At 43.3% G+C, this 60,948-nt stretch overlaps 4 protein-coding genes, 1 non-coding gene and 1 pseudogene across 5 annotated transcripts; 1 reads left to right on the plus strand and 5 right to left on the minus strand.

The window, feature by feature from the left end:
• Positions 1-10,893: 10,893 nt before the first annotated feature.
• LOC133054389 (serine/threonine-protein phosphatase 2A catalytic subunit beta isoform-like) lies at positions 10,894-11,944 on the minus strand. Its single transcript, XM_061139353.1, has one exon. It carries the CDS (start codon positions 11,897-11,899, stop codon positions 10,970-10,972), a length of 930 nt encoding a protein of 309 aa, XP_060995336.1. The 5' UTR covers positions 11,900-11,944; the 3' UTR covers positions 10,894-10,969.
• Positions 11,945-11,968: 24 nt separating this feature from the next.
• LOC133055096 (cytochrome P450 2B4-like) lies at positions 11,969-30,651 on the minus strand (annotated as a pseudogene).
• A 2,060-nt stretch (positions 30,652-32,711) lies between these two features.
• LOC133051148 (large ribosomal subunit protein uL16-like) lies at positions 32,712-33,164 on the minus strand. The gene has a single exon (XM_061135592.1). It carries the CDS (start codon positions 33,147-33,149, stop codon positions 32,739-32,741), a length of 411 nt encoding a protein of 136 aa, XP_060991575.1. The 5' UTR covers positions 33,150-33,164; the 3' UTR covers positions 32,712-32,738.
• On the minus strand, positions 33,100-33,234 carry LOC133055315 (small nucleolar RNA SNORA70). Its single transcript, XR_009692608.1, has one exon. It is a non-coding gene; the product is annotated as a small nucleolar RNA SNORA70 (small nucleolar RNA).
• A 5,429-nt stretch (positions 33,235-38,663) lies between these two features.
• Positions 38,664-55,695, minus strand: LOC133055097 (cytochrome P450 2B4-like). The gene is made up of 9 exons (XM_061140562.1): positions 55,613-55,695; positions 52,791-52,953; positions 52,552-52,701; positions 51,675-51,835; positions 51,026-51,202; positions 49,669-49,810; positions 48,307-48,494; positions 43,976-44,117; positions 38,664-38,920 (listed from the first exon to the last, which is right to left on the minus strand). Exons 1-9 carry the CDS (start codon positions 55,640-55,642, stop codon positions 38,664-38,666), a joined length of 1,410 nt encoding a protein of 469 aa, XP_060996545.1. The 5' UTR covers positions 55,643-55,695.
• Positions 55,696-57,974: 2,279 nt separating this feature from the next.
• On the plus strand, positions 57,975-59,470 carry LOC133054391 (NEDD8-activating enzyme E1 catalytic subunit-like). Its single transcript, XM_061139356.1, has one exon. It carries the CDS (start codon positions 57,989-57,991, stop codon positions 59,378-59,380), a length of 1,392 nt encoding a protein of 463 aa, XP_060995339.1. The 5' UTR covers positions 57,975-57,988; the 3' UTR covers positions 59,381-59,470.
• Positions 59,471-60,948: the final 1,478 nt, after the last annotated feature.

The raw sequence follows: 60,948 nt of genomic DNA on the forward strand, positions 1-60,948 counted from the left end.
GGCATATGGGATCTTAGTTCTCTGACCAGGGATTGAACCCACGCCCCCTACGTTGGAAGGGTAGAGTCTTAAACACTGGACCACCAAGGAAGTCCCATCTCTGCAAATTTCCTGGTGCATGTGATCTTGAACAAGACACCTCATTTCTTTGCACCTCTGTTTTCATTTCTGAAAAATGAGAATACCAATAAAAGTACCTCCCTAAGACTTCTCTAGTGGTCTTGGAATTGGCTCTTTCACTGCTGGGGTCTGGCACAGTCATTAAACAAAAAAAAAAAGTACCTCCCTCGAAAAGTTGTTGTATGGATTAAATGTACTGAAATCTATGAACATGGTGTCATCACTATCACTCAACAACCTATCCTCAGCACTTTCAAATCTGTCCTCGGGGAGGAATTTGCCATAAGTGGGGCTGATGGCAGCCATAAGAATGATGGAGGAATTTGCCATAAGTGGGGCTAGAGCCAGGCTGAGCATAGACTGGCGCTGATGGCAGGTAGTGAGTGGACAGACAACAGCATGGATTGTCAGTTGGGTGCTGGACCAGCAGGGGAGGCAGAAAAGAAGAGTTGGACATTGCATATTCCTGAGCCTCTTCTCTGCGCCAGCTTTGTGCTAAGTTGTTTTATTTATTGATTGATTTGGTTACATTGCATCTTAGTTGTGGCATGTGGGATCTTTGTTGTGCCATGCGGAAAATTTCCTTGCGGTACATGGACTCTAGTTGCAGTGAGGGCCTCAGTAGTTGCAGCTCATTGGCTTAGTCGCTCTGAGGCATGTGAGATCTTAATCCCTGACACAGGGATTGAACCTGCATGCCCTGCATTGCAAGGTGGATTCTTAACCCCTGGACCACCAGGGAAGCCCCCTGGTGCCAAGTTTTTTACTTTCACAGTCCCGTGGATCTTCGCCTCTTTTTGGTCATCCCCATTACACATCCGAACACAGTGAGACTCGCCCAAGGCCACTGGGCTCTCAGGGGGCAGGGTTAGGATTAGCACGCCAGTTTGGTCCTCCAGGAACTCTCTTCCACTGGCGACTTGCCTAGGTCTCCTTTCCCCGGGCTGCCCTGGGCGTGGGGGGAAATGGATGGGACCAGCTGGCGTGTATCAGAAGGGGCAAGAAGTAGTGAGATTGTGAGTGAGGTGCTTGTTTAAGCATAGTTGTTGGGAGGATAAGGTGCCTGATATATTCCTCTGGTGGGTGGGGGCGGTGACCTCCAGAATTTTCAGCAGCACCATGCTGGCTAAGAACCTCCAGTGTGTTAGTTGCTCAGTTGTGTCCGACTCTTGCAACCTCATGGGCTGTAGCCCACCACGCTCCTCTGTCCATGGGATTCTCCAGGCAAGACTACTGGAGTGGGTTGCCATTTCCTTCTCCAGGGGATCTTTCCGACCCAGGGATCGAATCCAGGTCTCCTGCATTGCTGGCAGATGCTTTACTGGCTGGGCCACCAGGGAAGCCCAGGAAGGAGGTAAATAGCAAAGCATTTTCTCCCTTGTTGAAGCCCCAAACCAATGGGGTGGGGAGGAGCCAGGCCTCCCTGCTTCTGTCCTCAGAGGTCTCGGTTTCTGGTCTCAGGAACTGGATGTCCTAGATCTCAGCCAGCTGCACTGGGTGGTTCCCCCAAATTTCCATCCGCACCTTGTTTCTGTGACTGTACCCTTCCCAGGGGCCAGAGGAGAGCCTGAGTGCCTGCCTGTCTTTCGTGGGAAGCTCTTTCGCCTGCAGCCTCAGCCTCCTCCTCTGAGCACCACCGCCTCCCCCACCCCCCACTCCCTCCTGCGTCCTGTTTAGTCTCTGTTGTCTCCAGGTGAGGCGGCCAGTAATCTGATCTCTATGGAACTGGGAGAGGCGCGTCTAAGGCCAGGTTAATGGGTTGAGGACAAAGGAGTGGGCTAAGAAAGGTGAGAAGGAAGAAAATGTTCATTCCCAGCCGCTGCCTCCTCCCTCAGCCCTTTGAATTCATAAGGAATGGTTACATAATCAGCTCCATCTTATTTCCTCCTGTGGGCCGTGAGCCAGATGGGGATTTAGCTGGGCAAAAAAAACAAAACAAAACAAAACAAAAAAACAAAAACCCCACGCATAATTAAGAAGGGAGTGAGAGCGATTTCAGAGCGACAGAAAGCAAGAGAAAGAGGTGCAGTGGGCAGAGGGGCAGAGAGGGGGCAATGAGGAAGCAAGAGGATGACAGAGAGAGTAAAAGAGCCAAGAAGAGGGAGGGAAAGAGACAAAGTGTCAGAGACATGAAAAGAGAGAAGTGGCGGGGAGGACGTGAGGCAGGGAGGTGGGAGCAAATGACTAGCTAGGACACAGAGAAACAAAATAGCACAGTGGTAAAATATCCACCTGCCTATACAGGAGCCACAGGAGATGTGAGTTCGATCCCTGGGTCAGGAAGATCCCCTGGAGGAGGACATGGCAATTCACTCCAGTATTCTTGCCTGGAGCATCCCATGGACAGAGAAGCCTGAAGGGCTACAGTCCATGGGGTTGCAAAGAGTCGGACAAGACTGAGCACACACGCATGCAGGGACACGGGAAGAGAAGCATCAGAAGATGACACAAGACACAAGATGACACACGAAGACAGAGGGAGAGACAGAGCCAGAGATGGAGAGAGACGTACAGAGAAAAGAAGAGATAGAGCTAGAGAGAGACACACACTCAGAGATATTTAGAGATGAAGACAGTTGTAGACAGAGGTGAAGACAGAAAGGACGGGAGGGATCTAGAGAAGCAAGAAACAGGGATTCAGAGAAGAAAGCCAGAGAAATACAGAAGGACTGGGATTCAAAGTCCGAGAGAGGGTCAGAGAGACAGAAAGAAAAGGAAAAACAGTTCAGTGAAGGACACAGATCTGCCTGAGGCAGAAACAGAGGCACAAGAGAATCTAATACAATCTAATCAAAAAGGTAGGCGACCTGACCGAGCCTCGTGAGCAGCCAGCTCAGTCAATAATTTTCTAGCCTGTCTTGCATGTCAGGCTCTGACAGACCTAATCTCTTAATCTCAGTAACAAGCCCTGATGATGACTGCAGCTAACACCTTGCATATTGTCCCACGCATGTTCTTAAACCTTTGCACATTTCTCACCTGGTCTCATAACAACCCTATGTGTTAAGTGCAGATATTATCTCCATTTTATGGAGGGGGAGATGAGGGCATGCAGAGGCATAAAGTCACTTCGCAGGGTTACCAGCTGGTAGCCAGGAGGCCACGCCCAGGCAACCTGGCTCCACTCCCAAGAGAGAAATAGCTGGGGACTCTAAGGACTGGCTTGCGTGCATGCTAAGTTGGTTCAGTTGTGTCCAACTCTGTGCGACCCCACGGAGCGTAGCCCACAAGGCTCTTCCGTCCATGGAATTCTCCAGGCAAGACTACTGAAGTGGGTTGCCATGCCCTCCTCCAGGGGATCTTCCCAACCCACGGATCGAACCCGCATCTCTTGTGTCTCCTGGCAGGCGGGTTCTTTACCACTAGCGCCACTTGGGAAGTCCCTAAGGATGTGGGCCCTCCAAATTTGGAGAAAAGAGGGGGTTCTTTACCTGGAATCCAAAGATTGATAGCAAGAGACCATGGATGCCCTGAAATGATTGTGCAACGTGCATGCCCACCTGGAGAAATGATGCGCAAGTATTATGGATCCCTGGAAGATACAGCTTTTTTTTTTTTTTTAAGGCACATGGGATCTTAGATCCTGGACCAGGGATCAAACTGGTGCCGCCTGCAGTGAAGCAGGGAGTCTTAACCACTGGCCCGCCAACTCTTATTTATTCCACATGTGGTTATTATGAGGGTTTCCCACGTAGCGCTGGTGGTAAAGAACCCACCTGCCAATGCAGGAGACATAAAAGATGCAGGTTCAATCCCTGGTTTGGGAAGATCCCCTGGAGGAGGGCATGGCAACCTACTCCAGTATTCTTGCCTGCAGAATCCCATAGACAGAGGAACCTGGCGGGTTACAGTCCATACGGTCACAAAGAGTCAGACATGATGGAAGAGACTTAGCATGCAAGCATGGTTATTATGAACCCTATTATGTGCCAGGCAGTTCTGGAGGATGAAGGATCCATGGAAAACAAAGCAAATAATCACAATAACAAAAAAAATCAGTGAGTCCCTCTCCTCTCAGAGCTGTCCCTTGGGTAGGAGGACTCATTGTCAGAGGCAACGTCTGATAGCTACTGGAGTTTGTCAAGCTCGCTCTCACCTCAAGGCCATTGTTTCTGCCGCTCCCTCTGCTAGGAACACGTCTCCCCACGGCTTCCCATGACCGACTCTCAGAAGTCACCTCCTCCAAGAAGCCCTCTCTGACCACCCAATGCGAAGCAGCCCCTGCCAGTCACTATTGATCCTATTTCCTTGTTTAATTTGCTTTGTGGCATTTATCACTAGTGGAGGTCCTCTTGTCTATTCCGTACGCTGTCTGCTTTAAGTCAGTCTCATCTTCTAGAAGTTAACAATTCCCTGAGGAAAGAGAGAGAGAGACTTGGATTTTCGTGTTATTTGCTAGAGCCCCTGCGCCTACATTAACATGTCACATGTGCTCACTAAACTTCCCTGGTAAGGTAAAGACAGTAAAGAATCTGCTTGCAAGGCAGGAGACCTGGGTTTGATCCCTGATTCGGGAAGATCCCCTGGAGAAGGGAATGGCAACCCACTCCAGTATTCTTGCCTGGAGAATTCCCTGGACAGAGGAGCCTTGCAGGCTACAGTCCATGGGGCTGCAAAGAGCTGGACATGACTGAGCAACTAATACATATGTGCTCACTAAACTCCTGTCGATCAGTAATGACACCTCACTCATGTATCATGCTCCCCACAGGCCACTAGACGCCCCATGCTGCATATATTAACTCACTTAAGGGCTTCTGGATGGAGAAGGTGGGGCAGAGAGCTTAAGAAACTCGCTCAAATTCACAGTGCTGGATGATGGCAGGGTCATGATCAAACTCACCTCTGTGGCTTAGCCCCTGCTGCTCACCACTCTGCCCCGCAGGTCACCTAAGCCTGTGCGTTCCTGTCCCCCCACCCCCAGGCCTGGAGTGATGGACCAGGCTCAGCTCTGTGACAAGATCAGATTCCCCAGCCTCTGGGGGTTGTCTCATTTGTACTCACAGGATTCTAACTGATGGAGGTGACTGATGGAGGGAGAGGTCAATGCCATGCTAGAAAAACTGGATGTTGGCCACATCTCCCCCAGGAACATGAGGCCCAGCGCACAGGGCCACAGGAAAAGGCAGCAGCGCTGGTCGAGAGGCAGAAAGGAATGAGAGGAAGGTGCAGACCTGGGTCTTCACCGGGAGAGGCAGGACAGAGTCAGCAGTGTAGGACTGGGCTTTGGGTCACCGGGGCTGTCCTGGTTGTCTGGCGCCTGGCCCTTGGGTGGATTTAGGTCTGGGAAATGATTCTTGACTGTCACTGTTCCCAAGCAGGTGCCGCTCCCACTGAACCATCCCAGTCTTTGAAGTGTCCCCACCCCTTGAGAGGAGACTCAATAAATGCTTAAAGACAAAAAGACAACAGGCCAGGGAAGCGTTCCAGGGGAGAGGCTAGAACTGGGGCTGGAGAAGAGCTCAGGGCTGAAGGTAGCGTCCTCTTCCTTCCCCCTCCTCCCTTTCCCGCCCTCCTCCCCACCACCTTCACCCATTCCCCACGTGGCCAGACCTCTGATTACACAAACTCAGTTCTGGTTCCTGCTGTTGAAACTGTTTCTTTTGGAAAGAAAACAAACGCTAACCTTGGCGAGGCCGGCCGCTTCCTCACCCACCCACCCATCCACCCACAGATCTGGCATTGGCAGGAGAGAGCTGATTCTCAGCTGGTAGTGGGGTGAGCGGGTCGGACAGTTCTCGCTAGTGGCCGAGTACGTGAATTGATAGCGCGCGGCTCTGCTCCCGGAGCTGGTCACCTTTGCGGCTGGTGCTCCCCCTGCGGGACAAGGGCTGCAACTGCAAGGCCGGCTGGCGGCGGATGAACCACAGCACGCCAGGCCTCCCTGTCCATCACAAACTCCCAGAGTTTACCCAAACTCATGTCCATTGAGTCGGTGATGCCATCCAACCATCTCATCCTCTGTCGTCCCCTTCTCCTTCTGCTTTCAATCTTTCCCAGCATCAGGGTCTTTTCCAATGAATCAGCTCTTCGCATCAGGTGGCCAAAGTATTGCCCTGAAGAGGGGCTACTATCTTAGCTGACCTGTTCTAGAATGTTCTAGAAGACCCATACTCGACCTCAGACTCTTAGGATCAGGCAGGCGCTCTCTCTCGTCTTTGAGCCTCTCACCTTCCCCAGCCCTCTCTCCCTCCCTTCCTCTCTCTCTTCTCTTTGAGGGTGGGAGGGAAGCTTCAGCGGAGGCTTCAGGTATGTAAAAGGAAAGCAAAGGACTTATTTAGGATCAAAAACATTTAAGCCAATGAGGAGGAAATGTGCTGCATGGTATTATTAGCTTTACTCCCTAGGTGTGATCCGTTCTTGGTGAACAACATGCATTGCCTTCACCCTCGTGGGATGGTTGTCAGCCTCTTTCAGAGTCCACCTCAGCTCAGCAGAAAGAGTTTTTTAACAAAAAGGGCGTGCTCACCTGAGCTTGGTAAGCTGTTGACTTTATGGGGGAAAAAATTTTTTTTTTTTTTTGAAAACAGAAAAGGAAAACTGGGGGGGAAATGAAGCAGTATGTTTAATGAATGAACCTGTACAATTGTACTTGTTTGCAGTTATGTTTTAATTAATTATTGATTTGATTGTGCCCGGCCTTATTTGCCCCATGCAGGATTTTTGTTGAGGCATACAGGGATTGGACTGGAGGGGTGGCTTAGGTGGTCTGCCCACCCCCTTGGTGGTGTGGAAGGTAGATGTGATCAGCGTAACTCCAGAGGTGAGGCTAAAATCTGAATCTGCCTCACATGTCTCTTCCTTATCCAGGGAGTGGTGGAGGGAGAAGATGTTTAACTTCTCACAGTAGGGATGTCATGAAGGACTTAGCTTCGGGTAGAGAGAAGATTCTAGGAGAGTTACCCCAGGTGTCCTTGAGCAAACTGAATGTTCAAACTACCATACAGTTGCACACAGTTCACATCTTAGGAAGGTTATCCTCAAAATCCTTCAAGCTAGGCTTCAGCAGTATGTGAACTGAGAGCTATGGTGTTGGAGAAGTTTTTTTTTTTCCCAACTATGGTGTTGGAGGACTCTTGAAAGTCCCTTGGACAGCAAAGAGATCAAACCAGTCAATCCTAGGACATTCTGGGAGACCACTGTAAGTTAATGATAGCCTCAAGAAAGCTTCTCAAGTGGCACAGGGTAAAGAATCTGCCTGTTAGTACAGACACAAAAATGCAGATCCGAAAGATGCAGTTTCAGTCCTTGGGTTGGGAAGATCCTCTGGAGTAGGAAATGGCAACCTGCTCCAGTATTCTTGCCTGGAAAATTCCATGGACAGAAGAGCTTGGAGGGATACAATCCACGGGGTTGCAAAGAGTTGGACATGACTGAGTGACAAAGTGCACACACACACACACTGGAAAGCTATCAGAATGTCATGGCACGAAGCAGGCTTGCTTAACTATAAAGCCATAAATAAAAGCACGATCCATGCCCCAGGTCATCAGGTGAAAGAAAAATATCACCAGCCTTCTACTGATTTGAATAAGTGCTATGATAATCCTAGTTTTACCTGGGAGCGACGGACACTCTCCTGCCCAACATGAAGAAGGAGCTAGTGATGTAAGCCTGATGTCAATTCAAAGAAGGCAGTCCTTTCCCCTTCCCACTTTCCTTTGACTATTTTTTTTTTCCTTTTTTATTTTTCCTTTGACTTTAAATTGTAGCCCACTTAATCTGTGGGGTAGAGCCCCCTCACCTGCCTGCTTGCATCTCTTACAGGTGTCCTATATTAATAAATCTACTTCTTGCTTATCACCTTGCCTCTAGCTGAATTCCTTCTGCGCTGAGACACAAAGAACCTGAGCTTCATTAAGTCCTGAAATCAAATGCGTGGAAGACCAGGTTTTGGCCGGGTTCAAGTCCCAGTCTGAGGTGACTGGTTTCACTTCTCTGGATGAGGTAAGTCTCAGAAAACCTCAGTGACAAGGAGCAGCCTTCCAAGAAGCCTTAGAAAAGCTAGTGAGTTGGAACGTTTGTAGTAAAGAGTCATTTCTGGTTCTTCCCTGGTGGTCCACTTGTTAAGACTCCACGCTTCCACTTGATTCCTAGCTGGGGAACTAAGATCCTGCATGCCAGGTGGCACAGCCAAAAAAAAAAAAAAAAGAGTTGCCTCATTTCTATGCCACAGGCTAATTAAATGGACCAAAAGTCATGTCCCAAATACCCACTACTTAGTGAGCACATTAAGTGTCATGGAAATAAAAGTCCTACGTGGACATTCCTTGGATGTTTAATTCTAGCTCATTTTGGTAAGGAACCTGAATCCAATGCTCCAAATTGGTCTCCTTTAAGACATTAGATGTCCACCTTATGTCTTAGTTCTCAGTCTTCTAATGTCTGAAATAGACTAGATAACATCTCCCAGAGTCAAGACTAGTTTATGATACCTGCTCACCTCCCAGAGTTATTTTAAGAGCCAAGCATGATGACTGTGTCAGCATGAAGGTTATACGTGGCCAGTTGCTTGGGAAAGGAGTTTTTCAGCTCTCGGTCAGGAAAGCTTTGCTACAAATGAACTTCCCCCACTTATTTACTTCCTATCCTAGCCATTTGGGCTTCTTGTCATAGCTCTCATCACTGGCTGCTAGCATCTTGTTTATTTCTTTTCTCCCCAAGTTGGTGTCAGTTCCAAGAGGGCAGGGACATCTCCCTGGTTGCTTGCCTAATCCCAGGCTCAGCAGCATGCCTGTCTAAGTGTTTCACACATTTTTGCTGTCATCAAGTTGTGTGTGTGAGTTGCTCAGTCATATCCGTCTCTTTGCCACCCCCCAGACTGTAGCTTGCCAGGCTTCTCTTATCTGTGCGATTCTCCAGACAAGAATACTGGAGTGGATTGCCATTCCCTTCTCCAGAGGATCTTCCTGACCCAGGGATCAAACCCTTGTCTCCTACATTGCAGGCAGAGTCTTTACCATTTGAGCTAAAGGGAAGTCCTATTTATCATCAAGTTACTGTTCTGTTTTCATGTGTCTGTAGGTAGAAATGTAACTGAAAGTGGGGTCTGGCTGCTCGCTGCTCAAAAGCCAATAAAGATGTAAAGTTGGTTGGAAGGAAAGTTGGCTTTGTTTTGCATGCTGGCACCTGGGAGTAGGGGGAGGCTAAACTTCTGTCCCCCTCCCCGTCAACAATCTGCGGGCAAGAGCTTTTATAGACTGAGAGAGGGGGCTGCATGCAGAAAAACACAGTCAGCTCTGACAGTCTTTTTTTTTTTAAGGTTTTTTAACACTACATTTATTTATTTATTTTTGGTTGTGTGGGTCTCCGTTGCTTTACACGGGCTTTCTCTAGTTGCGGCGAGTGGGTGCTACTCTTCCTTGTGGTACACAGGCCCCTCACTTGTGGCTTCTCCTAATTTGGAACATAGGCTTTAGGCCCACAGGCTTAGTTGTGGCGCACAAGCTTACTTGCTCCACAGCATGTGGAATCTTCAGCATTGGCAGGTGGATTCGTACCTACTGTACCACCAGAGAAGTCCTCCGATAGTCATCTTGAAATTGGTCATCAGTGATCAGACCAGCATCATCTTGATTCTTCCAAGTGCAGTTCAGTTCCAGGGTCAGTTTGTTCCCGTTTTCTTGAGGTCTGTTCTTGGAATCATGGCAGCTTAAGTCATGGCCACAGTCTTGTAGTTAACTTCTTCCACACGGTGGGGCTTTTAGTATCTGGAAGGCAGTTCACAGAATATGGCTCAGAATGTTATCTATAGCTCTTGAGTAGGAACTAAAAGTCCTTGACTTTGCTTAATGACTAAACTATTATTGTTTTGTCCTGTTTGACTGCTTTTCTTTGCTTCTGCATTTTCTCACTTTCTGATTAAACTTGTTCTTTGGCAAAAGTTTTTTCCACAGACAAAAGGCAGTCAGGACATCGTGGGAAAAGACTGTAGTGTCCCGCTCCATTTCAGAAATAAAGCCCTTTGTGAATGGCCACTTCTTTGTGAGCAATACAATTTATTGACATATGTACTTTGTAAAGTGAAAAATCACTTTGCAGCAATGTACTCTGCTAAGGTATTTTGTAGACAGAAATATTGCTATCTGTTATGAAATACTTTGTAAACCACCCAGTGTTTATCTATGCTGTATCCTATGTACATAGTAGAATCTTTGTAAATGTTAAAGTGCTTTGTAAGTTTAGGAGTACTTTATTTTATTTTATTTTTTTTTTTGTTTAAAACAGAAAGTTTATTTGCTCAGTACACCAAGTAGAATGCAAGCACTATCATGACAAATATACAGAAATATGCAGATCAACATAAAACAGTAATTTCGTTTTAAAGAAGGGAAATCTCTTTAAATGTTATGACAACGTACTCCCAAGAATCCTTTTTTCAGTTAATTATACATTTCAATAAAATAAATGGTAATGAATTAAGTGGAAGTTAGCTTATGAATTTTTCTTAAAAATAAAAATCCAACCCTATTAATCCATGCCAGTTAAACACTCTTAACTAAAATTTCCCAGTAAGCGCAAGAGATGGAGTTAGTTACCTTTTTTGCTTGAACAGTCCCAAGGAAAATGGTTACTACAATACAGCAGGCAAACTGTTAAGACCGACCGATCTAGAACTTAGTGTTGAACTAATTTCAGTCTCAAATTGTGCTGAATGCTCATCATTAGTACGGCACATTTTGGTCCATGATGTGGTTTAATGCCAAGACAGATCCCAATTTGTTACAGAAACACATAGATTACTGTTGCTTTTTTTGTTGTTTTGTTTTTAAATATATATATATATATATATATATTTTAAAAAGCCAGATATCCTCCACATACAAAGGCAGGTTTTCCCAAGAGGGATTTACAGGAAGTAATCTGGGGTGCGCCGGGTCACATGAGGCTCTCCACGACGGGGTGCTGGGTCAAACTGAAGGAAGGAATATTTCAAAGTGTCATCTAATTCCATGATAGCAGCCTGGTTCCCACAACGATAACAGTAATTGGGTGCACTGAAAATTGTAACCACGTTCCGATCGTGACACCAATTGTATCCCTCCATTACAAGTTGGTGAGCGCGAGAAACCAGTGTGAGACCATTAGCATGGTTAAATGTTTCAGAAATATCTTGTCCAAACGTGTAGCCAGCACCACGTGGTGAAATACCCCACCCACCACGATCATCTGGGTCTGACCATAACAGATCACACATTGGGCCCTCATGTGGAACTTCTTGTAAACGATCCAGGGCTCTTATATGATCCAGTGTATCTATGGATGGAGAGAGGCCACCGTGGAGGCAGAATATCTGTCCATCTACTAAAGCTGTAAGTGGCAGATAATCAAAGAGATCCGTAAAATATTTCCAAACATTGGCATTTCCATACTTTCGCAGACGTTCGTCATAAAAGCCATATACTTGGGTAATTTGTCGGCTTTCGTGGTTTCCTCTCAGTATTGTGATGCGTTCTGGATAACGCACCTTTAATGCCACAAGAAGAGTCACCGTCTCCACAGAATAATAACCTCTGTCTACATAGTCACCCATGAACAGATAGTTTGTATCTGGTGACTTCCCACCAATTCTGAAGAGTTCCATAAGATCATGGAATTGACCATGCACATCTCCACAGACAGTAACAGGACAACGGACCTCTTGCACATTTGATTCTTTCGTTAAAATTTCCTTAGCCTTTTCACACAGCGTCCGGACTTGGTTCTCGTTGAGCTGTTTACACTCGTTCAGCTGCTCGACCCACTGGTCCAGGTCCTTAGTGAACGCCTTGTCGTCCATGGCGGCCCCCGCCCCTTCGCCGCCGCCTCCTCCCGCCCCCCGCGCGCCCCCGCCCCGGGCGCCGCTCCCCTAGCCCCCCGCCGCCGCCAGCTCCCGGCGGGGGAGGGAGGAGCCGGGCACCGCGGACCCCGCGCCCCGCCCAAGCCCCTCGAGCGGCTCCGAGCGCGCGGCCTCCGGGAGATCCCCGCCCGCCCCGGCCCGCGCGCCCCGGGAGTCGGTGAAGGACGCGGGGACGTGCGGGGCTTCCGCGCAGCTGCCGCCGGAGGATGGGCACCCGCCGCCTGCCGCCCGCCGGCCCTGGCTCCTTCTCTCTCTAGGAGTACTTTAAAAAGTACAAAATGTTCTGTAAACAGCAAGAAGTTCTGTGTACTGCAGTATACTCTGTAAGCATTACAGAGGTTTTCTAAAGGCAGTTTTTTTTTTTTTTAATGTGAAGTGATCCATACAAGTTGAATTGTTTTGTAATCATCAGGTGCTCTTAAAACTGTAAAATGCTTTATAATTGGAAAGATGTAAATTGCTGTATGCTTTTGAATAATCAAACTATTTACAAGAGGCAAAGTCTCTTGCATATTGTAAAGTACTGAGCTCACTACATAACAAAGTAATGTGTAGACAGCAGTGTGTTTGTCAGTGATAACTGGTTTATTAATATAGGATTTGTTCTTTATAAAATAATTTGTGACTCCCCTGGCAGTCCAGTATATAAAACTCTACACTTCCACTGCAAGGGGGCATGGGTTCAATTCCCAGTCAGGGAACAAATATCCTACTTGCCTCTCAGGGTGGTCAAAAATTTTAAAAATTAAACAAATACTTAAAAATATCAAATAAAAAAAAGAAAAAAAAATCAAATAATTCAAAATGGAATAGCTTTTGATGGACATGACCACCACAGAAATGGTCTTAACTACTTTGAAGCATTTGACCCCAGGAGCCTAGAACATGCTTGGCACACACCAGAGGCTCAATAAGTGTTTCTGGGATGAATGAATATTTTGTAAACTTTATTTTGCAAACACTAGAATGATTTTAAATATTATACCATAAATTACATAGATTATGAAGTATGATGTTTCGATAATCAGCAAATTGATTGTAGATTGTAAAGCATTTGGTCATTTTTTAATGCAGTTGGATATCTACAAGGCAGTGCTTGTTGTTCGTTGTTTGCTGTTCGTTTTTCAGTTGATCAGTCGTCTCTGACTCTTTGTGACCCATGGGCTGCAGCATGCCAAGCTTCCCTGTCCTTCACCATCTCCCAGAACTTGCTCAAACTCATGTCCATCGAGTTGATGATGCCATCCAACTATCTCATCCTCTGTCATCCCCTTCTCCTTCTGCCTTCAATCTTTCCCAGCACCAGGGTCTTTTCCAATGAGTTGGCTGCTCTTTGCATTAGGTGGCCAAAGTATTGGAGCTTTAACTTCAGCATCAGTCCTTCCAATGAAAATTCAGGACTGATTTCCTTTAAGATTGACTGGTTGGATCTCCTTGCAGTCCAAGGTACTCTCAAGAGTCTTCTCCAACACCACAGTTCAAAAGCATCAATTCTTAAGCGTTCAGCCTTCTTTATGGTCCAACTCTCATATCCATACATGACTACTGGAAAAACCATAGCTTTGACTAGAGGGACCTTTGCTGTAATGCTTGACATTTTAAGATCCATGATATGCTGACAAGTATTTGGAAAAGATAAACTTATTTTAATAATGCCTTCAAAATAATCAAGTATTTTGTACACATAAAAATGTGATTTGAACTGCAAATTACTGCATCCCTTATAAAGTATTTTTTATAATTTAATTAATTATTTGGGGCTTCGATGGGTCTTTGTTGCTGCACGTGAGCTTTCTCTAGTTGCAGAGAGCTGGAGCTACTCTCTGGTTGTAGTTTCCGGGCTTCTCATTGCGGTGGCTTCTCTTGCTGTGGACAGGCTTTGGGCACTTGAACTTCAGTAGTTGTAGCACACAGGCTCAGTAGTTGTGATGGATGGGCTTAGTTGCACCGAGGCGTGTAGAAGTTTCCCAGACCAGGCATCAAACCCATGTCCCCTCTGTTGGCAGGCAGATTCTCATCCACTGTGCCATCAGGGAAGTCCTCATAAAATATTTTATAACTGAATGTTTTGTAATACACATGAAGTAGGATTCCATTTATATGAAACTTCCAGAATAGACAAAGAAACATACCAGTGGCTAGAGGGATGGAAGAGTGGTGAGTTACTTGATAAGGGGATGAAGTTTCCTTTTGGGGTGATTAAAATGTTTTGGAAGAAAAAGATGATGGTGCAGAACATAGTGATTGTACTCAATGCCATGGAACTGTTTAAAGTGGTTAAATGTTAATTTTACAATATATGAATTTTACCAAAGACAGAGAGCAAGGGAGCACAGATAGCCATTGGCCAGAAAGAAAAGAACTTTATTTTGGTCTCACTGGTTTTGGAGCATAAAATCAAAGAGGGGAGGAAGATATACAGGATAGAAATTGAGGGCTGAACTAGCCATGTCAATTCAAGGTAGGAGGAGGAGGGCAGGGGTGTGCAGAGCAGGTGGAGACAAGGGTGGGGGGCAGGAGACCCGGTGCTGATGCTGCTGTTCTGGGTAAGCTGGGGTCTAAATCTTGTTGTCCTCCTTTCGGGCCTCAGTTTTCCTAACTGTGCTGGGGGTTTGGTGGTGACACTAAGATATTGCAGGTATTTCTTGACCCTGAAATATCCTCAGTTAACAGTGCAGGCCATCTGGGGATGAAGGTGACTACAGCAGGTTGGAGATGATGGGGAGACCACACAAGGGACTTTGCACAGGAGAGAGTGAGCAGGGAGGAGTCAGGAGCCTGCACACGTTAATTCTGGACAGAGGGAAGGGGCTGGAGGCAAAGACTCCGAGGGGATCTGGACCTCCTCTCGCTTTCCCCCTCCCCTGCAGGGCAGGAAGCTGATCTGGAACACAGGGGGTGGTCGCGTTGCCCCTTTCTCCCTTGGCGTGAGGTCGATGTCTTCCAGGCCTTGGGAGACCCCAAGGAGAAGTTGTGCAGCAGAGAGGTCAAGAAGAGGAAGAGCTCTGAGTGGGCCAAACTCTCACCCAGGCAGAGGCATTTTCCTGCGGATGTAAGGTGTCAGTGGAGGGGGATTCCTGGAAAACGTGTGGTTGCCCCATCTCCACAGTCCTGAAATATGTGCATGCTCATTTACATAGATTTGCAGGCAAAGTACTTGCGATCCTATTCTTGTCCTCAGTACCAACACCAGTGTGTGTGTGTGTGTGGGGGGGGGGTGGGGAGAGGGGGGTGTATGTGCCAGTGCACGCAGGGGTGTGTGCCTGTAAGTTCTACTTCAGCTCCACCTCTTCCCAGCCTATCCCATACAGATGCCCTCCTGTGTCCCTCCTGGCACCTAGTCTTTTCCTATCTAGAAAGTTGTGTGCCTCTATATGTTAATTATAATCTCAACTAAGCCAATTTATGAGAAAATGGGAAAACACTGGAGAAATCTCTGGCAGCGTGCCCTGGCTATGAGGTACGGGGGAGCTGAAACCTCTGGCCTGTCCTGGAGTGGGTGGGCGCTTGGCTGTACAAATGGTGACCTACTTCTAATCAGTGGATAAACTGCCTTTGCTCTAAGCTTCTGAGTGTCTGCACTCTTCTGGTCACTTCGACCCTCCTCCCAGCTCCCTGGTCCTGCCCACCATCAGCAGGCAACAGAGTCAGCCTGCCAGACCAAATCCCCAAACCCCAACCCCTGGAGCTTCTGACTGCTCATGCCTACATCATGCCTGATAAATACTCTTGACTAGTGCCCTGCTTACCCTTGAGCCTCATTTTCTATCATAACACCCACTCATGTCTTCCCAGAAGATGAAGTCAGCCATCACAGAAGTGTCCATGTAGGTGGAGCCCTGAGTATCCACAGCTGACTTCAGCACAGGCTGTGTGCACTGGAATAACCAAGAGAGGGACCAGTGTGTGCTTGGGCTGGGCCACAGTTTTGACAGCATTCTATTGACCCACAGTCTCAGTGGGAAGGAAAGGATCCCAGAGAGCTGCCTTGTGTGTGTGGCAAAGTTCATTACAGCTCATAAGTAGTCACAGCACATCGCTGGGCACATAAACATCTCTGGCACATTGAACTTGGAAGGGACTTGCTTTGTCCAATGACCTGTGAGCTAAACGGGTGCATGTTATTCTGTTTTCCTTGTTTCTTTGTGTGTTTGGATAGAGTTCCCACTAGCTCCATTTCTACACGATTGTGATGACCTGGGGTGGGCGTGTTGCCTGAGCAGAAAAATAAACTTTTTGACTTTTAGTTCTTGAGATATTAAGCATATTTATCATAGCTTAGCTGTGCCCTGACCTACATAGACCCTGAGTTCCTACTGGGTCTTGAGCAAGCCCTATGCCCTCCTGGGCCTCTCTGTTCCAGTTCTACAAGACAGAATGATTCAACACTCAGACATTGACTGTTTCTTTAAGAGGTCAAAGGAGAAAAACAATTTGATCACTTGACAGGAGCTGAAAAAATTATCAAGAATACTCAATGGGAATATTAAATCAAAATTTTAAGAACTTGTTGTAAAATAGCGAGAAGAAAGATATTTCCTTTGGTGGAGTAGTCATAAAATATCTGGAATAGGCAATAGCCAGCATTCAGCTTCATAGAGAAAATAAAAATACTCTCAAAGTTAGGACTTGGACAAGATTGCTCACTATCAGTGCTATTACATCACATGATTCCGGAAGTGCTAGCCCATGATATTAGGGAAAACATGACATGACATATGGCTTTAGCATAAGAAATAATTAAGTCATAATATTATCATTTACAGATGCTAACACCAGTTAGTAGGAACAGCCAAGAGAATAAATGAAACACTGTTCATTATGAAAGTAATACAAAGAGTTTGTTCAGTTATGACAGAAATATACACCCCCAAACCTCAGTGGATTTCTGATAGTAAAACAATTAAAAATGTTTTTAGAAGAGTGTTTCTGGACTGAAGTGTGTTCTTTCTGAAGGGACCTTGGAAGATAATTAAGTTTAAATGAGCTCATTAGGGTGGGGCCTCCTTGAGGGGAGAGGATTCTTACAAGAAGAGGAAGTGATCCCAGAGCGCTCACTCTGCCGTGTGAGGCCACAGCAAGATGGCGGCCGTGTGCAAGCCAGGAAGACCAGAACCTGACCACGCTGGCACCCTGATCGCAGACTTGTGGCTTCCAGACCCTGAAAAATAATTTTTTTTTGTTAAACCATCCAGTCTATGGCATTTTGTTACAGCAACCCACAGCCCGACCTGACAGAGAGGCTCTACGAACAATAGCCACAGTCTCCTCCCATGTTTCTTAGCAATAAATTTAGCAAGAAATATACAAAACCTAGCTAAAAAGTTCAAGATGCCTCCAATGATATGAGAAGGACTAAATGGAAGCACTATCTTTTGTCTAGGATATATTCAACATGTAGACTTGTCAAAGCTATGTGAATCAAATTACAAATTTAGGTTAATCCTAATAAAATCCCAGTGGAATTTTTTTTGAGTCTTTGACAGAATGATTCTAAAGTATGCTTGGAAGAAAAATAAAACGTGTTACAGGAAAAAAGAAGAGCAATGGCACCTGTAAAATATTAAAACACATTGTACAGGTAGAATAATTCAAATAATATTGTATAGCTAGAAAAAACAGATTAGACAGTCAATGTGAATGTGCATCATTATGAAAAAACAAACAGAAATATACCTAAGGAGATTAAACATTTTAAATATAAATTTCAAATAGTGGCTAAAAATTGAATCATTTGATAGGTGATGGATTACGGGTAACTGCAAAATTCTGGGAGTAAATATTCCTTAATTCCTCCTGGATCTCATTCTAAACTGGCTTGTATTTTAAATATGAAACTAGCTAACAAGAAGTAAATCAATGAATGTTTCTTCTTTCTCTTCCTTTCTGTCCCTTTCTTTCTTTTTACTGTTCCTTCAGCTACTTACCCATTATCTATCTGTCTATATCACATGCCTTGAAAGTGAAAGTGAAAGTCACTCAGTGGTATCTGACTCTTTGCAACCTCATGGACTATACAGCCCATGTAATTCTCCAGGCCAGAATACTGGAGTGGGTAGCCGTTCCCTTCTCCAGGGAATCTTCCCAATCCAGGGATCCAACCCAGATCACCTACCTTGCATATGTGTAAATGTTAAAAATATTTTTAAAGGACATCCTCTGTAGTATTAATATGTCTGATTTAGCAGTGACTTAAAGGTTATTTTTAATGTCAACTTTTTACTTTACATCCTTATTTGTGTAAGTTAGAAGAAAAATGGCTATTTTAACTTAGAAAAATTGTAAACACTTTTCCTCATTGTTGGGACATAGCAGGTTCTTGATAATGGATCATTTATTTGTCTGTTCTCTGTGTTCAAGTGTGTGTCTGTGTCTCTCACTTTATCACTTTATCCATCTTCCTCCCCCATCATACCTCGTCCCTTCCTTCCCCCATCCCCTCCCCACACCCCCACTATCCTTGTCTCTGTAGATGTCTTGATTTCTCTGTCCTTCAAAATCTCATCTTTTGCCAAAACGTGTTTGGGCCTGAACTGAGTCAGAAAGTCACACACAGAACAGGAGTAAGCAGGCATTCCCTTGGGGGAGAAAGAGCATGGCTTACCTATGGAGAATGGAATGAAGACTTCTGACTTCCTGAAGTTGCCCTGCGCATCCAGGAAGTGGCCAGGGTAGAAGGCATCTGGCTTCTCAAAGTGGCGTGGGTCATGGAGGGCAGAGCTCAGGATGGGATACATGGTAATGCCCTAAGAGGATGTTAAAGACAAGTGGACCCAAATGACCAGCAACAAAGAGTGGCTGAATCCATTATGGTGCCTCCACAGCTGATAATGAGCTTCACCCACTGTGTGGCTCTATAGTTGGTGGCAGGAATGTTGAAATGACTCTCCCCATTCGGTTACTAGTGTCTCATCCCTCCAGGTATCGTCACCAACCACCCTGATCCCTCATCCCCAAGACCCCTTGGTCTACTTTATGATCCATCAACTAAAAGGCTCACATCTGACTCAACAGAGCCCTTTAAGAAGTTGACTCCAGGACTAGGGCTGGAATATAATCTGATGGGTGCTGGTATCAATCAACCATTGGGTGATCAACACTGTAAATATCACCCCTAGGTGCACCTAGACTCAGCAACATAAGCTACCATGAAAAAAATAAGTTAGAACCATAGGCATCGACCTGAATAATATATCTATATGTTATGCTGCTATCTGTGCTCACTCATGTCTGACTCTTTGTGACCCCATGAACTGTAGCCTGGCAGGATCCTCTGTCCGTAGGGATTTTCCAGGCAAGAATACTGGAGTAGGTTGCCATTTACTTCTCCAGGGGATCTTCCTGACCCAGGAATTGAACCTGCAACTGCTGTGCCTCCTACATTGGCAGGTGGATTCTTTACTACTGGGCCACCTGGGAAGTCACCAGGGAAGCCCCTATCTATACAGTGTACTGTTATATTAAAAAAGGAAAGCCATACTCATACACACAGACATGCACCAACAAGTTTCAAATTGTACTGATATAGACTTAAAGACCAGAGGGGAAGGTGACATGCACACTCGACACAAGTTGCAAAATGACAGACACGCTATCAGTCAATTGTTGTGTATGTGGAAAATCGCTGCAGACAGTAACTGCGGCCATGAAATTAAAAGATGCTCCTTGGAAGGAAATCTATGACAAACCTAGACAGGTAGGTTTTAAAAAGCAGAGACACCACTTTGCCAACAAAGGTCCGTATATTCAACATGATGTTTTTTTTCTAGTAATCACGTACGGATGCAATCGTTGGACCAAGAACAAGGCTGAGTGCAAAAGAATTGATGCTGTTGAGTTGTAGGACTGGAGAAGACTCTTGAGAGTCCCTTGGACTGCAAGGAAAACAAACCAGTCAATCCTAAAGGAAATCAACCCTGAATATTTATTGGAAGGACTGATGCTGAAGCTCCAATACATTGGCTACCTGATGCGAAAAGCCGACACATTGGAAAAGACCCTGATGCTGGGAAAGATTGAAGGCAAAGGAGAAGCATGCAGCAGAGGGTGAGATGGTTAGATAGCATCACTGACTCAATGGACATGAATTTGAGCAAACTCTGGGAGATAGTGGAGGACAAGAGGAGCCTGGCATGCTGCAGTCCATGGGGTCCTGAAGAGTCAGACTTAGTGACCGAACAATAACAGTAACAAATGGGTTCATATAAACATAAAGGTGAGGTGATAGAATAGCTTTTAAAAAACTAACTCTATTGTATAACAGATTTCAATACAGATATATTACTTTTCAGCAAATCTAACATCTTGTAAAGGTAGAAAGATAAGATAGAATAAACAGGAGAGGGCTTTTCTCTTTTTCTAAACTCTCCCTTTCTCCCACAAAAATCTAGAAGTAAAAATTCTTCTTATAGTCCAACAATCAGACAACCATAGGACTGGGTGCAGACAGCACCTTGCAAATGATTCTGTAGCCCTGCTGGTCTCACCTTAGGGAGGTAATATCCCCAGAAGTCAGTATCCTTGATGACAGAGTGGGGCACACCAAAGGGGAGGAGATCACTGAATCTCTGAATCTCGTGGATGATGGCCTTTGTATAAGGCATTTTTGCCTGATCTTTCAGGGCTGGGAAATGGTGTGCTCCAATCACTCTGTCGATTTCTGTGTGGACTTTCTCTGTGAATGATAAGGATGGGAGGAGGGTACACAATAAATGCTCATAACAATGGACTCAACCAAGTGACCTAACAATGACCTGCAGACTGTTGAGAGGGTTTTATAAATTCTTAAGTAAGATGTTGGGTTATCATTCGTTCTCAATGAAAGCATCAAAAAATAAAGTCAGAAGCTTCTTCGTGGGGAAGTCTTGTGTGATGTTTCCACTCAAGTTATGACAGAGGGTAACTTGGGTAAGGTTGGGTGGATAGAAATTCATTCAACATTTAAGGATGCCTCCCCCCCGCCCCCACTCTTCTAAAAATGAGTTGTAGCTTAAAATGGTGTCATATCCTTTTGTGCCACTGACAGCTAAGTGATATTAGACAAATCACTCCCTTCTCTAGTCTTAAATTCATTCCTGTGAAATAATGGAGTTTGATCAGTTTCTCTAAGAAACTTTGAGAGCTTCTCCAAGTCTGATCTGCAGACCATCAACAAGAGAACCACAGCAGGGGCTTTTTAATTAGTTGTAAATCAGCAAAGTCAAGTTCTTAGTCAACCCCAAAAAGTAGTTGGCAAAAATGATGTACTTTGGTAGACGATAAAATGCATTGCAAATCGTAATGCTTTGTAATGAGCCTGGCTTATAAACTAGAAAGTATCTTAGTGTCACCCAAGAATTTTTCAAATTACAAAAAGCTTCATAAATATAAACACCTTCTACGCCAGAAGGTGCTTCACTGATGAAAAAATATTTTGTAAACCCTAAAGTGCTTTGTCAAATTCAAAGAGATCTGCCTGCAACAAATCTTTATTACAAGTTACAAATCCTGATAAGGGTGATTTTTTTATTTTTCAGACTGCTCAGGGCAGAACTTGTCTGTCTTATCCCGTCAGCCAACCACCTTCCTTAGAAATGGAAGGCATGCCCTTAAAGACTGTCAATTGTCCCCCGTCCCCACCTCCCATAAGCCAAGCTCACCTAAGACATCAGAGTTCTTGAGAGGAAGTAGAAACCCATAGCAAACAACGGAACTAGAGGTCTCTGAGCCAGCGAAGAACAGTGAGAGCACCGTGTGAATGAGATTCTTCTGGTGAAACTCATTCTCAGGATCTGAGCACTCCTAGAGATGGGGATGGTTGATTTTTAATGTCTCCTCTTGTGAAGATTCCCAATGTCTGGGTATTCCTATCTCCCTACCAACACGTTACTCTATGCCAGTTATTTTTTTTTCCTGATCCTTTTTTCTTTAATCAAGGCCAATAAGGTAATAAAGGGGTGAGAGCTGGAGCCAAAGTGCTTGGATTTCCAACTCAACCCTATCATTTACTAGCTCTGTGTCTTTGGGCAAGGAATATAAACTCTCTGTCCCTTAGCTCAACCCCAAAAAGTAGTTGGCAAAAATGATGTACTTTGGTAGACGATAAAATGCATTGCAAATGGTAATGCTTTGTAATGAGCCTGGCTTATAAACTAGAAAGTATCTTAGTGTCACCCAAGAATTTTTCAAATTACAAAAAACTTCATAAATATAAACACCTTCTACGCCAGAAGGTGCTTCACTGATGAAAAAATATTTTGCTGGGTTGTTTTGAAATAATATGTCCTGAGTGTTCATTGGAAGGACTGATGCTGAAGCTGAAACTCCAATACTTTGGCCACCTCATGAGCAGAGTTGACTCATTGAAAAAGACCCTGATGCTGCGAGGTATTGGGGGCAGGAGCAGAAGGGGACAACAGAGGATGAGATGGCTGGATGGCATCACCAACTCGATGGACATGAGTTTGGGTAAACTCCGGCAGTTGGTGATGGACAGGGAGGCCTGGCGTGCTGCGATTCATGGGGTCGCAAATAGTCGGACACGACTGAGCAACTGAACTGAACTGATGACACGCACCATACCCTTGGGGTTAATTTGTTGTTAATATTGCTGATGTTGTTGTGTCCTTGAGTGTCATTGCGCTCTGGATTGGCCCTTGTGGCTGACATTCCAGGAATGATACCAAAAATATTTAAAAACTAGTAGGCACTTGCCTACTAACAGTGAACTAAAATGGACTGGAATGGGTGAATTTAACTCAGATGACCATTATATCTACTACTGTGGGCCAGAATCCCTTAGAAGAAATGGAGTAGCCATCATAGTCAACAAAAGAGTCTGAAATGCAGTACTTGGATGCAGTCTCAAAAACGACAGAATGATCTCTGCTCGTTTCCAAGGCAAACCATTCAATATCATGGTAATCCAAGTCTATGCATCGACTAGTAATGCTGAAGAAGCTGAAGTTGGACGGTTCTATGAAGATCTACAAGACCTTCTAGAACTAACACCTAAAAAAGATGTCTTTATCATTATAGGGGACTGGAGGGCAAAAGTAGGAAGTCAAGAAACACCTGGCTTAACAGGCAAATTTGGCCTTGGAATACAGAATGAAGCAGGGCAAAGGCTAATAGAGTTCTGACAAGTAAATGCACTGGTCATAGCAAACACCCTCTTCCAACAACACAAGAGAAGACTCTACACATGGACATCACCAGATGGTCAACACTGAAATCAGATTGATTATATTCTTTGCAGCCAAAAATAGGGAAGCTGTATACAGCCAGCCAAAACGAGATGGGAGCTGACTGCGGCTCAGATCATGAACTCCTTATTGCCAAATTCAGACTTAAATTGAAGAAAGTAGGGAAAACCACTAGACCATTCAGGTATGACCTAAATCAAATCCCTAATGATTATACAGTGGAAGTGAGAAATAGATTTAAGGGACTAGATCTGACACAGTGCCTGATGAACTATGGATGGAGGTTCGTGACATTGGACAGGAGACAGGGATCAAGACCAATCCCAAGAGAAAGAAATGCAAAAAGGCAAAATGGCTGTCTGAGGAGGCCTTACAAATAGCTGTGAAAAGAAGAGAAATCAAAAACAAAGGAGAAAAGGAAAGATATACCCATTTGAATACAGAATTTCAAGGAATAGCAAGAAGAGATAAGAAAGCCTCCCTCAGTGATCAGTGCAAATAAATAGAGGAAAACAATAGAATGGGAAAGACTGGAGACCTCTTCAAGAAAAGTAGAGATACCAAGGGAACATTTCATGCAAAGATGGGCTCAATAAAGGACAGAAATGGTATGCACCTAACAGAAGCAGAAGATATTAAGAAGAGGTGGCAAGAATATACAGAAAAACTGTACAAAAAAGATCTTCCCAGATAATCATGATGGTGTGATCACTCACCTAGAGCTAGACATCCTGGAATGTGAAGTCAAGTGGGCCTTAGGAAGCTTCACTATGAACGAAGCTAATGGAGGTGATGGAATTCCAGCTGAGCTCTTTCAAATCCTAAAAGATGATGCTTTGAAAATGCTGCACTCAATATGCCAGCAAATTTGGAAAACTCAGCAGTGGCCACAGGACTGGAAAAGGTCAGTTTTCATTCCAATCCCAAAGAAAGGCAATGCCAATGAATGCTCAAACTACTGCAGAATTACACTCATTTCACATGCTAGTAACATAATGCTCAACATTTTCCAAGCCAGGCTTCAACAATACATGAAACGTGAACTTCCAGATGTTCAAGCTGGGTTTAGTAAAGGCAGAGGAACCAGAGATTAAATTGCCAACATCCATTGGATCATCAAAAAAGCAAGAGAGTTCCAGAAAAACATCTATTTCTACTTTATTGACTACGCCAAAGCCTTTGACTGTGTGGATGACAACAAACTGGAAAATTCTGAAAGAGATGGGAATACCAGACCACCTGACCTGCCTCTTGAGAAACCTGTATGCATGTTAGGAAGCAACAGTTAGAACTGGACATGGAACAACAGAATGATTCCAAACAGGAAAAAGAGTGCATTAAGGCTGTATACTGTCACCCTGCTTATTTAACTTATATGCAGAGTACATCATGAGAAATGCTGGGCTGGATGAAGCACAAGCTGGATACAAGATTGCCAGGAGAAATATCAATAACCTCAGATATGCAGATGACACCACCCTTATGGCAGAAAGTGAAGAACTAAAGAGCTTCTTGATGAAAGTGAAAGAGGAGAGTGAAGAAGTTGGCTTAAAGCTCAATGTTCAGAAAACAAAGTTCATGGGGTCCAGTCCCATCACTTCATGGCAAGTAAATGGAAACAGTGGAAACAGTGGCTGACTTTATTTTTCTGGGCTCCAAAATCACTGCAGATGGTGATTGCAGCCATGAAATTAAAAGACACTTACTCCTTGGAAGGAAAGTTATGACCAACATAGACAGCATATTAAAAAGCAGAGACATTACTTTGCCAACAAAGGTCCGTCTAGTCAAGGCTATGGTTTTTCCAGTAGTCATGTATGAATGTGAGAGTTGGACTATAAAGAAAGCTGAGCCCCAAAGAATTGATGCTTTTGAACTGTGGTGTTGGAGAAGACTCCTGAGAGTCCCTTGGACTGCAAGGTGATCCAACCAGTCCATCCTAAAGGAGATCAGTCCTGAATGTTCACTGGAAGGACTGATGTTAGAAGCTGAAACTCCAATACTTTGGCCACCTGAGGCAAAGAGCTGATTCATTGGAAAAGACCCTGATGCTGGGAAAGATTGAAGGCAGGAGGAGAAGGGGATGACAGAGGATGAGATGGTTGTATGGCATCACTGACTCAATGGACATGAGTTTAGTAAACTCTGGGAGTTGGTGATGGACAGGGAAACATGGCATGCTGCAGTCCATGGTGTCGCAAAGAGTCAACACAACTGAGCGCCTGAACTGAACTGAACTGAACTGAGGCACTTGCCAGACCAATCAGAAGAGACATCAGCTTCCACCAATCAGAATAAACATTGGCCTCTACCAGTCAGAATAGACATATGTTTACGACCGATAGATGCAGGGTTCGATCTCTGTCTGTCAGAACTGAGAGAAGTAGTGAGCTCCAACTCAGAGAAAGCTTAACTGGGTCACAGATCAACTCCTTATCTACCATCTCTTTAGAGGCATTCCAGGAAAAAGGATTAGAGAGGGTTAGGAATGAATCAGGGGAGGGTTGAACCATGGATTGCTTGCTAATCCTTACATAAGTATTTCAACATTTAAATTTCAGGTACATCACACACAAATATACTAGTAGTATATATAGTATGTACTGTATAAATATACAGTAGTGTGTTCATCACTCTTTTTCACGTCCACCCCGCCCCTGCCCTGAATCTGGGGCAGCCCTTACCTTGTCCATGTGGAGCAGGAAGGAATCAATGAAGTCCTTTGGGTCACTGGGGTCTAGTGTCTTCCAGTGGCTCTCTATATTCTCAGTGGAAAAATCTTTCACTTCTTGAAGCATGCTGTACAAGCAGGTGTGTGTGCCAGAAAAGTGTTTCAAGATGCTCGGGAAGATTTCAACCACGTACAAGGCAGCAAACGAGGTCCCAGAACCCACTGTACTCACTGGGCTGGTGCTGTGTGTTCTGAGCTGCACATGCAGCAACATCCAAAGAGTATCATTCACCCAGTGAACGTGAAGAGTATACCTCCCACCTGAGCACACACCCACACAGTCACCCAACTCACCCACACTCACACATACACACACACAGTGGTGAATAGACCTCTGCACTCCGAGCCAGTCACTCATATCTGCTGAGGTTTCTTCTCTCAAAGCCTGTCCTTGTCCGAGGTCTGATTCTGACACTCGAACTGACTGATGGCCTCACCTGGAAGGGTGCAGGACTTGGAGTGCTCACATAAAACTGATCTCTTGATGCATTCTGCTTTTGGTGTTCAGGACAGAAAATATCTAACTTTTCCCATGATCCACCCACCTCGATTCCTGGCCCACAGTGCAATCTTTGACCTCACCTGGCTATAGAAGCAGCTGAGAATGGTGAAGACTTCATTCAGTGAATGTAGCAGCCGTATTAATCTAGGGTCCTGGTAATTAAAGCACTCACCAGAGACAACAGAGCAGATGATGTTGGTGGTGATGGAGTTAAGGAGGATGTGGGTGTCTAGATAGGCCTCTAAGAAGGAGAGGTCTGTTATGAGGGTCCCCTGCATTGTCCTGGGAGACTGACCTGACTAGTGCCATTTCAGCTTGTTTGATGGTTTTCTTTCTTTTCTGTTGGCCAACCAGATCTCATTGTTCCTGTGAGTTTCAGCTCTTCTTTGTAAGAGTCTCTACCTCTGTGTCTTTTGTTGTTTTTCTTACTCTCTGTCTTGGGGTGACTTTCTCTGGTCTGGTCTTTGACTCTTTCTTTCAAAATCACCCCTTCTTCTCTATTCTCTCTCCTTAGCCCCATATGTCTTTGAGTCTCCTCTCCTTGACCTCACTGACATTCTGTGATCCTCAGACCCTATATCTCTTTTTATTTTTTCCTAAGTCTTTTCCTAATCTGCTCCCAGGTTCATTTTGTGAGTGTTCTCAGGATCTCTCTGTCCTCCTTCATCTCTATCTCTTCCCTGTTTCTGTCTGCTTTCTTTACCTCTCCCTCTCTCTCTGTCTCCATCATTTTCTTTCTTTTTTTCTTCTCTGTTATCTATATCCTTCTCTTCCTCTTCCTATCTCTGCATTTCTCTCTCCTCTGCCCCCATTTCATCCCCATGTCAACCCAGTCTGCACTCACCCTGGGATTTCCAAAGCTCCTCCACCAGACACTGAGCCTCCTCCTTGATTCATTCCTCAATACTCCACTTCCCCATCCCAAAGGCCTTCTTGGTGGTCACAGAGAATCACTGTAGACTCTTCCAAGACTTTCCACTGGCAAAACCTAGACCTGATGATGGGGCATGGAAGGAAGGTTGAGAAGACACATGGGATGTTCCCTCCTTCCCTCCATAATCCTCACCCTTGTCCCCCACTCACCTGTTCCCTGGAAGACAGGGTCAATGATGGTGACATGCCCTTGGCCGGAGAACACCTCGGCCTGATCCACCAGGGCCTCCCTCATCACCTCATAACCCTACAGGATGACAGCAGACCGAGACCCCAGGTAGATGGTAGACATCCCTGTATTTCTCCCACAGCTGTGGGGGCAGAGTCCAGGTCTCACTCTCTGACTCAAGAGAAGGCTCTCCACCTCACCCCTGGACCACACCTCCCAGGTAGCCTACCCTGCAGGCTGCAGCCCTGCCAGGGAAGAGCAGAGACTGGAACTCTGTGGTCTCCTCCGAGCCTCACATATACCACCTGACCCCAAGCATCCTCCTCTCTTGGCTTTTCCAAGAGCCCTCCCAGCTTTGGATTTAAGAATTACAGAGACTCCTACATCCAAGCTATAGAATGACTCTCTATCACTCTGTCCCAACCCACACAGGATCTCAGTTCAAAGTCTCAAGTCTATCAGAATCTCTCTCTGAAGGGAACCCTCCTATACTGTTGGTTGTAACGTAAATTGGTGCAATCACTGTGGAGAACAGTATGGAGGTTCCTTAAGAAACTAAAAATAAAGCTTCCGTATGATCCTGCAATCTCATTCCTGGGCATATGTCCAGAGAAAACCATAGTTTGAAAAGATATATGCACCCCAGTGTTCATTGCAGCACTATTTACAATAGCCAGGACATGGAAGCAACCTAAATGTCTACTGATGGGTGATTAGGTAAGGAAGTAGTGCATATATATATAATATGGAATATTACTCTGCCGTGAAAAGGGATGAAGTGATGCCATTTGCAGCAACATAGATGAACCTAGAGTTCGTTATGCTGAGGGAGGTAAGTCAGACAGAGAAAGACAAATATTGTGTGGTATCATATATATATTCGAAATCTAAAGTTATAATACAAATGATCCTATTTACAAACCAGAAATTCAGTCACAGATGTAGAAAACAAGCTTATGGTTACCAAGTGGGAAGAGGGGTGGTAATTGGGAGATTGGGATTGACATATAAACACTACTATGTATAAAATAGATAACTAATAAGATATTACCATATAGCATAGGGAAATCTATGCAATATTCTCTAATGACCAATATAGGATTGGAGTCTAGAAGAGAGGAGATATGTTAATAACACAACATTATAAATCAACTATACTCCAATAAAAATTAATTAAAAGAAAAACAGAAGTAGTATCACAGATGTAGAAGACAAACTTATGGTTACCTAGGAGGAAAGTGGGGGGCTGAAAAATTGGGAGAATGGGATTAACATATATACACTTATGTTTGTATAAGATAGATAGCTAATAAGAACCTATTTTATAGCACAGTGAACTACTCAATATTCTGTAATGACCTTTTTGGGAAAAGAATCTAAAAAATAGTGGATATATGTATAACTAATTCACTTTGCTATACAGCAGAAACTAACACAACATTATAAATCAACTATATCCAATAACAGTTAATTTCAAAAACAGAACAGAAGCCATTAAGGATAGAGTCTTCTACTGCACCCTCCAAAGTACTGATGATCTTTATCATCTATCCTTATTATTTTGAAAACCCACTTGGCACATATTATGAAACTGTACTGGGGACTGTATTAAAAGCCTTAAGAAGGAAAAGATACATGCAACCTAATGATCACTCCAGCACTATTTACCATACCCAAGATACAGAAGCAACCTAAATGTCCATTGATAGAGGAATGGTTAAAGAAGATGTGGTACATATATACAATGGAATATTAGTCATAAAAAAGAACTAAATTGCCGGAGCCAGCCGGCAAACGAACTGGTCAAGAACGCAATTACCAGAGTACCTAGGAAAAATAAGACTCAGAAAGAAGACTCAGAAAGAGAAAGATGGGGTTGAGAGGGACGGAGTCCGCTTGCGTCTGACTCCGCCGACTTTATTGAAGAACACCACGCCTATATATACGCTAACAGGAGTTACTAAGAATAGATCGAGGGTTTGCATACGTGCAGAGCTACAGATGTTTTAAATTCCCACACTTAAGATCAGTAAAGCGTTAATTACCCTAGCGCCCAACATGATTAAGATCAATAGAACATTAGATAGAAAACAGGCTTCATCAATAGAACATTATCTAGATGGAAAACAGGTTTCGAGCATGATGAGTTTATCAGCACCAGAAAAACAGGCGAAAGGTCACCGGTGTGTTTTTTCCCTGAAGGAGACAAATGCCAGTCTATACTTTAGCAAGAAGGGGTGGCAGGACAAAGAGAGACCCTTTGTTCTCTCTTAGGGCCGTAAGGGGCCTGTACGTTCAGGCCGGCTCCCTGCACTAAATAATGTCATTTTGCAGCAACATGAATTAGAGATGATCATACTAAGTGAAGTAAGACAGAGAACAACAAATGTAATACGTTATCACTCATATGTGGAATATAATTTTTTTAAAAAATGATACAAATGAATGTATTTACCAAACAGAGTCATGGATGTAGAAAAGAAATTTACAGTTACCAAAGGTGAAACATGCAGGGTGTGGAAAGATAAACTAGGAATTTGGGATTAACATACACACACTACCATATATAAAATTGGACCTAGTAGTCCATATATAAAAGGACCTACTAGTATAGCACAGGGAACCCTACTCAATATTCTGTAATAACTTATATGGGTAAAGAATCTGGAAAAGAATGAATATATATAAATGTATAACTAACCTACTTTTCCATAAACTTGAAGCTAACGCAACAATGTAAGTCAACAGTACTCCAATAAAATTTTTTAATGAAAAAATAATTTCTCTCTCCACTCAACTTTGTTTCCACTCCTCATAGGACGTGTCATAAGCTTCTCTAGTGGGCGTAGAGGGCCAGATCAAGACTGCAAGAAGACAGTCTCTTGCAGGGGGTAGGGCAAGGAGTAGGGCAAATCCCACCCAAAGTTGACCCCCAGCTCCCTCACTGCCTCTGAACTGTTTACCATCCACCCATCTCTGGCTTTCCAACCCCCTGCCCTTTCCATCTCACCACCTGGAATGGCTTGAGACAGCCTTTATGGTCCAATTGAAAGATGTTCCTTAGGAAGGGCAGAAGCTGGGGTCTGGGGGGAGGCGGCCCCAGGAGGCAGGGTGGCCCCAGAAGAGCAGGAAGCCAACGAAGAGGATGAGGAGCAGAATGGCAGAGAGAGCCATGGTCCATGCCTGCCTTCAATGCTGCTGTTCTTCTTAAAGTTTGTCTGCTCTGTTCTTTGTTATTTTGCCGAATATTTTGGGAACGATGTTCCAGGATCCTACCTTGGCAGAGTTCCTGCTTTTGAAACCCCCAGAGACATGAAGGAGCCCAAAGGCACAGGCACTGCAGAGGCCATGGAGTTGATCCTCTCAGTTGGATCCCAAGCCAGCTTTTGTTAAGCTCCTGATGGGCTGGAGGTATCTTGGTGGGCGATGCCCTTGAACAGAGAGTATGTTCCCCAAGGAAGAGGGGTGGTATCAGCCAGAGGAACTTGTGGAGGCTGGGTGTAGGGTGGTGGCACGGCAAGGGAGGCTGTAGCCAGTTTTGTAGGTGAGTGGCATTGCGTTATGAGGGACTAAGGTTAGCTGGCCAGCAGAAGTGGGCGTCCTGTGCCCACTGGGTGTGGGGGGGTGTGCATCTGTGGAGAGTGAGGTGTGGAAGAGGAGGTGGGGTCTGATGGAAGACCTAACTCTGTGTGGTCTGAGTTTGGGGGTTCCTCAGCAAATTTTTCTTTTCTTTTATTATTTTGCTTTATTAATTTTATTTTATTTATATTCAACAAAGAGCATGTGTTTTTGTTCAGCCGCTCAGTTATGTCCGACTCTTTGTGACGCCATGGACTGCAGCATGTCAGGCTTCCCTGTTCTTCACCATCTCCTGGAGTTTGCTCAAACTCATGTCCATTGAGTTGGTGATGCCATCCAACTATCTCGTCCTCTGTCATCCCCTTTTCCTCCTGCCTTCTATCTTTCCCAGCATCAGGGTCTTTTCCAGTGAGTCAGTTCTTCCCATCAGGTGGCCAAAGTATTAGAGTTTCAGCTGCAGCATCAGTCCTTCCAATGAATATTTAGGGCTGATTTCCTTTAGGATGGACTAGTTGGATCTCCTTGTGGTCCAAGGGACTCTCAAGAATCTTCTCCAACACCACAGTTCAAAAACATCAATTCATTGGCTCTCAGCCTTCTTTATGTACAACTCACATATCCATCCATACATGACTACTGGAAAAACTGTAGCTTTGAATAGATGGACCTTTGTTGGAAAAGTAATGTCTCTGCTTTTTAATATACTGTCTAGGTTAGTCATAGTTTTTCTTTCAAGGAGAAAGCATCTTTTAGTTTCATGGTTGCAGTCACCATCTGCAGTGATTTTGGAGCCCAAGAAAATAAAGTCTGTCACTGTTTCCATTGTTTCCCCATCTATTTGCCATGAAGTGATGGAACCAGATGCCATGACCTTAGTTTTTTGAATGTTGAGTTTTAAGCCAGCTTTTTCATGCTTCTCTTTTGCTTTCATCAAGAGGCTCTTTAGTTCCTCTTTGCTTTCTGCCATAAGGGTGGTGTCACCTGCATATCTGAGGTTATTGATATTTTTCCCAGCAATCTTGATTCCGGCTTGTGCTTCATCCAACACAGCATTTTGCATGATGTATTATGCATATAAGTTAAATAAGCAGGGTGATAATATACAACCTTGACATACTCCTTTCCCAATTTGGAACCAGTCCATTGTTCCATGTCCAGTTCTAATGTTGCTTCTTGACCTGCCTACAGATTTCTCAGGAGGCAGGTCAGGTGGTCTGGTATTCCTATCTCTTTCAGAATTTTCCACAGTTTGTTGTGATCCACATAGTCAAAGGCTGTGGTGTAACCAATAAAGCAGAAATAGATGTTTTTCTGGAACTATCTTACTTTTTCGATGATCCAATCCAGTGGGCATTGGTAGTTTGATCTCTGGTTCTTCAGCCTTTTCTAAATCCAGCCTGAACATCAGGAAGTTTACAGTTCATGTAGTGCTGAAGCCTGGCTTGGAGAATTTTGAGCATTACTTTGCTAGCGTGTGAGATGAGTGTAACTGTGCGGTAGTTTGAACATTCTTTTGCACTGCCTTTCTTTGAGGTTGGAATGAAAACTGACCTTTTCCAGTCCTGTGGCCACTGCTGAGTTTTCCAAATTTGCTGGCATTTTGAGTGCAGCATTTTTTTTTTTTTTTGACAGGAAATAGCATTTATTGGTGAGCGTGATTAAGGAGGGAACAGAGCTGATGCTCATGAGTGCAGGGCCCGCCATTTGTCCAGGGGACCACGATTAGGGATGTATTTGACCCCACAGCCGTCCGGGATGAGTCGCTTTTCTGCCACCATGTTCTCAAATTCATCCGCATTGAACTTGGTAAATCCCCACTTCTTGGAGATGTGGATCTTCTGACGGCCAGGGAACTTGAACTTGGCCCGGCGGAGGGCTTCAATCACATGCTCCTTGTTCTGCAGCTTGGTGCGGATGGACATTATGACCTGGCCAATGTGGACCCTGGCCACTGTGCCCTGGGGCTTTCCAAAGGCACCACGCATACCTGTCTGGAGTCTAGATTGAGAAACAGCAGGCCAGTCATGAATGTCCACTAGGAAGAGTTGTCTCCAAGGTCCCTTAGGGCTACCTGTACAGGCAACAGGTTGCATACACTACCAAGGAGGCTGCTGTTTGCAGCCATTGCACACTGGGCCCCCATGGGGAAAAGAGCACAGTCGGCTTAATTGGCTGCAAAGAGTGCAGCATTTTAACATCATCATCTTTTAGGATTTAAAATAGCTCAGCTGGAATACCATCACCTCCACTAGCTTTGTTCATAGTGATGCTTTCTAAGGCCCACTTGACTTCACACTTCAGGATGTCTGCTCTAGGTGAGTGATCACACCATGGTCATTATCTGGGTCATGAAGATCTTTTTTGTATAGTTCTTCTGTGTATTCTTGCTACCTCTTCTTAATATCTTCTGCTTCTGTTAGGTGCATACCTTTTCTGTCTTTTATTGAGCCCATCTTTGCATGAAATGTTCCCTTGGTATCTCTAATTTTCTTGAAGAGATCGCTTGCCTTTCTCATTCTATTGTTTTCCTCTATTTCTTTGCTTTCTTCACATAAGAAGGCTTTCTCATCTTTCCTTTTTATTCTTTGGAACTCTGCATTCAAGTGGGTATATCTTTCCTTTTCTCCTTTACCTTTTGCCTCTCTTCTTTTCTCAGCTATATGTAAGGCTTCCTCAGGCAACCATTTTGCCTTTTTGCATTTCTTTTTCTTGGGGATGGCTTTGATTACCAACTCCTGTACAATGTCACAAACCTCCATCCATATTTCTTCAGGCACTCTATCTATCAGATATAATCCCTTGAATCTATTTGTCACTTCCACTGTAATAATTGTAAGGAATTTGACTTAGGTCATACCTGAATGGCCTGGTAGTTTTCCTTACTTTCTTCAATTTAAGTCTGAATTTTGCAATAAGGAGTTCATGATCTGAGCCACAGTCAGCTCCCAGTCTTGTTTTTGCCGACTGTTGTAGATTTTTTAATGATACCCATTCTGACTTTCGTGAGGTGATACCTCATTAGTTTTGATTTGCATTTTTCTAATACCTGTCAATGCTGAGGATCTTTTCATGTGCCTGTTCACCATCTGTATGCCCTTTTGGAGAAGTGTTTACTCAAGTCTTCTGCCCAGTTTTTGATTGGGTTGTTTACTTTTGGTTATTGAGTTATATAAGCTGTTCGTATATTTTGGAAATGAAACCCTTGTTGGTCGCTTCATTTGTAAATATTTTCTCCCGGGCTGTAGGTTGTTTGTTTTTTCATTCTTTTTAAGGTTTCCTTTGCTGTGCCAAAGTTTACAAATTTGACTAGGTCTCATTTGTTTACTTTTATTCTTATTTCTGTTGCCTTCAGAGACTGACCTAAGAAAACATTGGTACAATTTACATCAGAGAATATTTTGCCTATTTTCTCTTCTGGGAACTTTATGGAGTCATGTGGTGTCTTTTAGGCCATCTTGAGGTATTTTTGCGCAGGGTGTGAGGGAGTGTTCTAACTTCATTGATTTATCAATAGCTGCAAATGTTCAGCTTTCCCACCACCACTTGCTGAAGAGACTATCTTCTCTCCAATGTGTATTCTTGTCTCCTTTGTCAAAGATTAATTGACTGTAGGTGTGTGGGTTGGGCAAAGTATTTTCTATCATGCAAGTCACTGCTGGAGACCTTGCTATCTTTAGAGTCAATGGGAATAACTTTCACCTTTTCATTCACCCTATGTCCTGGCATGGTGCCACAACTAGAGATAAAGCCCACGTGCAGCAATGAAGATCCAAGTGCAGCCAAAAATAAATAAATAAATAACATTAAAAAAAAAAAAGAAATACCTTAAATAACTTACTGTTACAACCATCCCTAGAACAGTTAGGGTAAGTGAGGCCCCAGAGGAGGGCAAGATTTAGATCCTGTTTCTCAATGACCCTGCCCACTGTGACATGTGAATGAGTATATAGGGAGAGTAATATTGATGGTCTCTGTGCCCACAAAAGGAGTGAAAAAAGAATAGCGAGGAGGTTCTGATGCTGACACTTGTTTCTTGAGATCAGTTTCTAGGAACAGTTCAGAGTTTGTGCTACTCATGTAGATTATTAACCAATATTTTGTTCTCTTTTCTCAAGAAATAGACAGAAAATGCATTTTCCCACTCACTTTGAAGTTAGACATAACCATGTGACTTGCTTTGAAAGTGGAATATGAGTTAATGTTATTATCCTTATTACTGAAACAACATACTGTTGAAAAAACTCTCTTCTCACTACTAAGAAAATCTCAGAATAGGATGGCCTCAAAGTTAGAGACAGAGCCACAAATATTAACATTCAAGAGAAATAAAAATACAGAGAGACAATAATCAAAAATTATCTCAAGAATAATGAGAGAGACAGAGAAAAAGAGCAAAGCAAGACAAGAATTGAATCTCATCCAGTGGAGTAAGGGCTCACACAGATCCTATTTTCTTCTTTTACTGAATCACCTTCAGCATTATTGCTTCAGTCAGTGTATGCTTAATTATGCTGTAGTAACAAACAATCCCAGAATCTCAATCGCTTACAAGAGCTAAGCATATTTCTTGGTCACATTTATTTTTACAGAACATCAACAAGAGATTCTACTGCACGTCTTCTTCATTTGGGGACTCAGCTGAAGAGACAGGCTCCTTTGGGGATTTTGCTTGTCTAGCAACAGAGTTAAAAGAGGGATGATGGCAGACTATGCAATGGCTCGTACAGATTTCACTCTAATAACACTCAACACTTCTGCTTGTATTCCATTGGCCAAAGTAAGTCTTATGTCCAAGCTGGACATCTGTAGCATGGGAAATATAGTCTATCTATAGGGCATCCCAGCCCTGGGGTCCAACACAAGGAAGACAAGTCCCCTAAGCTGGTTTGAAAACCAGCAGGGCTCACCAGAGGGCTATGACTTTGCTCTTAAACAGTGTTCACGGTTGGGTTGCTTACTCCTAGTCACAGCAGTAGGTGATATGGAAAAATGCAGAAGCTATCTGCAAGATAGAATAATGGAAAGCATCCAATCAGGACAGCAATAAGAAAAACAAATTTTTAAAAAAGAGGATAGCTTAAGGTAGCTCTGGTACATCAAGCATACCAACATTCACATAACAGAGGTCCAATAAGGAGAAGAGAGAGAAAGGGGTAGAACGTCTTTGATAGCATTGTAGTGAAAAACTTCCAGAAGCTGAAAAAGGAAACAGATTTCCAAGTACAGGAAGCATGGAGAGTCTCAAAGAAGATGAACCCAAAGAGATCCACACCAAGATGTATCACGGTTAAAACAGCAGAATTAAAGAGTTTTCAAGGCAGCAAAAGAACACAAAGTCACAAGAGACTTTAAGACTATCAGTTGATTTTTCTGCAGATTCTTTGCAGGCCAGAAGGAAGTGACATGATATGGTCAAAGTGCTCAAAAGGAAAACACTGCAACCTACCATACTCTGCCCAGTAAGGTTATCATTCAGAGTTGAAGGAGAGATAAAGAGTGTTGCAGACAAGCAAAAAAGTAAAAGAGCTCATCAATACTAAACTGAACTTACAAGAAGTGTTAAAGGGTCTTAAGTGAAAAAGAAAAGGTTACAACAGAGTAACTTTTTATTGGAAGTAAGAATTTGAAAGGAAGGAAAAAATCTGACTAGTAAAGGCTGTGGATCAACCACTTAAGTAAGCTAGTATTATAAAAAGGTTAGAAGACAAGATCTGTAAAATTAACTCAAACTACAATAAACAGTTAAGAGATAAACATTAACATGTAAAAATATGGCATGAAAAATGTAAAATGTGAAGGAAGGGAGTAAAAAAGGTAGAGTTTTTTTAGACTTCAAAGGGACTTAAATGACTTAAATATAAATATTTAAGTCATTTAAAAATGTAAATATAAATAAACTTAATTATCAGTTTAAAATAAATATATATAGATATAAGTCAACATATAGGAACTCCATGATAACAATAAATTAAAAGCCTATAATAGATACAAAAAAAAAAAAAAAACTAGAAAGAAAGGAATATAAGCACAACCCAAAAGAAAATCATCAAACCCAAAGGGAAGAGACTAAAAGGTGAAGAACACCTTCCTTCCATTACCTTCATAGATAGTAAAACAAAAACAGGGCATCCCTGTTCTCAAATGTTCCTAGCAGCTCCATTCACAACACCCAAAATGTGGAAGCAACCCACATGTCAATCATCTGGTGAGGGAACACACATAATACACATTGTGTGGTATTTCCACACAATGGAATACTATTTGGCCATAAAATGAATGATGTACTGATACCTGCTACAGTATGATTCAACCCTGATAACATTGAACTAAATGAAAGACCCAGAGACAATCACTTACTGTATGATGTTATTTATATGAAATTTCCAGAATAGGTAAATTCACGTGAAAAAAAAAAACATACTAATGGTTGTTGGGGGTCAGTGGGAGGAGGGAACTGGAGACTGACATATTTTAGCAGGATGGAGTTTTCTTATGGGATGATGAAAATGTTTTGAAATAGATGGAATTGATCCTTACACAACATTACGATTGTACTAAGTGCCATTGAAATGTACACCTTAGAGGGAGGAGCTAAGATGGAGGAGGAATAGGATGGGGAGACCACTTTCTCCCCTACAAATTCATCGAAAGAACATTTGAACGCTGAGCAAACTGCACAAAACAACTTCTGATCGCTAGCAGAGGACATCAGGAGCCCAGAAAAGCAGCCCATTGTCTTCGAAAGGAGGTAGGACAAAATATAAAAGAAATGTACACCTTAAAATAGCTGTGGTTAATGTTACAATATGCGAATTTTACCTAAAAAGAGAGACAGGCAGCACAGATAGCCATTGTCCAGAAAGAACAGAATTTTATTTTGGTTTCACTGGTTTTGGAGGATAAGATCAGAGAGGTAAGAGATATTTTGGAGTCATGCAGCGCAGAAGTTAAGGGTTGAATTAGCCATTTCAATTCAACGGAGGAGGAGGGCAGGGGTATGCAGGGCAGATGGAGAGAAGGGAAGGGAGGCGGGAGACCTGGTTCTGATGCTGCTGTTCTGGGTAAGCTTGGATCTAAATCTTGCCCTCCTCTGGGGCCTTAGTTACCCTAACTGTTCTAGGGATGGTGGTAACACTAAGTTATTGAAGGTAATTCTTTTTTTTTTTAAATTTTATTTATTTGTTTGTTTTTGGCTGCACTTGGATCTTTGTTGCAGCATGTGGGCTTTCTCTCTAGTTGTGGTGATTGGAGACTACTCTCTAATTGTGCTGCTCGAGTTTCTCATTGCAGTGGCCTCTCTTGTTGCGGCACACAGGCTCTAAAGCAAGGGCTTCAGTAGTTGTGACACACAGGCCCAGTTTCCTCGTGGCATGTGGAATCTTTCCAAATCAGGAACTGAATCTATGTCCTCTGCACTGGTAGGTGGTTTCTTTACCACTGGACCACCAGGGAAGTCCAGCCCGTATTTCTTGACCCTGAAATATCCTCAGTCAACAGTGCAGGCCATCTAGGGATGAGTGGCAACTACAGCAGGCTGGATGATGGAGAGACCACAAAAGGGACTTTCCACAGGAGAAAGTGGTGGAGCAGGGTGGAGCCTGCACGTGTTAATTCCGGACAGAGTTAGGGGCCGGATGCAAGGACTCAGAGGACATCTGTGCCTCTTCTTGCCCTCCCCCTCCTCTGCGGGGCAGGAAGCGGACCTGGAACACAGGGGGCACTCTCCCCAGCCCATTCTCCCTGGGCGTGAGGTCGATGTCTTCAGGAGCCTTGGGAGACCCCAAGGAGAAGTTCTGCAGCAGAGAGGTCAAGAAGAGGAAGAGCTCTGAGCGGGCCAAGCTCTCTCCCAGACAGAGGCGTTTTCCTGCAGGTGTAAAGGAGGGAGTATCGTTAGAGGATAAGATCAGAGAGGTTAAGGGAGCTATTTTGGAGTCACACAACACAGAAGTTGAGGGCTGAATTAGCTACTTTAACTTGAAGAAGGAGGAGGGCAGGGGTGTGCAGAGTAGATGGTGACAACCAAAAAGTAAAAGTTCATCAACATGAAGCTGAACTTGAGAACACTTGGTTGCCCCACTCCCTGAAACCCCAGAATATTGGCATGTTCATTTACATAGATTTACACGCGAGGTGTTCTGATCCTATTCTTGTCCTCAGTACCAATAACACCAACAACATCAGTAGGGGCTGAGAGTGGGGGCGGGCATAGGGTGAGCAGTGTTTGCACATTTCTATCTCATATTTCAGTTCTGCCTTCTCTGGGATTATCCAGTACAGTGCCCTTCTCTGTCCCTCCTGGTACCGAGTCCTTTTGTGTCTCAAGTTCTTTCATTTTTTGTGTGTCTCTGGTTAAGTATACTGTCAACTAAGCCAATATATGAGAAAAAAAAATGTGAAAACGCTGGAGAAATCATACTGTGGCAGTATGAGGACCATGAGAGAGGGGTTCAGGGGAGCTGAAACTTCTGGCCTATCCTGGAGTGGGTGGGCACCTGGCTGATCAAATATTGACCTATATCTCATCATTTGCTCTAAGCTTCTCAGTGTCCCCACTTTCTGGCCACCTTGACCCTCCTCCCAGCTCCTTGGTCCTGCCCACAATCAGCAGCCAACAAAGTCAGCCTCCCAGACCCAATCCCCACACCCCAACCTGTGGAGGTTCTGACTGGTCATGCCCTCGTCATGCTTATAAAGACTTGAATAGCACTCTGTCCACCTCTGCCCACATTTTTCTGACTCTCATAACACCTACTCATATCTTCCTGCATGATGAGGTTGACCACCACAAATTGTCCCATCGAGGTGGAGCCCTAAGTATCCACAGACAGGCTGTGTCCACTGCAATAACCAAGGGAGAGGCCAGCATGTCCCTGGGCTGGGCTAGAGTTTCCACTATATCCTGTTGACCCGCAGTCTCATGAGAAGGAAAGGAGCCCAGAGAGCTGCCTTGTGTGTATGGCTAAATTCACTATGCTTCATAAGTTATTCATAGATCATCTCTGGGTATATAACATCTCAGCTACATTGAACTTGGATGGGATTTTCTTAGTCCCATGAAGTGAGGGCTAAACTTATGCATGTCATGCTGTTTTCCCTGTGTCTTCCTGTTTCAGGATAGAGTCCTTGTTAACTCCTTTTTCTACATGACTGTGATGGTTTGGGATGGGCATGATCAGGAAAACAATCTTTTGGCTTTAAGTTGCTGAGATGTTCAGAAAGTTTATCACAGCTTAGCCCTGCCCTGACCTCCGTAGATCATGACTTTCTACAGGGGCTTGGGCAAGTCCCCTGAACCCTGAGCCTCTCTTTTTCCAATTCTATAAGAGAGAGAATGAGTCAACACTCAGACATCAAAGGAGAAAAGCAATTTGATCATCTTGACAGGACCTGAAAAGATTATTAATACTCAATATAACATCCTGATCAAATTTTTCAAAAAATAGAAGCTTGTTGTAAAATAGAGATTAAAAAGATCTTTCCTTAATTCCATTTAGAATTGAGAAAAATTGGGACCTTCTCTGGCAGTCCAGTGGTTAGTACTCTGCATTTTCACTGCAGGGGACACAGGTTCAATTCCCAGTCAGAGATCTAAGATCCCACAAAATGTGCGTTGTGGCCAAAAAAAGAGAATAGAATTGAGAAGAATACATGGTAGGATCACTGATTCAATGGACATGAGTTTGGGCAAACTCTGGGAGATAATGAAGGGCAGGGAAGCCTGGCATGCTGCAGTTCATGGGGTCACAAAAAGTCAGACATGACTTATTGACTGAACAATGAAATATATTAGAACAGCCATAAAATATCTGGAATAGATCATAACCATCATTAAGCTTAACAGAGAAAATAAAAATATTCTCCTTAAAGTTAGAAGTCAAGGAGAAGGAAATGGCAATCCACTCCAGTATTCTTGCCTGGAAAAGTCCATGGACAGAGGAGCCTGGCGGGCTGCAGTCCATGGGGTTACATGACTGAGCATGTGTGCACGAGGGTGGAGGGAGATGGGTTGGTAACAATAAAGTGGTAGAACTAAAAAAAAAAAAAAAGAAGTCACTACTTTTACTGTCACTACTGTTACTTCACATGATTCCAGAGGTGCTGGCTCATGATATTAGGGAAAACATGTGACTTTAACACAAGAAACAGAAAAGTCAAAATATCATCATTTGCAGATGCTAACACCAATTATTTGGAAAACCCAAAAGAATGAAAAATGGTTAGTTGTAAAAGTAATATAAGGAAACTGTCTGGTTATGACAGAAATATACATTTCAAAATACCAGTGGATTTCTGATATACCTATTCTAAAAATTTAAAATACTACACCAAAAAATTGCTGTCAACTTAATCATGTCCTTTCAGAATTTATATGTTGCAGCCCTAACTTCCAACGCAATGATATTTGAAGAAAGGATCTTAGAAAGTAATTGGGTTGATCTTCTCTTTTTGGCCGCCCCTCACGGCATGTGACATCTTAGCTTCCTGACCAGGGATGGAACCCATGCCTGCTGCAGTGGGAGTCTGGGGTCTTAACCACTCGACCATCAGCAAAGTCTAGTTATTAGGTTTGCATGCGTGCTTGCTAAGTCACTTCTATTTTGATGGACTGTTTGCGACCTATGGACTGTAGTCTGCCAGGCTCCTCTGTCCATGGGATTCTCCAGGCAAGAATACTGGAGTGGGTTGCCATGTCCTCCTCCTAGGGATCTTCCCAACCCAAGGATCGAATCTGTCTGTGTCTTACCTCTCCTGCATTGGCAGGCAAGTTCTTTACCACTAGCACCATCTGAGAAGCCCATAAGGTTTAGATAAGTTCATTAGAAAAGTTCCTTAGGCCTCCATGAGGGAATATTACTCTTCTTTGTTTGTTTAAAAATTATACCGTTTTGTATTCTCTCAACTTTCAACAATATGTTAGCTTTATAATCAGAAGAAAAAGCTATGAAAGAGGAGGAAAGGAAGGAAGGAATGGAGGGAGGCAAGGAGGAAGAATGCTCTCATGTAGTAAAAACAATTTCAAGGGATTGAGTTCTTATAGAAGAGGAAGTAATAGCAGAACCTTCACTCTACCGCGTGAGGTCACAGCAAGACGGCTGCCGTGTGTGAGCTGGAAGACAGACCCCACGAGAACTTGACCATGCTGGCTCTCTGAGAACAGACCTCCAGCCTCCAGAAATATGAGGAGATGAATTTCTGTTGTGTAAGCCACCCAGTCTATAGACTTTTATTATGGCAGTCTGAGCTGACAAAGAGGTTCTATCAACAATAGCAACAATCTCTTCTCATGTTTCTTAGGAATAAATCTAGCTAGAAGTATTCAAAACATAGTTGAAAAAAAATTCAACTGATATAGAGTTGATTCAAAGGAAATGTTATCTTCCTGACTGTGTGTGCCCAGTCGTGTCCAGCTCTTTGTGAGCCCACAGACTGTAGCCTGCCAGGCTCTTCTGTCCATGGAGTTTCCCAGGCAAGAATACTGGAGGGGGTTACCATCTCTTCCTCCAGGGAATCTTCCCAAACAAGGAGTTGAACCTGTGTCTCCTACATTGGCAGGCATATTCTTTACCACTGAGCCACCTGGGAAGCCCTTCTTCTTGACTGGGCTGTCAAAGTTATTCAAATTTGTAAAGCTGTCAAAGTTATTCAATGTAAACTACAAATTCAGGTTAATCTTAATAAAAATTCCAGGGGGAGTTTTTGAGACTTTGACAAAATAATTCCAAAGGACACTTGGAAGAAAATAAAAATATGTTTAAAATAACCATAAAACTATCTATAGAAGAGGAGTAATACAGAGAGACTAGCAACTGTAAAATATTAAAACATATTTCTTGGGTAGAAATAGTCAAGCAGTATTATATAGATAGAAAGACAGATCAGTAAATGAACCAGAATTAGATCTACTCAGATTGAAATTTTTTGATATGATAAATTTCAAGTCAGTGACTAAAAGTTGAATGATCTTATAGATGATTGAATTAGGTTTTGTTGTATAGTTGCCCAGTTGTGTCTGACTCTTTTGAGACCCCATGGCCTGTAGCCCACCAGGCTCCTCTGTCCTTGGGATTTCCCAGGCAAGAACATTGGAGTGAGTTGCCCTTTCCTTCTCCAGGGGATATTTCTGACCCAGGGAGCGAAACTGTGTCTCCTGCATTGGCAGGTGGATTTCTTACCACTGAACCACATGGGAAACCTGATTGAATCAGGGCACACAGGCAAATCCAAGAATGAATATTCCTTAAATCTCTGTTCTTTAAGTGCCTTCTGAACCTCACACTAGTCCATGGCTTGGATTAACCATTGACAAACGAGAAATAAATCATTGAATCTTCTTTTCTTTTTACCATTCTTTCATTTTCTTACCTATTGTCTATGTATCTATCTGTGTATCCATGTATGTACCTATTTATCTACCTACTACCTATCCATCTAAACCTTTGTGTTTGTATACATACTAATAAAAGGACATCCTCTGTTATTAATAAGTCTGATTGAGTGGTAAGTTACAGGTGATTTTCAAATTGAATTTTATTCCTTCTTGCTTTGTATAAATTAGAAAAATAATGGTTATTTTAATTTTCAGAGAAAACATGGGAAATGCCTTTCCCTGATCTTAGCACATAACAGGTGCCTGGTAATGGATCATTTATTTGTCTGTTATTTTGAGTGTGCAAGTGTGTGTCTGTGCTGCCACTTTATCTCTGTTGCTGAGTCTCCATCTTCCTCCTCCATCATACCTCATTCCTTCTTTTCCCCTTCACACTATCTTTGACTCTGTAGATGTCTTTCTCTATCCTTCAGAATTGTCACCTTTTCCCAAAAACGTTCACCTGGTGTTTGGAGTTGGATCAAGAAAGAAAGTCACACACAGAGCGTGGGTGAGCAGGCACTTTCATGGGGAAGAAAGAGCATGACTTACCCATGGAGAATGGGATGAAGACTTCCGGCCTCCTGAATTTGCCCTGTGCATCCAGGAAGTGGCCAGGATAGAAGGCATTTGGCTTCTCAAAGTGGCGTGGGTCCTGGAGGGCAGAGCTCAGGATGGGGTACACGGTAATGCCCTAAGAGGATGTTAAAAACAAGTGGAACCATCAGTTCATCAGTTCAGTTGCTCAGTGGTGTCTGACTCTTTGCAACCCCATGGATGTCAGGGCCTCCCTGTCCATCACCAACTCCCAGAGTTTACTCAAACTCATCTCCATTGAGTTGGTGATTCTTTCCAAACATCTCATCTTCTGTCGTCCCCTTCTCATCCCGCCCTCAATCTTTCCCAGCATCAAGGTCTTTTCCAATAAGTCAGCTCTTCACATCAGGTGGCCAAGTTATTGGAGTTTCAGCTTCTAATATCAGTCCTTCCAATGAACACTCAGGACTGATTTCCCTTAGGATGGACTGGTTGGATCACCTTGCAGTCCAAGGGCCTCTCAAGAGTCTTCTCCAACACCACAGTTCAAAAGCATCAGTTCTTTGGTGCTCAGCTTTCTTTATAGTCCAACTCTCACATCCATACATGACTACTAGAAAAACTGTACCTTTGACTAGACAGACCTTTGTGGGCAAAGTAATGTCTCTGATTTTTAATATGCTGTCTATGTTGGTCATAGCTTTTCTTCCAAAGAGCAAGTGTCTTTTAACTTCATGGCTGCAGTCACCATCTGCAGTGATTTTGGAGCCCAGAAAAATAAAGTCAGCCATTGTTTCCCCATCTATTTGCCATGAAGTGATGGGACCAGACGCCATGATCTTAGTTTTCTGAATGTTGAGCTTTAAGCCAACTTTTTCACTCTCCTCTTTCACTTTCATCAAGAGGCTCTTTAGTTCTTCTTCACTTTCTGCCATAAGGGTGGTATCATCTGTATAACTGAGGTTATTGATATTTCTCCCAGCAGTCTTGATTGCAGCTTGTGCTTCATCCAGCCCAGCATTTCTCATGATATATTCTGCATATAAGTTAAATAAGCGGGGTGACAATATACAGCATTGATGTACTCCTTTTCCTATTTGGAACCAGTCTGTTGTTCCATGTCCAGTTCTAACTGTTGCTTCCTAAACTGCATACAGATTTCTCAAGAGGCAGGTCAGGTGGTCTGGTATTCCCATCTCTTTCAGAATTTTCCAGTTTGTTGTCATCCACACAGTCAAAGGCTTTGGCGTAGTCAATAAAGCAGAAATAGATGTTTTTCTGGAACTCTCTTGCTTTTTTGATGATCCAATGGATGTTGGCAATTTAATCTCTGGTTCCTCTGCCTTTACTAAAACCAGCTTGAACATCTGGAAGTTCACGTTTCATGTATTGTTGAAGCCTGGCTTGGAAAATGTTGAGCATTATGTTACTAGCATGTGAAATGAGTGTAATTCTGCAGTAGTTTGAGCATTCATTGGCATTGCCTTTCTTTGGGATTGGAATGAAAACTGACCTTTTCCAGTCCTGTGGCCACTGCTGAGTTTTCCAAATTTGCTGGCATATTGAGTGCAGCACTTTCAAAGCATCATCTTTTAGGATTTGAAAGAGTTCAACTGGAATTCTATCACCTCCACTAGCTTTGTTCATAGTGAAGCTTCTTAAGGCCCACTTGACTTCACATTCCAGGATGTCTGGCTCCAGGTGAGTGATCACACCATCATGATTATCTGTGTCATGAAGATCTTTTTTTGTACAGCTCTTCTGTGTATTCTTGCCACCTCTTCTTAATATCTTCTGTTTCTGTTAGGTGCATACCATTTCTGTCCTTTATTGAGCCCATCTTTGCTTGAAATGTTCCCTTGGTATCTCTACTTTTCTTGAAGAGTTCTCTAGTCTTTCCCATTCTATTGTTTTCCTCTATTTCTTTGCACTGATCACTGAGGGAGGTTTTCTTATCTCTCCTTGCTATTCTTTGGAACTCTGCATTCAAATGGGTATATCTTTCCTTTTCTCCTTTGCTTTTGGCTTCTCTTCTTTTCACAACTATTTGTAAGGCCTCCTCAGACAGCCATTTTGCCTTTTTGCATTTCTTTTTCTTGGGATTGGTCTTGATCCCTGTCTCCCGTACAATGTCACAAACCTCCATCCGTACTTCTTCAGGCACTCTGTCTACCAGATCCAGTCACTTAAATCTATTTCTCACTTCCACTGTGTATTCTTTAGGGATTTGACTTAGGTCATACCTGAATGGTCTAGTGGTTTTCCCTACTTTCTTCAATTTAAGTCTGAATTTGGCAATAAAGGGTTCATGATCTGAGCCACAGTCAGTTCCTTGTCTTGTTTTTGCTGACTATATAGAGCTTCTCCATCTTTGACTGCAAAGAATATAATCAATCTGATTTCAGTGTTGACCATCTGGTGATGTCCATGTGTGGAGTCTTCTCTTGTGTTGTTGGAAGTGGGTGTTTGCTGTGACCAGTGCGTTCTCTTGGCAAAACTCTATTAGCCTTTGCCCTTCTTCATTCTGTACTCCAAAGCCAAATTTGCCTGTTACTCCAGGTGTTTCTTGACTTCCTACTTTTGCGTTCCAGTCCCCTATAATGAAAAGGACATCTTTTTGGGGTGTTAGTTCTAGAAGGTCTTGTAGGTCTTTATAGAACCATTCAACTTCAGCTTCTTCAGCATTGCTGGTTGGGACATAGGCTTGCATTACTGTGATATTGAATGGTTTGCCTTGGAAATGAACAGAGATCATTCTGTCGTTTTTGAGATTGCATCCAAGTACTGCATTTCAGACCCTTTTGTTGGCCATGAAGGCTACTCCATTTCTTCTAAGGGATTCTTGCCCACAGTAGTAGATATAATTGTCATCTGAGTCAAATTCACCCATTCCAGTCCATTTTAGTTCGCTGATTCCTAAAATGTTGACATTCACTCTTGCCATCTCCTGTTTGACCACTTCCAATTTGCCTTGATTCATGGACCTAACATTCCAGGTTCCTATACAATATTGCTCTTTACAACATCGGACCTTGCTTCCATCACCAGTCACATCCACAACTGGGTGTTGTTTTTGCTTTGGCTCTGTCTCTTCATTCTTTTGGGGGTTATTTCTCTACTGATCTTCAGCAGCATATTGGGCACCTACTGACCAGGGGAGTTCATCTAACAGTGTTCTTTTTGCCTTTTCATAGTGTTTATTGGGCTCTCAAGGCAAGAATACTGAAGTGATTTGCCATTCCCTTCTCCAGTGGACCTCATTTTGTCAGAACTCTCCACCATGACCCATCCATCTTTGGTGGCCCTAGATGGCGTGGCTCATAGTTTCATTGCATTAGACAAGGCTGTGGTCCATGTGATTAGACTGGTTACTTTTCTGTGATTGTAATTTCAGGGCTGTCTGCCCTCTAATGCCCTCTCCCAGCGCATACCATCTTACTGGGGTTTCTGTGACCCTGAACCCAAATGACCATTAACAAAGAGTGGCTGAATCTATTATGGTGACTCCATAGCTGATTATGAGCTTCATCCACTGTGCGGCTCTATAGTTGGTGGCAGGAATGTTGAAATGACTCTCCCCCATTTGGTTGCTTGTGTCCCATCCCTCCAGGTATCCTCACCAACCACCCTGATCCCTCATCCCCAAGACCCTTTGGTCTACTTTATGATCCATCAACTAAAAGGTTCACATCTGACTTAGCAGAGCCCTATAAAGAGCTGCTCCAAGACTGGGGCCAGAATATAACCTGATGGGTGCTGTTCATTGGGTGATTCAAAACTCTGGAAATCACCTCTAGGTACACCTATACTCAGCAATGTAAGCTACCACACATACACACACACAAAAATAAGTTATAACCATAGGCATTGACCTGAACAATATATCCACAGCAAACTGTCATATTAGAAAAAGAAAGGCACACTCATACACACACACACACACACACACACACACACACACACACACACACACAAATTGAAAACTGTGCTAGATGCACAGAAAGACAAGGTCACTCAGTTGCAAAGTGACTGTCACAGTATGAGCCAATTGTTGTGTGTATGGATATATATAAACACATGGGCTCATATAAACATTAAGAAGAAATGATTTTAAAAGGTTTTAAAAAGCCAGCTCTATAACAAGCTTCAAAAGTATATTCTACTTTCTCCAGCAAACCTAATATCTTGTAAAGAGAAAGAAGACTTCAGTATATTTCTAAAATCTCTTCTCTTCCATAGAAATCTGGAAATGAAAATTCTTATCATAGTCCAACAACCAGATATGAACCATAGGATTGGAGGCAGACAGCACCTACAATCAAGATTTGTGACCCTGCTGGTCTCACCTTAGGGAGGTAATATCCGCGGAAGTGAGTGTCCTTGATGACAGAGTGGGGGACACCAACAGGGACTAGGTCACTGAATCTCTGAATCTCGTGGATGACGGCATCTGTATAAGGCATTTTTGGCCGATCTTCCAGAGCTGGGAGACGGTGTGCACCAATCACTCTGTCGATTTCTGCCTGGACTTTCTCTGAGAACAATTCAGGTGGGAGGAGGTTATGTCAATAAATGCCCATAATAGTGGACTCAACCAAGTGACCTGAAAATGACCTGCAGACTGATGAGAGGGTCTTGTAAATTCTTTTCTAAGATGTTGGGTTACCATTCCTCTCAATGAAAGCATCAAAAAAGATATCAGAAGCTTGTTTGTGGAGAAGTCTTGTCTGACATTTCTACTCTAGTTATGACAGGGGGTAACTTGGGTAAGGACGGGTGGGTGGAAATTCATTCAACACTTAACGGTGCTTTTTGCTTTTCCAACTAAAAATGAGTTCTAGTTGAAACTGGTGTCATCTCCTTTTGTCTCACTCATGTGCTATGTGATTTTAGATAAGTCATTCCCTCAGGCTGGCCTTAAATTCATTCCTATGAAAGAATGGAGTCTGATGAGGTGAGAGTATCTCCAAGTCTGATCTGCAGACCATCAACTGAGAACCAATGGAGGGGCTTTTTAACTAGTTGTAAATTGGCCATTTCCTTGTCCATGTAAATTGGCAATATATGTGAAAAAGTCAAATTCTTAGTCCACGGAAAAGAGTAGTTGGTGAGAATCCTGTACTTTAGTAGACAGCAAAATGCACTGCAAAAGGTAATGCTTTACGTCAGGAGCATTCTTTGAAAACCACAAGGCACCTTACCATCTCTCAGGGCAGATTGCAAAACACTTCATAAGTACAAACACGTCTACTCCAGACGGTGCTTGCCTGCATGAAAAATTCTTTGTAAAGTAAATCCTAAAGTGCTTTGTCAACTTTAAAGAGCTTTGTCCCTAGCAAACTCTTATTACAAGTTACAAGTGCCTGTGTGTTGTGCTTAGTTGCTCAGTCGTGTACGACTCCTTGCAATCCCATGGACTGTAGCCCACCAGACTCCTCTGTCCATGGGGATTCTCCAGGCAAGAATATTGGAGTGGGTTGCCATGCCCTCTTCCAGGGGATCTTCCCAATGCAGGGTTCCAACTCAGGTCTCCCCCATTGCAGGAGGATTCTTTCCCAGCTGAGCTACTAGGGAAGCCCTCTAGGGGTGATTTTTTCCCCCCAGATCGCTCAGGACAGAAGTTATCGGTCTTAGCCTGTCAGTCTTCCACAATGGCCTTAAAGACCCTCATTCCTCCCCGGCCCCCACCTCCCATACGCCCAGCTCACCTAAGACATCAGGGTTCTTAAGGAGGAGTAGAAACCCAAAGCAGAGTGTGGAGCTGGAGGTCTCTGTACCAGCAAAAAACAGTGAGAGCACCGTGTGAATGAGGTTCTCCTGGTGAAACTCACTCTCAGGATCTGAGCGCTCCTAGAGATGGGGATGGGTGATTCATAACATTTCCCTCTGCAGAAATTCCCAGTTTCTGAGTCTTCTTATCTCCCTACCAACACCATGTTCCTCCGTGCCAGTTATTCTTTTTCTTGAAACTTTTTTTCTCTAATCAAGGCCAAAAAGCTACCAAAAGGGTGAGCTCCAGAGTGAAAGTGCCTGGACTTCAAATTCGGACCTTAACATTTACCATCAGCGTGTATTTGGGCAAGGAATATAACCTCTTGGTGCCTTAGCACATCCTCATGGAGTTATTTTGATAATGTATGATAAGATCAATGAAAGTTAAAGGTTAATTTGTTGATGTCATTGCTGTTGTTGATTCTCTCTGTCCTTGGGTGTCATTGCACTTCTGATTGGCCTTTGTAGCTGACATTCCAGGGATATTGCTGAAGATATTTAACAACTAGTAGGCACTTGCCAGAACAGACATTGGTCTCAGTCAGTTAAAACAGATGTGGGCTTCTGACTAATCAGAACAAACTCAGTTCTGTGCCTGTCAGAATTGGGGGAAGGAGTGAGATCCATCTCAGAGTAAGCTTACTGGGCTACATGTTAACTCTTTGGTCTTAATTTCTTTAAAAGCATTCCAGAAGGAAGGCTTGGAGAGGATTACGAAGGAGTAGAGGGGAGGGATTGCACCATGGACTGCTTGCTAATCCTTAGGGAAGTGTTTAAATATTTAAAGAACACATACATCCCACACAAATATACTAGCTCAATGTCAGTAGTGTGTCCATCACTCTCTTTCTGGCTCCCCTGGGGCAGCCATTGCCTTGTCCATATTTCACAACTGGTATGGCTCTTGCCAGACCAATCAGAACAGACATTGGCCTGCACCAATCAAAACAGACATTGGTCTCTATCAATCTGAATATACATGGAGCTTGATCAATCAGAACAGACTTGACTCTGTCACAACTGGGGGAAGGAGTGAGCTGTGTCTCAGAGAAAGCTTACTGGACATATGTTAATTGCTTAGTTATCATCTCTTTAAAGGCTGTTGGGAGGAAGGCTTGGGGAGGCATAGGAAAAAATAGAGGATTGTGGACCTTGGCTTTCTTGCTAATCCTTAGAGAACTACTTCAACATTTAAAGAACAGGTACATCGCACCCAAAGATATTAGTTCAATGCCAGTACGGTTTCCTTCGCTCTGCTTCCCACCCCCAACGCCCATCTGGGGCAGGTCTTGCCTTGTCCATGCGAAGCAGGAAGGAATCAATGAAGTCCTTAGGGCCACTGGGATCCAGCATCTTCTGGTGCCTCTCCACGTTCTCAGTGATAAAATCTTTCACTTCTTGAAGCATGCTGTACAAGCGGGTGTGTGTGCCAGGAAAGTGTTTCAAGATGCCCGGGAAGATTTCAAACACCTACAGGGCAGCAGACAAGGCGCAGAACACATTGCATTCACTGGGCTGGTGCTGTGGGTGTTGGTGTTCTGATCTGCACACGCAGCAACATCTAAAGGGCATCGTTCACCCTGTGGACTTGGAGGGTGTGCCTCCCAACAGAGTGCACACCCGCACACTCATACACACACACACATGCTCACACACACACACACATGCTCACACACACACACACACACACACACACACACACACACAAACAGTGGTGCATGGACCTCTGCACCCAGCTCCAGTCACTCTCACATCTACTGAGGTTCCTTCTCTGGAAGCCCGTTCTTGTCCAAGGCCTGATTCTGACCCCCGAACTGACGGATGGCCTCACCTGGGAGGGCCACTAAACCGTCCATGCTTAGTGTTCAGGACAGAAAGTATCTGATCTTTTCCTGGGGTCCACCACCCTGATTGCTGGCCCACTATGCAGTTGATGACTTACCTGGGTATAGAAGGAGCAGAGAATGATGAAGATTTCATTAAGTAAATGTAGCAGCCGTAATAGTCTAGGGTCTTGGTAATTAAAGCGCTCACCAAAGACAATGGAGCAGATTATGTTGGCGCTGATGGAGTTAAAGAGGAAATGAGGATCCAGGTAGGCCCCTGAGGAGAGAGGTCTGTCAGGGGGAGGGGTCCCCTGCACAGTCCTTCTGGTTGGCTCTGATCTGACTGGTGCCATCTCATCCTGGCTGGTGCCATCTCATCCTAGCTTCTTTGATTAGTTTCTTTGTCTTTCTCTTGGCTGACTGGGCTTTCACTGGGTATCTAAGATTTTCTTTCTGAAAGTCTTCACCTCTGAGTCTCTTGCTGCGTTTCTTGATCTGTGTCTTGGGCTGATTTTTCTGGACTTTCTCTGGTCTTTTCATTCACTCTTTCTTTCAGACTCATTCCTTCTTCTCTGTTCTCTTGCCACATCTTGTAGCCCCTCTCCTTAACCTCATTGACATTCTGTGTCCCCTGACTTTAATAACTCCCTACTCCCTTTACTTTTTTCTTTCACTTTTCCTTGCAGTTTCTGTTCCTAGATTTATTGTGTCACCTTCTCCATATCTGTCTTGCTTTTGCTGTGTTTCTCTCTGTCTATGCTCTCTGTGCTTCTGTCTACTTCTCTGCCTCTCCCTCTCTCTTTGCTAGTCTCTCTCTCTGTTTTTCCTCATTCTCTTTCTCTTTTTCTGTCTCTATCTCCTTCTCCTCTCTTTTTCTGAACCTGTTTCTGCCTCTCTCTGTCTTTGTCCCTGGATCTCTCTTTATCAGTCATATGCCCTCTCCCTCTCTCTCTTACCCCATCTCATCCCCACCTCCACCCAGCTTGCACTCACCCTGGGATTTCCGAAGCTCCTCCACCAGACACTGAGCCTCCTTCTTGATTCGTTCCTCAATAGTCCGCTTCCCCATCCCAAAGTCTTTCATGGTGGTCACAGAGAATCGCCGTAGAACCTTCCATGACTTTCCATTGGCAAAGACCACACCTGATGGTGGGGCATGGAAGGAAGATTTTGAAGACACATGGGATAGTCCTTCCTCCTCTCCCTAATCCTCACCCTCGTCCCCCACTCACCTGTTCCCTGGAAGACGGGGTCAAGGATGGCGATGTGCCCTCGGCCAGAGAACGCCTCAGCCTGATCCACCAGGGCCTCCCTCATCGCCTCATACCCCCACAGGATGACGGCAGGCCGAGACCCCAGGTAGACAGTAAAGACATCCCCGTATTTCTCCCGTAGCTGTAGGGGCAAAGTCCAGGTCTCACTCTCTGACTCAAGAGAAGGATCGCCACCTCACCCCTGGATCACACCTCCCAGTTAGCCTACCCTGAAGGCTACAGCCCCATCAGGGAAGAGCAAAGACTAGAACTCTATGGTCTCCTCTGTACCTCACATATATCACCTGACTCCAAGCATCTGCCTCTGTTGACTTTACCCTGAGCTCTCCCAGCTTTGCTTTCAAAAATTACAGAGGGCATGGTCCTAAGTTGGCAGAGGAATAGGACAAGGAGACCACTTTCTCCCTGACAAATTCATCAAAAGAACATTTGAACGCTGAGCGAATTCCACAAAACAATTTCTGAATGCTGGCAGAGGACATCAGGCACCCAGAAAGCCAGCCCATTGTCTTTGAAAGGAGGTAGGACAAAATATAAAAGATAAAGAGAGAGACAAAAGAGTTAGGGACAGAGACCCATCCTGGGAAGGGAGTCTTAAAAGAGGAGAAGCTTCCAAACACCAGGAAACCCTCTCACCGGCGGGTCTGTGGGGAGTATTGGAATCTCAGAGGGCAACATAACCAGGAGGAAAAATAAATAAATAAATAAAACCCACAGATTATGTGACTAACAGCAACTCCCAGCAGAGAAGGAGCCCAGACGCTAGCATCCACCACCAGCAAGCAGGGACTGAACAGGGAGGCGTGGGCTGCTTTGCTTAGGGTAAGGACTGGGCCTGAAAGCCCCAAGGGCAATCTGAGAGAGCTAATGTGAGGTAGCAACCCAAACTGTGGGATAGCCAGAGAGGGGGGGAGGGGGGGAAGGAGAGAGAGAGAGAGAGAGAGAGAGAGAGAGAGAGAGAGAGAGAACTATCCCACAAAAAGCCCAGCAGCCAGAGCCGGAAAGGGGCAATCTCGGTCCCAGAGATGGCATCCTCCTCGACCAAACTGCGAGCAGGCTCCCAGTTGCTAACCAAGACTTCCTGGGATTCTGAATGGTTGACATCCACCAGGAGGGTCGCAGCCAGAGATCAGCTCCCCAGAAGAGACACACAGTACACCTGAGATGGCGTGCCTGCTGCGTACCCAGGAAACTGAGTGCCTGGGACGGGGGAGGCAATAAGAGACACCCACTACCTGGGGAGAGTGTGCTAACCAAGCACCTGGTCCCTGAGCTGCTCAGACCTGGGAAGGGCACAAAACGCAGGCCCAACCGAGTCTGTGCCTTTGTGGAGTACCTGAGAACCTGAACCTGAGTGGCTTAGACCTGGGAAATCCACACAACCAAGGGCCCACGTTAGACAGTTCCCCTGCAGAGCAACCTGGAGCCTGAGCAGTGTAGACTGGGAAAGCACACACGCTGTGAGCGGGGGCAAACCCAGTGTGGCTGAGACACTGGGAGCACTCCCCACACATGCCAGTGATATTTGTTTGCAGTATTCCTCCCTCCCCACAGCACAACTGAACAAGTGAGCCTAAATAAGTGACCACCTTTGCCCCCTTGTGTCAGGGCAGAAATAAGACACTGAAGAGACCTGCAAACAGAAGAAGCAAAAATAAACAGAGGGAACCGCTTTGGAAGTGACAACTGCAACAGATTAAAACCCTATAGTTAGCACCGACTACACTGGAAGGGGCCTATAGATCTTGAGAAGTATAAGCTGAAACAAAGAACTATCTGAAACTGAACTAACCCCACACTGTCTACAACAGCTCCAGAGAAATTCCTAGATATATTTTTACTATTATAATTTTTAAAATTTTTTTAAATTAAAAAAAATGTTAAGTCCTCTATTACTCCTTTAATTTTCATTTTTATAACCTATTATTACCTTGCAAAAAAAAAAAGGACCCTATTTTTGAAGCAAACTTCATTTATATTTTTTATAATTTTTGTGATTTTTTTTTTAATATTGTATTTTTTAGAGTCTAACCTCTACTCTGGATTTTTAATCTTTGCTTTTTGGTATTTGTTATAAATTTTGTACCTTTAAGAATCCAATCTTCAGTACCCATTTTTACTTAGGACTGTGATTAATGGCTTGATTACTCTCTTCCCCTTTTGACTCTCCTTTTTCTCCCCCAGGTCACCTCTATCTCCTCCCTTCCCCTTCTCTGTGAATCCCTTTGTGTGTTCCGGGCTGTGGAGAACATTTAGGGAACTGATTACTGCCTAGATCTGTCTCTTTCCTTTTGATTCCCCCTCTTCTCCTTCTGGTCACCTCTATTTCCTTCCTCCCTCTTCTCTTCTCTATGTAACTCCATGAACCTCTCTGAGGGTTCCAGACTGTGGAGAGCACATAGGGAATTGATTACTGGCTAGATTGCTCTCTCCCCTTTTGATTCTCCTCTTCTCCTCCTGGTGACCTCTATCTCCCTTCTCCCTCTACCCTTCTCCATGTAAGTCTGTGAACCTCTCTGGGTGTCCCTCATGGTGGAGAATCTTTTCACCATTAACCTAGAAGTTTTATTATCAGTGCTGTATAGTTGGAGAAGTCTTGAGACTACTGGAAGAATAAAACTGAAATCCAGAGGCAGGAGACTTAAGCCCAAAACCTGAGAACACCAGAAAACTCCAGACTACACAGAACATTAAGTAATAGGAGACCATCCAAAAGCCTCCATACCTACACTGAAACCAACCACCACCCAAGAGCCAGTAAGTTTCAGAGCAAGACATACCATGCAAATTCTCCAGCAAAACAGGAACATAGCTCTGAGCTTCAGTATACAGGCTGCCCAAAAGCTTCAGTATACAGGCTGCCCAACCCACCCAGCCACACCAAACCCACAGACATCTCAAAACTCACTATTGGACACTTCATTGCACTCCAGAGAGAAGAAATCCAGCTCCACCCACCAGAACACCAACACAAGCTTCCCTAACCAGGAAACCTTGACAAGCCACTCATCCAACCCCACCCACGGGGAGGAAGCTCCACAATAAAGAGGAACCACAAACTGCCAGAATACAGAAAGGCCACCCCAAACACAGCAATCTAAATGAGATGAAAAGGCAGAGAAATACTCAGCAGGTAAAGAAACATGATAAATGCCCACCAAACCAAACAAAAGAGGAGGAGATAGGGAGTCTACCTGAAAAAGAATTCAGAATAATGATAGTAAAAATGATCCAAAATCTTGGAAACAAAATGGAGTTACAGATAAATAGCCTGGAGAAAAGGATTGAGAAGATGCAAGAAATGTTTAACAAGGACCTAGAAGAAATAAAAAAGAGTCAATCAATAATGAATAATGCAATAAGTGAGATCAAAAACACTCTGGAGGGAACCAACAGTAAAATAATGGAGACAGAAGATAGGATAGGTGAGGTAGAAGATAGAATGGTAGGAATAAATGAAGCAGAGAGGAAAAAAGAAAAAAGAATTAAAAGAAATGAGGACAACCTCAGGGACCTCTGGGACAATGTTAAATGCCCCAATATTAGAATCATAGGAGTCCCAGAAGAAGAAGACAAATAGAAAGGCCATGAGAAAATACTTGAGGAGATAATAGTTGAAACCTTCCCTAAAATGGGGAAGGAAATAGCCACCCAAGTCCAAGAAACCCAGAGAGTCCCAACAGGATAAACCCAAGGAGAAAAACCCCAAGACACATATTAATCAAATTAACAAAGATCAAACACAAAGAACAAATATTAAAAGCAGCAAGGGAAAAACAACAAATAACACACAAGGGGATTCCCATAAGGATAACAGCTGATCTTTCAATAGAAACTCTTCAGGCCAGAAGGGAATGGCAGGAGATACTTAAAGTAATGAAAGAGAAAAACCTACAGCCCAAATTACTGTACCCAGCAAGGATCTCATTCAAATATGAAGGAGAAATCAAAAGCTTTACAGACAAACAAAAGCTCAGAGAATTCAGCACCACCAAACTAGCTCTTCAACAAATGCTAAAGGATCTTCTCTAGACAGGAAACACAGAAAGGTTGTATAAACGTGAACCCAAAACAACAAAGTAATTGGCAATGGGATCATACTTATCAATAATTACCTTAAATGTAAATGGGTTGAATGCCCCAACCAAAAGACAAAGACTGGCTGAATGGATACAAAAACAAGACCCCTATATATGCTGTCTATACAACACCCACCTCAAAACAAGGGACACATACAGACCGAAAGTGAAGGGCTGGAGAAAGATATTTCATGCAAATGGAGACCAAAAGAAAGCAGGAGTAGCAATACTCATATCTGATAATATAGACTTCAAAATAAAGGCTGTGAAAAGAGACAAAGAAGAACACTTCATAGTGATCAAAGGCTCAATCCAAGAAGAAGATATAACAATTATAAATATATATGCACCCAACATAGGAGCACCGCAATATGTAAGGCAAATGCTAACAAGAAAGGGGAAATTGACAATAACACAATAATAGTGGGAGATTTTTTTTTTTTAAGTGGGAGACTTTAATACCCCACTCACACCTATGGATAGATCAACTAAACAGAAAGTTAACAAGGAAACACAAACTTTAAATGATACAATGGACAAGTTAGACCTCCTTGATATCTATAGGACATTTCACCCCCAAACAATGAATTTCACCTTTTTCTCAAGTGCACACGGAAACTTCTCCAGGATAGATCACATCCTGGGCCGTAAATCTAGCCTTGGTAAATTAAAAAAAAATTGAAATCATTCCAAGAATCTTTTCTGACCACAATGCAGTAAGATTAGATGTCAATTACAGGGGAAAAAAACTATTAAAAATTACGACATATGGAGGCTAAACAACACGCTTCTGAATAACCAACAAATCACAGAAGAAATCGAAAAAGAAATCAAAACATGCATAGAAATGAATGAAAATGAAAACACAATAGCCCCAAACCTATGGGACACTGTAAAAGAAGTGCTAAGAGGAAGGTTCATAGCATTACAGGCTTACCTCAAGAAACAAGAACAAAGTCAAATAAATAACCTAATTCTACACCTAAAGCAACTAGAAAAGGAAGACATGAAGAACCCCAGAGTTAATAAAAGGAAAGAAATCTTAAAAATTAGGGCAGGGAAGAGGCGGAGAACAATATGGTGGATGGCGAGGAGCCGGAGAAGAAAAGAAGGAGAATAGAGGAGCTGCTGGCTGAGAAACTGGCTGTTGATGGTGGGTGTGGGGACACTGGAGACTGGGAAGGTCGCTGGAACCATGTAAAGAAGTTCCTCGAGCGATCTGGACCCTTCACACACCCTGATTTCGAACCGAGCACTGAATCTCTCCAGTTTTTGTTAGATACATGTAAAGTTCTAGTCATTGGAGCTGGCGGCTTAGGATGTGAGCTCCTGAAAAACCTGGCCTTGTCTGGTTTTAGACAGATTCACGTTATAGACATGGACACTATAGATGTTTCCAATCTGAATAGGCAATTTTTATTTAGGCCTAAAGATGTTGGAAGACCTAAGGCTGAAGTTGCTGCAGAATTTCTAAATGACAGAGTTCCTAATTGCAATGTAGTTCCACATTTCAACAAGATTCAGGATTTTGACAACACTTTCTATCGACAATTTCATATAATTGTATGTGGACTGGACTCCATCATAGCCAGAAGATGGATAAATGGCATGCTGATATCTCTTCTAAATTATGAAGATGGTGTATTAGATCCAAGCTCCATTGTCCCTTTGATAGATGGAGGGACAGAAGGTTTTAAAGGAAATGCCCGGGTGATTCTACCTGGAATGACTGCTTGTATTGAATGCACGCTGGAACTATATCTACCACAGGTTAATTTTCCCATGTGCACCATTGCATCGATGCCCTGGCTACCAGAACACTGTATTGAGTATGTCAGGATATTGCAGTGGCCTAAGGAGCAGCCTTTTGGAGAAGGGGTTCCATTAGATGGTGATGACCCTGATCATATTCAGTGGATTTTCCAAAAAGCCCTGGAAAGAGCATCACAATATAATATTAGAGGTGTTACATATAGACTCACTCAAGGAGTAGTAAAACGAATCATTCCTGCAGTATCTTCCACAAATGCAGTCATTGCAGCTGTGTGTGCCACTGAGGTTTTTAAAATAGCCACAAGCGCATATATTCCCCTTAATAATTACTTGGTTTTCAACGATGTAGATGGACTATACACATATACATTTGAAGCAGAGAGAAAGGAAAACTGCCCAGCTTGCAGCCAGCTTCCTCAAAACATTCAGTTTTCTCCATCAGCTAAACTGCAGGAGGTTTTGGATTATCTCACCAATAGTGCTTCTCTGCAGATGAAATCTCCAGCTATCACAGCCACATTAGAGGGCAAAAATAGAACACTTTACTTACAGTCAGTAATCTCTATTGAAGAACGAACAAGGCCAAATCTCTCCAAGACATTGAAAGAATTGGGACTCGTTGATGGACAAGAACTGGCAGTTGCTGATGTCACCACACCACAGACTGTACTATTCAAACTTCATTTTACTTCTTAAGGAAAATAAATCTGCACATAATAGAAAACTCATGAAAATATTATACTTTGTGGATGCTAAGAAATATAATTGATGTCATTTTTAGCATTAGTGTTGCTGGAATTTGACTTTTTAAAATATGAGTCACTTTTTAAACTTTATACCTTTCCCTTGAAGACAAAATTTTGGGGTTGGTGCTTGTGAGCATTTTCATTAGTGATATGGAAAATGGTGCCTGGAGAGGGAGATTATGAGCAAATATATTGCTGCTTTTAGAGGAGGAGGCAAATACCCTCTTGTATGAGAATTTGGTTATGGTCAAAGAATGCATTCTTCAGTTTTCATTTGAGCACCCACATATACAAAAAGATGTCCCTTAAAAAAATAAGAAAATTAAGTTTTAAATAAGAATATTGACATCTAGAGCATATGTTTAACATAGCCTACTTCTTGCTTGATTTAATATTAATTGTGGCTGTCCAAATGAATATTATTGGAAAAGTTACCTTGTCCATAACAATTTATAAACGGTATATAGCTGAACACCTGTGCATGGAAATGGGAAATATTTTCATGTGTTTACCTTCAGTGTCAGATGCCAGTATGCATAACATTAAAGCCAAGACATGGATGTGTAAAAGAATTTAATGTTCAAACCGTTATCGCTGATGCTTTCACATTATTTATTAATAAAATCATATATTGTCTAATTTTCTCACTGAAATTTTAAAATATATTTAGTAAGTAGTTCTGTCCTGATGTAGAAATAATTTTAAAATATGTAGCAGAGTTACTAATACAAAAATTTTATAGTACTTGAATTAGTACTTTAGCCACAATAAATACCTACTGATTTAATTTGCTCTGACATAATAATGTAATGAAATGGAATGACTTAATTTTTATATGAAGGCCTCTTGAAATGCTTTTCCCCCTTCCAAAAGTCTTAGGCTTAAAACAGAATTAAACCTAAGTACTGAAAATGAGTTTTAGTATCTTAGTGTGGGAACATATAATACATGTTCTTTGTTTTTCTGTTTAAATGCTTTGTGATTATGTCTCACTGGATTAGATTTTCATTTATTTTTATTCTTTCTAGTTCTGTATTGACAAGTAATTTGTTTCATTATAAAAACATGGTATAAATTCATACGATTTCCTTAAAAAGTTACACAGTCAGTTTATAGGTACTGTATACAGATTCAGCTTACAGGTGCTATATACAGGTACAACAGTAATTCTTGTGTAAGTAGCCTTGTGAGAACGTGATAGTGTATCTTCATCTGAGAGCTGAATAGAATTGGAAATTTAGGTCATTTACCTCAAACTACACAGTTAGAAGTCTTGGAAGGAATTCCAAGTCTAACCTGACACTTGCTCAGGCTACTTACTTAGCTAAAGCTGTTTGAAGTTACGTGAGTTGTTTAGTACTACTTTGTACATTACTGAATTGTAAAGGTTTCATTATGCACATTTTTACGAAGTTAGATAAAGTGATCAGAAGATCATAACTTCTCAAGGGCAGAGTTTAAATCTGGCTAAAAAATAAATAAATAAAAATAAAAAAAAATTAGGGCAGAAATAAATGC

The sequence above is a fragment of the Dama dama genome, chromosome 4 (genome assembly GCF_033118175.1).
Source record: "Dama dama isolate Ldn47 chromosome 4, ASM3311817v1, whole genome shotgun sequence".
NCBI classification, from domain to species: Eukaryota; Metazoa; Chordata; class Mammalia; order Artiodactyla; family Cervidae; genus Dama; species Dama dama.

Excerpts from the sequence above, each read along its gene's own strand:
- LOC133054389 (XM_061139353.1), bottom strand. The coding sequence starts at position 11,899 with ATGGACGACAAGGCGTTCACTAAGGACCTGGACCAGTGGGTCGAGCAG.
- LOC133051148 (XM_061135592.1), bottom strand. The coding sequence starts at position 33,149 with ATGCAACCTGTTGCCTGTACAGGTAGCCCTAAGGGACCTTGGAGACAA.
- LOC133055097 (XM_061140562.1), bottom strand. The coding sequence starts at position 55,642 with ATGTTCCTGTTTTGCTGGAGAATTTGCATG. Across the intron at positions 49,811-51,025 it reads TCCTGCTTCGCATGGACAAG|GAGCGCTCAGATCCTGAGAG; the intron begins GCAAGACCTGCC and ends CCCCATCTCTAG. Across the intron at positions 38,921-43,975 it reads CTTCATCCCATTCTCCATGG|GAAAACGCCTCTGTCTGGGA; the intron begins GTAAGTCATGCT and ends TTACACCTGCAG.
- LOC133054391 (XM_061139356.1), top strand. The coding sequence starts at position 57,989 with ATGGTGGATGGCGAGGAGCCGGAGAAGAAAAGAAGGAGAATAGAGGAG.